General features: G+C 40.2%; 1 protein-coding gene across 1 annotated transcript; it reads right to left on the bottom strand.

Moving 5' to 3' along the window:
* Positions 1–50,487: 50,487 nt before the first annotated feature.
* LOC138899809 (uncharacterized) lies at positions 50,488–51,015 on the bottom strand. The gene has a single exon (XM_070186503.1). It carries the CDS (start codon positions 51,013–51,015, stop codon positions 50,488–50,490), a length of 528 nt encoding a protein of 175 aa, XP_070042604.1.
* Positions 51,016–72,089: the final 21,074 nt, after the last annotated feature.

Here is a 72,089-nt window from a genome sequence, read left to right as displayed (position 1 = left end):
AATTGATAACTGAGTGAGGCCGAGGGCCTGTTGTAAGTGATATTTATGGGATCAGGCTGCACGCCGCATCAAGCTTTATTGATTCATGCCAGGATTTGGCTTACTATAGCGCTTGGGCTAGATCGGCCCCTCCGGAGTCTGCACATTCACAGTGGGCACAGTTGCTATGAATTTTGGGCTGGACCTGCCCTGCATTCATTTGCATTGGGCTGGATCTGTTCTGGATTTATTTATGATTGGGCTGGATCTGCCTTGGATTTATTTATGTTTGGGCTGGATATGCCCTGGGTAGGATATGCCCTATACAGTACTGAGTGACTGAGTGTGCTGAGTATTGAGCATGGTGAGTGAGAATACGAGACCATGAGATTGAGTATCCTGAGAGTGTGAGTACCTGAGTTTATCACTGAGATGCATTGCATTTGTCATGCGTACTTGAGATTTGGGCATAGAGATGCATTTCCTCACGCTACCTGATTTTGGTGACATTCATGATTTCACCTGTATATTGACATGTAGGCATAGAGATGTACTTTCCTCATGCTATCTAAAAATGAAATATCTTATTTATTGTTAAAAGGTTTTTGGGAAAAATCACAGTTTTCAAACTTACTCATATGTTCTTGGTGTTTTCGGTGAAAGATTTGGCATTTATTGTTTTACTTGAAAAGCATGCCCATTTTCCGTAACTGTGAACGAGTTTAGCATCTTATTTATGAGATATTTCTTGTATCATTTTTATTATGTTTTTATGAACTATTGCTGGTTATGGGAGTTGCACTCTGACCCTAATTCCAGCTTGTCACTACTTTCAACCTAAGGTTAGGTTTGTTACTTATTGAGTACATGAGGTCGGTTGTGTTCATACTACACTTCTGCATCTTGCGTGTAGATGTTGGATGCTGATGTTGCTGTGTACGGCGGAAGCTGGATTTGAAGATGTACCTGCATTCCAGTTATGGCTATCACTTGTCCTTGGTAGCGTTAGATTCGAATTCTATTCATTTACATTTCAAACAGATGTAATTATTTCAATTCAGTTTTGTAAAAATCTAAATCTTAGAAGCTCATGATTTGTACTACCAGCTCTTGAAAAATTCTTTGTATAAAAGCAGTTGTATTATCATTTCTTCTCTTAATAAGTCTCATTAAATTGGATAATTGTTAATTGGCTTACCTAGCGGGTTGCATTATGTGCCTTCATTATGGGAGTTGCACTCTGACCCTAATTCCAGCTTGTCACTACTTTCAACCTAAGGTTAGGTTTGTTACTTATTGAGTACATGAGGTCGGTTGTGTTCATACTACACTTCTGCCTCTTGCGTGTAGATGTTGGATGCTGATGTTGCTGTGTACGGCGGAAGCTGGATTTGAAGATGTACCTACATTCCAGTTATGGCTATCACTTGTCCTTGGTAGCGTTAGATTCGAATTCTATTCATTTACATTTCAAACAGATGTAATTATTTCAATTCAGTTTTGTAAAAATCTAAATCTTAGAAGCTCATGATTTGTACTACCAGCTCTTGAAAAATTCTTTGTATAAAAGCAGTTGTATTATCATTTCTTCTCTTAATAAGTCTCATTAAATTGGATAATTGTTAATTGGCTTACCTAGCGGGTTGCATTATGTGCCTTCACGAGTAGTTGGATTTTGGGTCGTGACAAGTTGGTATCAAAGCTCTAGGTTCATAGGTTCTACAAGTCACGAGCAAGTGTCTAGTAGAGTCTTGCGGATCAGTATGATGACGTCTATACCTATCTTCGAGAGGCTACAGGGCATTTAGGATATACCTCCCATCTTTCTTTCCTTACCGTGCGACATTGATTCATCTTGAAGTGTAACTCTTTGAATTCTTTCCACGCATTCATATGAGCATGTGAGCACTCGGTATCAGTTGTGCATTGACGGCTTGTGATTCCATGGATGATGTGCGAGATGTGATTTCTGTGTGCTGATGATGGGCCAGTCTGAAGGACTTGAGGCCGGGTTCTAGCTATAGCATAAGCACGGGGATTTTGTTGTGTGAACACATGCTTTTGGACTTATAAGTCTAGTAGTGTCCCTATTAGTGGAATTTGTGGCTCGATGAGTGGTTGGATGGCTATATAATGAGTAAGATATGGCTTCGGGATGTGTTTAGATGTATTGAGTGTGACGACAAGGGTTTGCTTGAGATGTAAAAAGGACTATTGGGTGCTTGAATTCTATCTTGATGTGATGTATAGTCTCGAGTTATGAGTCTATTGAAGGATCTTTTCATGTTGTTTAATTGTGGCACAAATTAGATTCTCAGGGCTTGTTGATGAGTACGGAATCAGGAAGATTAAGTGATTGCATAGTAGTTATGGATGTGAAAGGGTATAGAGAGATGATAGTTTGAGGCTAAGCAGGTGGGTTATGACATGCAGGGTAATCTACGGATGTGTGATCCTTATGATTTTATGTGGGGGCTTTCTTTTCTATCAGTTGAATCTCACTGCGGTATTATGGCAGTAATAGAGTATGTGCATTATGAGTTATCGAGTTTTTTGATCTATGGCTTTGATCCAAGTGGGGGAGTCGGTTATCAACGATTGGATTGCATGGTTATGTGTTGTACTACTTTCGGTTTGAGGCATACTTGTGAATCAGTTATGACTTGCAGAGGTTGAGATCGAGGATGACTCGAGTAAGGGAATTTCTAGATACAGGGTATATTACACTTTTTGGGTATATGAAAATTGTGGAATGATTTGAGCTTGTTATTCGTGATGGATGTAGTGTGCATAGAGTAGGGGTTCACTCGGTTGTTTAGAGGTGTGGGTTACTTCTTTGGGTGTTGTCGTGCTAATGGGGCACAGGTCATTCAGCCCGTTTGGGCGGTGTAATTTTAATTTGAGCAGAGGAAATGACTCTCGAAAAGGTGTTAATGGATTCAAGATTTATATGTAGCAATTGAGAATTTTCGGATTTGTATATGGCTATAATATGAGATTTATATTGGATAGTGTCGAGACTTGCGATATATTCTATATGACTATGAATTCTCTATTTCAGTATCAGGAAGGTGAAGTTTACAGCTTTAGATTCACGGAAGGTCTCTTCAGAGTAAGTGTCTAGATATTGGTACTTTTGGGATGCTTAATAGGGAATACGACAGCTTATGGGCCGCAGGGCATTGTGGGTGTATGCTAGGATCTCTCGTGGTGAGCTTTGGGTAGGGTCGTAGTCTACTGGCAAGGAGAAATATCAACTTGAGGGTAATTTGGAAGGAACTCGGAGAAATAGGACACCTTGGTAGTAGGTTGGATCAGATCGGCAATGGATACAATCGGTCCTTTGGGTACTTATGATGTGGTGAGTTTCTACAAGTGTTTTGTGGCAATACTCTTGGATTTGGCAACCTGCATGGCTTGGTTGAGTTAGAGAGATTCAGTTCTGATGGTTTGGTTATGTGCAGATGGGTTTCAGAGAGTTCTTGATGGTTTCTACCACAGTTTGAGATGGATATTTCCTACTTGCTAGAGGAGCATGTTACGTATTATGATTTTCTCTTGGGTGATATCAAATGGAAGGTTTCTGATTAATTGAGTATGTATTCTGCTTGTGACTCAGATTTGATTATGATATTCTCGTACTTTTCATATGATGGCATGATAGATGTGATGTGTTATGTGGGATTGAGATTGGCATGTGCAAGGTCACAGTTCTGTTTTGAAGGGGAGGTCATGAATTCTTAGATAACATGGACGATTTCAAATGTCTAGATGAATGCTATTACTACTTGGTATTGCCAGAGAAGGGTGCGTATTTCAGAAGGTGCACTGTATTTTGACTTACGAATGCGTCATTGGTAGTGCGGTACTCGCGTGGTTGATCGACTGCTGATATTCAGATTTTGCTATGTGGCATGGAAGAATTATAGAAATATTTCTCGTGGGGATGATCATGTATGAGAGATGTGTTAGACATTCGGGCGGGAGAGTTGGGATCAGATATGGTGAGTCGTGTGTTCTATGGATTTGGAGACTGGGAGTTCTTAGAAGCAGATTGTTTTGCGGTTGTGGAGTGTGAAGATGTGGTCAAAGTTAGCTGGATATAGTACGTGCCATGGTTAGGTCATTGTGGACTTTTGGAGGGCCATTTATCCATTTGGGGATGATCGGAGTTGGTTTGGGGGCCCATTAGTAGGCCCAATGAAGATGTGTATTCTACACCAGGTCGTATTTGTTGACTCAGATTTGTTAGTGTTGAGGGGTGTGTCGTTCGGTTAGAGTTGAGCTTATTCGTGTTCTGATATGATCTATGTGTTAATCTTCCATGCTACGAGGGGTTGTGATTTATTGGCTATATTCACATACGAGATGGTTCTGTTTGGGCCTTATAGCGGACTTCGTGTGATTAGTGATTGGGGTGTGGAATGGTTGACTGCGACTTAGTTATGGTCCTTACAGGTTTGTGGTATTGTGTTATTTTCTTCTCTGTGGTTATGGTCATGCACCTTGTGTACTTGATGTCAAATTGCATGTGGTTGTGGATTTGGAGCATTGTGGCTTGAGGTATTTCATATGGACTAGTGTTTGGATGGGATCACACATTGCAACTAAGTTATGTCGGGATATGATCCTTTGTGTTAGATTCATGTGTCTTGGTTCCACTAGGTATGATGGGTTCGTATCATTGCGGTTGTAGTGGTGCTTGTTGAGCTTGCAGGACGGTTCTCTCATTTGAGTCATTTTCCATTTTTGGTACATTTGAATTGTTGCTTATTGGTGCACGGATTGCACAGTTTGTGATTCTAGGTAGTATTGGGTGGCATGCCAATAGAATATTTGTGCTTGATGAGGTAAGGTCATTGGAGCTACAATGGATACTATCAAACTGGATTACAGTATGTATGGAGGAATAATATTGGAAGTCGGCTTAGGACTTGGCTTTGGTTCCTGACAAACGAGAGAGAGCTCCATGACTTGTTGATCTGATGATTGGTTCAGAGTTTCTGCGTGTCTCTTTCATCATTGGTAGTGTGCAAAGTTTCAGAACAAGATTTTAGTTGATATGAGTTTTGTTACCGGTGTCGAGTTGGTTATCGAGCAGCTATTGCAGTCGAAAGTTATTGCTATGAGTATTTGAGTTATGTGGTATATTATGTGATTGTGTCTTGGGTTATGGTTACGGTTTGGTGCAACTTGTTCAGACTTATACGGTGTGTAGATGCTAGATGCGGGCCATATAGGAAATTTCGGATGTTGGAAATTGGATTCTAAAGCTTACAGGCTAAGGTTGAATTAAGGATCTTCAGTTGTATTGTGTCGTCAGGCTGATATGGATTAGGGTGATGTGGGATCACCCCCGGGTATGTGCATGGTAAGGTTACACGGTGGTTTGATGGTTTTGGAATGACTCTCGACACGTTCGAGGATGAACGTATGTTTAAGTGAGGGAGGATGTAACGACCCGATCAGTCGTTTTGACATTTTGCCCTTTTCTCGGTAGTTTGAGTGCATGAGTAGCTCCTTATGATGTATTATAACTTGTGTGAATCGTCGGTATTGGTTTCAGTTATTCGAAATTGATTTGGAACGATGAATTTTATGATTGAAGCTTTAAGTTAGAAGAGTTGACCAAGTTTGACTTTTTAGTATTCGACCTTGGATTAGAGTTTTGATGGTCCCGTTAGGTCTGAATGGTGATTCTTGACTCGAGCGTATTCCAGGATTTGCATTTGGGTATTTCTCGAAGGTTTCGACGCTAACTGGCGAAACTTGGAAAATTTAAAGGTTTGAAAAGTTCATAAGTTTGACCGAGAGTTAACTTTGATGATATCAGATTCGGATTGTGATTTCGGGAATCGGAATAGCTTCGTTATGTTATTTGGGACTTGTGTGCAAAATTTGAGTTCATTCCAGGTTGATTTGGTATATTTTGGCGCGAGTTTTGTAAGTTAAAGATTCAAAGTTCATTAAGTATGATTTGAGGTGTGATTTGTCGTTTCAATGTTGTTATGTGTGATTTGAGGCTTTGAGTAAGTTCGTATTGTATTTTAGGACTTGTTGGTATGTTTGTATGGGACCCCGGTGACCCCGGGAGTGTTTCGAGTGTGTTTTGAACAGGTTCGGACATTTTGGCACATTGATGATGTTCTGGAGCGAGTGAAATGCGGAGGGCACATTTAGAAGTGCTGAGGCGAGGCCTCATGCGCGGCTGCAAACTCCCAGAGTGCGGGAGCAGAGGAAAATGTGCGGACCGCAGAAGGAGGAAATCTGCAGGTTGATGGTCTGACTTCGGAAGCTTATATCTTTTAATCTATATAGAATTTGGAGCTGATCCAAAAATGAAAGTTGTAGCCCTTTGCGTCTAATTTCCTGAAAGGTAAACCATTCATCATCTGGACATTTGTACCGAAAGGTATGGCCAATTTCTTAAAGCCTGGTAGTGCAATCACTACTGAAGTGCGACCGCACAATTTGGATCGCGGTCGCAGAACTTGAATTGTGCGGACCACACAAAGAAATGTGTGATCAGCACTTTGGGAGATCAGATGTGGTACTATATAAACGATGTTTTCATCTCGTTTTTTATTGCTACACTTAGAGAGCTCGGTTTGTGGCGATATTCCGTGGGATTTTTTGAAGGAATTGATTAGGGTAAGTGATTCTAACTCAGATTTGGTTAAATTACATGAATATATCCTTGATTTCGTAATTTAATTAGTGATTTGGGTTAACAATTTGGGAAAAATGGAGAAAACATCTTAGGCCGAATTTTGGGGATTTGAGCGAGATTTTGGTATCTGATTTGGATAATTTTGGTATGGTTGGACTCGTGGTTGAGTGAGTGTTCGAATTTTGTAACTTTCATCGGATTCCGAGACATGGGCATGGGGGTTGACTTTTTGACTTTTGTTTAAGAACATAGCATATTTTATACGGTATTGATTCCTATAGCTTGAGTTGATCGTATCTAACTGTTTGTGGCTAGATTCGAGGCATTCAGAGGCCGTTTCGTGAGACAAGGGCTTGTTGGAGTAGAGTTGGGCATGGTTTGAGGTAAGTAACATTTCTAAACTTGGTACTGAGGGTATAAAACCCCGAATCATGTATTATGTGATTGATGTTGAGGTGACACGCATGCTAGATGACGGACGTGTGGGCGTGCACCGGTGAATTGTGATTTAGGCTATATGCTGGTACTATTGGGACCCACAGTGGTCGTTCTTTGCTGTTTATTTATTTGCGTAATTACAGATATGTGCTCAGTCGCATTCATCATTACAAATCATATCTCAGTCTCTGTTATCGTATATTGTCACATCTCGTATCATTGATTAGGGCTGATTAGCATGAGTATTGTGAGCCCGAGAGACTGGAGAGATAGATGACTGAATGAGGCCGAGGACCTATTGTGAGTGATATTTATGGGATCGGGCTGCACGCCACAACATGCTGTATTGTTTAATGCCAGAATTTGGCTTACTATAGTGCTTGGGCTGGATCGGCCTCTCCAGAGTCTGCACATCCACAGTGGGCGCAGCTGCTATGGATTTTGGGTTGGATCTGCCCTGGATTCATTTGCATTGCGATGGATTTGCCCTGGATTTATGTATGATTGGGCTGGATCTGCCCAAGATTTATTTATGTTTGGGCTGGATCTGCCCTTTACAGTACTAAGTGACTAAGTGTGCTGAGTATTGAGCATGGTGAGTGAGAATACGAGACAGTGAGATTGAGTAATCTAAGAGTGTGAGTACCCGAGTTCATCACTGAGATGCATTGTGTTTGTCATGCGTACTTGAGATTTGGGCATAGAGATGCATTTCCTCACGCTACCCGGTTTTGGTGACATTCATGATTTCACCTGCATAGTGACATGTAGGCATAGAGATGAATTTTCCTTATGCTATCTGACAATGAAACATCTTATTTATTGTTGAAAGGTTTTTGGAAAAAATCACAATTTTCAAACTTACTCATTTGTTCTTGGTGTTTTCGGTGAAAGATTTGGGATATACTGTTATACTTCAAAACCATGCCCATTTTCCGTAAATGTGAATGAGTTGAGCATCTTATCTCTGAGATATTTCTTATACCATTTTTATTATATTGTTATGAACTGTTGCTGGTTATGGGAGTTGGACTCTGACCCGTGTCCCAACTTATCACTACTTTCAACCTAAGATTAGTTTGTTACTTATTGAGTACATGAAGTCGGTTTTACTCATACTACACTTTTTGCACCTTGCGTGTATATGTTGGATGTTGATGTTGCTGTATACGGCGGGAGCTGAATTTGAAGATGTACCTACATTCCAGTTATGGCTATCACTTGTCCTTGGTAGCGTTAGATTCGAATTCTATTCATTTACATTTCAAACAGATGTAATTATTTCAATTCAGTTTTGTAAAAATCTAAATCTTAGTATAAAAGCAGTTATATTATCATTTCTTCTCTTAATAAGTCTCATTAAACTGGATAATTGTTAATTGGCTTACCTAGCGGGTTGGGTTAGGTGCCATCACGACTAGTTAGATTTTGGGTCGTGACATATACAACTTTGAATTATGACAGAATATTGGAAAACTAATGCAAAGTTGCAGTAGGAAACCTTAATCGTTTATGATTTGATATTTGCTAGTTTATTTAATTCATGTCTAAATAGAATTTGTAGTCAAAATTATTTTAGGAATAAGGGTATTGATATCTTATTTTATGTGTGAAAAAAGTGTGGAGAATTATGAGAACTGTAGAGAGCTTTTAGAGATTTAATAAAATATTTTACTTCAAAATTTTTGGTTCTTCTTTTTAGAAGTAAAAACATAAGGTATTAGAAAATATGTTAAAGTATTGGTTAATAATACAATTAACCGCATGGTCTAATAACTTATAAGTTGTACTATTGATACTAAAACAAATATCTCAATAACAATTAAAATTTAGTTTGATTAAAGTTTAATACTTCTGAGTGCAGTGTGACTTGATGGGTATTTAAGACTATTTATATCATCAGTTGGTATAATTGTTAATGAGCCGTTAGAGTTTAGTTAGTTACTGATTTAAAATTATTTAGGGTGTTACTTGTATAAAGAATCACATGTATTACCTTTTTACTCAAAGAAACAATTACTTTCTCCCAAAATAGATCTTCCTCTTCTTCTCTCAAATATTTTATAATCTTTCTTGTGTTTTCTCCTTCTCCAAGTCACAAATTTATTATGGTATCAGAGCTTTGAGCTCGATAATCTAAATCGTGGATCGATACAGCTCTCCTCCTCTATTTTTATCTTCTCTTTGTTACTTTTTGCTCGGCATTTCTTCTTCTGGAGGTTATGCACACTATTTCAATGGCAGTTGAAGATTTGCTCCGAGATCTTACGGTTGGGTTTACTTCAAAAGAGTACTTTGGATGACGAATTTGATGAAGAAATCATAATTGCAATTACTCATCTTTTGTATGTTTTTTCTGGTGATACTAGTGACATTCTTTAATTTTTTTCCAATTGGTTGGTTCTGGCACCACTCGATGCATATTGCACTGCTGGGCCAGAACAAGCTTGGTATGCTGGATGAAACCTGGAGGAAGAAGAGATTTCGTAAAAAAAATGGTATCAACGCGAACTATGGTATCATGGTTAATGAATTATATAGCTCCAAATTTGATTAGCAGCATTGCTTATGCTTCTAATGCATATGCGGTTTGGAATGGCCTTATAGAGAGGTTTTATAAAATTAACTATTCTCGATCCTTCAATATGCATAGGCAAATTGCAGCCCTAACTCAAGGTACCTCTTTTATTTCAATCTATTTCTCTAAATTGAAAGATCTGTGGGATCAATTTGAGGCCTTGGTTCCTCATCCTGGTTGTGATTGTGTTAAACCCAAGGATTATATGGTTTACTTGCATAGATAGAAATTGTATCGATTTCTTATGGGCCTAAACAATTCTATTAAAGTTAGAAGTCAAATTCCGTTAATGTTTCCCGTGCCAACTATAAACCAAGCTTATGTTATGCTTATGACTAATGAAAGTGTAAGAGTTGTGGTTGCCTTCACAGGAATCTTACAAGCAACACCTGTTATGTTTACAGGTCACTTTGAGTCTACTTCTCTTTACAGTTAAAAATTTAGTGGTACTTAGGAGTTTAAGAAGAATTACAACATACAATGCAAATTCTACAAACTAAAAGGTTATAGTAAGGAAAATTGCTATAAAATTGTTGGTTATCCACATGATTTCAAGTGTAAAAAGAAAGGAGGAGCACATGGCTCTACTCCTTATAATACTTTATTAGATTCTCAAAATATGCATATGCCTCAAGCTCCACAAAGATCTATTTAATCTGTGCCCCCAATGGCTAACACAACAAGGCAGCCTAACATGCTAGGTCATTAGGGCATTCCACTGACTTTTACTAATGATCAGTATGATCAAATCCTTCAGCTACTTACTGTTCTTCTTCTGTAACTAAATTTACAGGTACAAGTACTGTTTTACTAGCATCTAATACTCTACAAGATTGGATTATCGATATTGGTACAACTAATCTTATGGTTTTTGATCTTAGTATGTTGACTAAGTCTAGTATTGTTGATCCACCTCATTAAAAATGGTGTTATTGCCTAATGGAGATGTTTCTTATGTTAAATATGTTGGCACTAGTACTATTTTAGAGTAGAGTACAACTGACAATGTGCTCCATATAACACATTTCAAGTTTAAATTGTTATTTGTGTCTAAGATAACTAAGGAGCTTGAATTTTACATATTTTATGATCCCGTCAATAGAAAAGTGAGGGCGATTGGTAGAGAAGATAGAGACATGTACATCTTGCCTTCACTGAACTCATCAAAGTTTGGAAAGAAGTTAGTAGGTATTTCATGGCTGCTGCAGATAATAAGCATTCACCAGCTGAAAATAAAGTGATTTCTGTAGATATGAAGCTATGGCATAAAAGACTTGGTCATGTGTCTTCCTTAGTTCTGAATAAGCTATTTTCAGCACAACACAAGGCTTGTATTTCTATCGTGACCCCGAGGAGATGGATTCAAATCCATGCGCCCGGGAATTATATCTCCACAAATCATCAATATCTCAAAAATCAGTCGTCATGCCGCATGCAATGAACTATCCTGTCATAATCACAATAAATATACGACATGAATTATCATGCCATAATCATAGTAACCGCATGGATAACTTACGTGCCATAACCTCGGTCCATATAAGAGAACCATATGTAGGGATGCATGCATATGAACAAGAGATAAGTATGTATAATGCATAAGGACAGAGAGATAAACATGCAGTGATGTATACATGTGTACAAGTATATGACATTTATAATCCAACATACAAAATAACTCATCACGTCCGAATAAGAAATCAAAAGCCTGGACATATTCTCTAGCATGAATAAAGTTGCTCAAGTAGTCATACAAATAATTAAAACATATAACAAGAAGAACATATCTCATACAAGGCTAAAAAAGCCTAAAATCTACCCATATATATATGGTATAACCTTAGTGTCTTCATATACTCTCATCACCTTGCATATATGTCATCCCCAAAGAGGTAGTATTCAGCATATAAGTCTATTTTAGGAAAACAAGCCCTCAAATCGAGGTCAAGCAAGATACTTACTTTATCCTAAGCTAATTCTATTCTTCAAAATCTACTATTTCTAGCTCCAAATCCATCAAACAAGCCCGGACTACTCCAAAAATACTCAAGTAAGTCAAATAGTTCTATAAAAATCAATTTCAAGTGATAAAGCTTCGATTTTTAATAAAATCTCAAAAGTCAGTAAAATATCAACCTAGGCCCTATAACAAATTGATTAGTCGTTTTGAGTATTAGAGCCCCGTTTCCCTATTTTATATTTTTCGTATATTGTTTTGATGATGTATGACTTTTGTGGAATGTTGGTTTGGTTTCGGGAAGGTTTGAGAGTGAATTGGAATACTTCGGGTTCTATTTTGGAAAGCTTAAGTTGTAAGAGTGGACCAAGGTTTGACTTTTGAGTAAACAACTTCGGGTTGGCAATTTGATGGTCCCAATTATTTCGTATGGTGATTGTAAACTTGTGCGTATGTTCGAATTTGGATTTGGAGGTTTCTAGGAGGTTTTGGATCTACTTGTCAAAGGTTGGCAATTTGAAGAATTTGAGAGTTCTTAAGTTTGACGAGTAGTTGACTTTTGGGATTAATGAACTTTGATTGTGGTTTTGAGACCATGGATAGGTCTTAATAGTTGATATGAACTTGTATGCAAACTGTGATTGTGTAATAACCAGACCGGTCGTTTTGAGAGTTAGTGTCCCGTTCGGTGGCTTAAGGTCTCGAGTGGCTTCGTATTATACATTTTGACTTGCGTGTATGGTCGGTTTCGGTTTTTATGCGTTTTGAAGTTTTTATGGAAGAATGATTCTCATTTCAGAAGCTTAAGTAGTAAAGAGTTGACCGTAGTTTGAGTTTCATATGGTGATTTTGGACTTAGGCATATGTTCGGATTTCGATTTGGAGGTCCGTAGGTTGATTAGATATTTTTTTGGCGAAAGTTAGAAAGTTGAAGGTTTGAAAGGTTGGGAGGTTTGATAGGGAGTTGACTTTATTGATATCACATTCGTATTGTGATTCTGGGGATTGATATAGATCCGTTGTATTATTTGGGACTTGCATGCAAAATTTAAGGTCATTCCGGATTAATTTGATATGATTCGGAGCGAATTGTAGAATTTGAAAATTCATTAGTTCGTTAGGCTTGAATTGAGGTGCGATTCGTAGTGTTGATGTTGTTTGATGTGATTTGAGGCCACGAGCAAATCCATGTAATGTTATGGCATTGGTTGGTATGATTGGACGGGGTCCTGAGGGCCTCAAGTGTGTTTTGGATGGGCTACGGGCCATTTTCTCTTGTTTTGAACTGCAGGTTCTGATATCTAGTTTTCTTCATCGTGATCGCGAATAAGGGACCCCGTCTGCGTAGTGTAATGTGGTGGAAGACATTTTGTACATCGCGTTCGCGATGATGGTCATGCGTTTGCGAATCTTGGAAGACTTTTGCCATCGCGTTTGCATGCTATGTTATGCGATCGTATATAAGGATAGTTAGAAGGGGCATCCGGAGATTTGTTATCCGCTTTCGCGTGAGAGACACCGCGTTTGCGTAGGTTGCTGGAGATTGTGAGTCGCGTTCGCGACTGGAGTTACACGTTCGTGATGAACATTTTGGGCAGCTGGGTGAGTTTTGTCTTCGCGATCGCGAAGGTATTTCCGCGATCGCGATGAGTAATACCTGGGCAGACTTAAATTTACTCTATTTTGAGGGCTTTTGTTATTTTATCACTTTTTGAGCTAGAGAGCTCGGATTTGGGCGATTTTCGAGGGAATTTTCATGTTTTGGATTGGGGTAAGTATTCTTGACTCGAATTTGGTTATATTTTATGATCCCATTCTTGTTTTTATCATTCAATTAGTGATTTAAATTGGAGAAATTGGGAATATTTGTAAAATCTTTCTAAAACATAAAATGATGATTTGAAGGTCGATTTGAGGTCAGAATTGAATAATTTTGGTATGGCTGGACTCATATCGGAATGGGTATTTGAATTTGGTTGGTTTTTTTGGGTTCCAAGGTGCAGCCCCGGGGTTGAATGTTTTGGTAGACTTTTTGGTTTTCATTAAAGATCAAAACTTTATTATTCAGAATTGTTTCCTATGGCTTTTATTTATGATATTATCTTATTTTGGCTAGATTTGAGCCGTCCTGGGGTTGTTTCACACGGGAAGGTCTTTTTAGAGTATTCATTTAGCTTTTTGAGGTAAGTATCTTGCCTAACTTTGTGTGTGGGGGAAATTATCCCGTATGATTTGATTTAATTGCACTATTTGAATTATGTGGAAGACGTGTACATGAAGTAACGAGTGTGTACATGGCCTTATATGTGAAAATTAACCGGATTAGATTCTTAGACTTTTTATATGCATTTAACTGAATTTATCATTACATGTTCTACATTCCTTTGTTAAATGTATCCTTATATGCTTTAATTGAATTTGTCATTTCATGATCTGTATTCCACTATCAAGTTTATCCTTACATGCTTTATTTGAAGTTGATAGCACATGTTCTATCTTTTATTTGTCAAGTTTACTTTTATATTCTTTATTTGAAGTTTTTACCTTTTATTGTCACGTTACCTCCTTCATTGTTGAATTATTCTTATTTGAAGTTGCTATTACATGATATCCCTTCGTTATCAAGTTATTCTCATACATTTAGACGTAGTTGCTAGTTCGTGCTATCTTTTTTATAGTTAGCTTATGTCATACACTAGAATTCGAAGTTTCCATCTCATGAAAATATCTTCATTATTGAGTTTATTCTTAAGCAATTAATTGAAGTTGAAGTTATTGAAAGCCATTAACCTGTCTTAGTTGAAGCTGTTGTTTAATGGAGTATTGTTTATTGTTGAGTTATTTTTCCCATTTTATTTTGTTGGTATTGGGATTCTTGTACACATCGTGTTTGAGCCGTGGGCTAGTATTGTTGTTTTGGAAAGGTTGTGGCCTATGGGGACTTGTGGTACGAGTTGATATGTCATGTTGTTATGATGATAGCACATATGGATTTGGTGTGTGTATTGATTGTTGTTAAGCGGAGCATAAGGGTGGCATCTTACCTTTGTTGATTGTGCGGAGTGATACGGGTGGCTATTGTGTTATTGTCTGCGGAGTGATACTAGTGGCTATTGTTTTATTGTCTGGGCAGAATGATACGGGTGGCTATTGTGTTATTGCGTGGGTGGAGTGATACGGGTTGCTATTGTGTTAATTGTCTAGGCGGAGCGATATAGGTGGCTATTATGATATTGTCAATACAGAGAGATAAGAGTGGCTATGTTTGGGATGATCAGTGTCAGCCTTGGGGCATAATATTGATAATATTCGTGTGATGGTGTGATTTTCCTTGTGTGTGTCGTGCACCTTACGTGACTTGTTGTGTTGTTTCCAATGAGCTACTTGATGTCTTTGATATTACTTGTTGATTTGTATTGTAAGAGTACACTTGCACATGCATACATCGTAGCATGCCACCTATACCTATTCAGGAGTATGAAACTTGATATTCATTGATATTGCATGTGTATTCTTGTATATCTGCTTTCATTATGATGTTGAGCATGTCTCCATGTCAGGCGGATTGTAATGTTGAGCTTGTGACCATATCGGGCGGATTGTGATGTTGAGACCGTGAACACGCCGGACGGATTGAGGTATTGGCACGTGAGTCTTCCGTGTGGTTGTGATTTATAATGTGGGCACGAGGTGCCACGAGCATATGATTGGTGATTTGGGACTCGTTACTTGTGATTATGGGATGAGGTATCTCGAAGTAATTCTGTTGTAAGTCTTGTCTTAGAATGGCTTGATTATTTAGTTGTCATTTGTTTTCCTTATTTGATTTCACTGGTACTTTAACGGTGTTCTGGTTACTTTACTATTTTTATTACATGTGTATTCCTTGTTACCAATTAATGATTCTTCCTTCCATTATTAGCTTTATTCTTATATACTGCACAGGTTATTATGACTAGTAGGTGTCTTGACTTGTACCTCGTCTCTACTCCACCGAGGTTAGTCTTGATACTTACTAGGTACCGACCGTGGTGTACTCATACTAGACTCCTGCACATTTTGTGCCTAGGTATTGGAGATAACGGTCTCAGGCAGAGTTAGCTTCTTGATCGCGAGAATTCAAGGTAGAGTTGTTTGGTCATTACAGTCCCTTGGAGTCCTTTTCCTTTTGATTGTATTGCCAATTTGTTATTCGAACAGTATTGTATTTTGATTTTGAGATATTTCTATGTATTCATCTAGAGTTCGTGACTGTGTATTTCTTAGTCTTGGGAGGTTGTTGTGATTATTGCTGCAAAGTCTTGTTTCACCTTTATTTCGGTATTTATATTAAACTCTGCTTTAAAATATCATTGCTAAACTGGCTTAACAGTTGTAAGTAATCGACTTACCTAGCCTTAAAGACTAGGTGTCATCACGACGCCTATGGTGGGATTTTAGGTCGTGACAAGTTGGTATCTGAGCTCTAGGTTCATAAGTTTTACGAGTCATGATCAAGTTTAGTAGAGTCTTACGGATCGGTACAGAGACGTCTGTACTTATCTTTAAGATGCTACAGAACTATTTGGAAAATTCCACTTCTTTCATTCACGTCTTGCAAATTTATTGATTTAAGAGTTTGAGCCTTTGTATCTCTATTCTCTTACATATGGCAAGGACACGCACTACCGGATCAACGGAACAGACACCCGCGCCCCCTGCTAGAGCCGCGAGAGGTCGAGACCAAGGTAGATGCCGAAGAGGTGCACGTGCCGCAGCTAGAGCACCTGCCAGAGCAACAGCTGAGGAACCACCAGTAGCTCTGGTTGGGGGACAGGCACTGGAGGTGCCTGTTGCTACCCCTGAATTTCAGGAGACTTTAGTGCAGTTCCTGAGCATGTTTGGTACATTGGCTCAGGCAAGATTGATCCCAGTTACATCAGCTACTTCATAGATTGGGGTGGAGGTCAGACTCGTGCCATCCGTACTCCTGAGCAGCAGGCTCATGTTAGTCATGCTCCGGCTGTGGTGCCAGTACAACCCGTTATCGCGGCTCAGCCTGAGGTCAGGCCAGAGGTATCTGAGGAGGAGCAACTGAGTCTTGAGAGGTTCAAGAAGTATTACCCTCCTACTTACAGTGGAGCAATGACTGAGGACGTGCAAGGTTTTCTGGACAAGGGTCACCGTATTCTCTGTACCATGGGCATTGTGGAGGTGAGCGAAGTAGCCTTTACTATATTTCATCTATCATGAGCAGCATATAGGTGGTAGTAGGCTTACGAGGATGGTAGGCCATCCAATGCAGCCCCACTCACTTAGGCTCAGTTTTCAGATATGTTTTTGAGGGAGTTTGTTCCCCACACCCTCCGGGATGAATGGCACACAGAGTTCAAGTAGCTACTTCAGGGCACTATGAAGGTTTCAGAGTATGCCATCAGGTTCAGTGAGTTATCGCGTCATGCACCTATTCTAGTTTCTACAATTAGAGAGCGAGTCCGCAGATCTATCGAGGGTATCAGTTATGGTCTTAGATTCAACATGGCTCAGGAGTTGGAGACAGATACTCTATTTCAGCGAGTTATGGAGATTTCCAGGAGGTTAGAGCGTATTTGGGGTGAGGAGAGGGAGGATAAGGAGGATAAGAGGTCTCGAGGATCTGGAGGATTCAATGGATTCTACTCTTCAGCTCTAACCCATCATGGCGGAGGCTCAGTCAGTTGGCCAGTCCAGTTTGCACTTCAGACTACTTGTGGTGCTTTAGCTAGTCAGGGACCCCGGGGTACTCATATAAGGCAGTCGTCTTTTAGTGCACCACCTGCATGGGGTTCCTACAGTGGTTATCCCAGTCATCCAGCACATACTCAGTACTAGTAGCCGCGTTCGCAGAGGGGTTGTTATGAGTGTGGTGATACTAGGCACATAAAGAGGTGTAACGACCCGGTAGGTCATTTTGATAATTTAAGTCCCGTACGGCGGCATAAGGACCTGAGCAGCTTCGTATTATGTATATTGACTGCGTGCGTGGTTGAATTCAGTTACCGGATGATTCGGAGTGATTTGGGACACTTAGTCCCTAAAACAAAAGCTTAAGTCTTAGGATTTTGACCGAAGTCTGAACTATGTAAAGATGACTCCGGAACGGAGTTCTATCGGTTCCGTTAGCTCTGTTGGGTAATTTTGGACATAGGAACGTGTTTGGACTATGAATCTGAGGTCTGCAGCTGATTTAGGCTTGAAATGGCGAAAGTCGAATTTTTTGGAGATTTTGGACCGAAAGTGGACTTTTTGATATCGGGGTCGGAATGCGATTCAAAGAGTTGGAATAACTCTGTTATGTTATTTGGGACTTGCCTGCAAAATTTGACGTCATTCCGGGTTGATTTGATAGGTTTCGGCATTGGCTGTAGGAATTTGAAGTTTTAAGTTCTTTAAGTTTGAATTTGAGGGTGATTCGTGATTTTAGCGTTAGTTTATGTGAATTGTGGGCTCGACTAAGTTCTTATGGTGTTTTAGGATTGGTTGGTATGTTTGGTTGAGGTCCCGGGGGCCTCGGGTGAGTTTCGAGTGCTTAACGGATCAGAGTTGGATTTGAGTTACTGTTGAAGTCTTCAGGCATCTGTCATTTTTGCACCTGCGGTGGAGAGACCGCAGGTGCATGATCTCACATGCGGAGAGGCAAGCGTAGAAGTGGAAAAATGGAGGAGTGCCAGGTATCGCAGGTGCGAGGTGATTCCGCATATGCGATGCCCGCAGATGCGTTAGGGTCATCGCAGGTGCGCAAGGTCCACAGAAGCGGAAGGGATTTCCGCAGGCGCGCAGGTGTGGCCCTTTCATCACAGGTGCGAAGGCAGAGGGGGTAAGTGATTTGCGCAGATGCACACTTTTTGCCGCACAAGTGCACCCGCAGGTGCAAGCTCAGGCTCCGCAGGTGCGGAAATACCTGGGCAGTGGTTAAAACCGAAGGGCTTCGCGATTTTTGTCATTTTTGGACTTTGCAACTCGGTTTAGGGCGATTGTTGAGAGAATTTTCGAGAGATTTCTTGAGGTAAGTCCCTTGTGCTTATTTTTGATCAATAATAATGCTTCCCCATGTATTTTCTCACCTAGTTAGTGTGTATTTAAGGTGGAAATTAGAAGTTGGAGGCTAGGGATTTGGGAGTTGGATTATGGATTTGGAGGACCATTTGGTGTCAGATTTTAGTAAATTTGATATGGTTAGACTTGTGAGTGAATAGGCTTTCGGATTTTGTGACTTTTACCCGATTCCGAGATGGGGCCCGTGTCGACTTTTTAGGGTGAATTTCAAAATTTTTGTTAAAGTATTGATTTAATTAATTAGATGAGTTTATTATGATTGTAATTATGATATGTAATTGCTTTTGGCTAGATTTGGGTCATTCAGAGCCGGATATTCATGGAAAGGGCATTCTTATGGATTTATTGATCTTGACTCGAGGTAAGTATCTTGCCTAACCTTGTGGGGAGGGGGGGCCTTGTGTGGGGGATTTTCCCCTTAGGATTTGAGTCATCTATGTTGATTATAGTATGTGTACGCGAGGTGACAAGTGCGTGCTCGGACTTATTTGTGGAAAGTTGGACTTTTAGGGTTCTTATGTCCTTATAGTCACCATGTATGATGTTGTTCTTGATACGCTTGAATTCCTATTTTCTAGTTTCACGTCTACATGCTTTGATTAGAGATAATTGTTTTAGGATTTACTCTTACTGTCTATTTGACCCTTATTCGACTTAACCAAGGATTTTACCTCTTCTATCATTGTGCTATATTTTTCATAACTGCTTATCTTTAATTGAAATCATTATTTTCTCATCCTATAATTGTTTAGTCTTAATTGGAGTTATGATTATCTTCCGCTGCTTATCCTTACTTGAATTGTTGAATATTCCTCATAATTGCTCAACCTCAAAAGGAGTTTAGATAACCTATATCTTAGTTGACTTGCCATTATTTGAACTATTTGACTCGTGTTGGCTTCTTATTGTTGACTTGAATATTGTGGAATCGTTGCTATATTTTTGTTTTATTTTCCCTTGTTAAGATGTTCTCCTTGTGCCTAGCATTCTTTACTGTGGTTATTCCTTGTGAATGAGTTCTACCGTTCTTGTGATTTAAATTCTTGAGTTGATTTGCTCGCCGTACTTTGCATTTCTGTCATTGTTGCTTTTGTACTCGTTATGGTGATGTACGAGGTTTCTGTCATGTTATAGTTGTTATCTCTGTTGTTTGCACTGCATATTTAAATTGGGACTACAGACGTATTCCGGGAGATCCCCCAGCACTGCATATTTATTTTGGGACTACAGACGTATTCCGAGAGATCCCCCAGCACTGCATATTTAAATTGGGACTACAGACATATTTTGGGAGATCCCCCTGTCTTGCATACTTACTTTGGGACTACGGACGTATTCTAGGAGATCCCCCAGCACTGCATATTTATTTTGGGACTACGGACGTATTCCGGGAGATTCCCCCGTACTGCATAATTAATTCAGACTATGGGATGGTATTTCGATAGATTTCCCCTGTTGTTGTATCTGTGTTCGAAGCTGCTAATATTCCATGCTTAGGTGTCACAGGGTGACTTATACTAGAAGGATATTACTTGAAAAGTTTATATATGAAAAGTATTTATCTTGAAGGAACTATATTTGAAGGATATTTATTTGAAGGGGTTATACTTGAAAAGTATTTATCTTGAAGGAACTATGTTTGAAGGATATTTATTTGAAAGGGTTATACTTGAAAAGTATTTATCTTGAAAGAACTATGTTTGAAGGCTAATTATTTGAAAAGTTTATATTTGAAAGGTTTTTATCTTTAAAGAACTATGGTTGAAAGATATTTATTTGAAGAAAGAATATTTCAAAAATAATTTCTTATTGGAAAGGATTTTATTCTAAAGACCTCAATTTAAAAACTTACGGGTGAAAGTTTACACTTGAAGGATTTGACTAATTTATTAGGGTTGTTGGCTGAGACCTGATGTGAAACTATTGCAGTTGCTGAGTTACTACTTGCCTTTACTGTATTGTGATTTTCAGATTTGGGTTGTGTTTCCGTTCATTCTTCTGCGTCTTATTCTGGTGTTCCATTGTTACTTGCTGTGTTTACTTCCTTATTGCAGTTGCTATGTCGTTAGCCATATCGCGGGGTCCTTAGATAGATGTCATGTTCTGTCATCCCTATACTTATGCTTGTTCAGTTTATTAGACCAGTGGGTGTCTTGACTAGTCCTCGTCACTACTTCACCGAGGTTAGTCTTGATACTTACTAAGCACCATTGTGGTGTGCTCATGCTACTCTTCTGCACATTTTTGTTTTGTGCAGATCCAGGTATTTGTTCGTTAGCTAGTTGTTTGGACTGTTGCTGCAGAGACTCAAGGTAAACCTGCCGCTGCGTTCGCAGGCTTCGGAGTCACCTTCAAGTTTTTGTTTTGCACTGTTTATTCTTATTTCTGGACAGTTGTATTTGGAAGTTTTCTAGCAAACACTCTGTAGAGCTTATGACTTGTACTACCGGTTTTGGGAATTGTAAGAGATTTCTATTTATTTTGTTAGATATTAATTAAATAATATTGTTTCAATTAATGTTAGGCTTACCTAGTCCCTAAGACTAGGTGCCATCACGATACCAAACGGAGGGAAAAATTGGGTCGTGACAAGAAGGTATGTCCCAGACTCGGGAGAGGTAGATTTTATCAGGGCACTCAGGATATGGACCCTATCCCAGTTGCTACTCCACCTGCACAGCCAGCTAGAGGAGGAGGACAAGTGGGTAGAGGGTATCCTAGAGAGGGAGGCCTGACCCGTTAATATGCTTTCCCTGGTGGGGCAGAGGCCACTGCACCAGATGGTGTCACTACAGGTATGGTTTCAGTTTTTTATAAAGGAGCATCGGTCTTATTTTGATCTTGTCCTATTTATCAGAGTGAGTCCTTCTATCTGGTTTCATATATGGATGTCTTTCATGATTCTTGTACTCTACTTATGTGTTTACCGCTGTTAAGAGATTCTATAGTGGTAGCCCATGTCTATCATTTTGGTTTGTTCCTTATTGAGAGTTATTAGACTAGGATGAACTTTCTGTTAGTTAATACGGTAAGTTTTGATGTGATTTCTGGATGGTTTGGCTACGACTTGTGATTGGGTGCTCTACCGGTATGGGAAGTCCGTTATGTGTTGTGATTTTGTTCTGTGGAATTGAGTTAGTGAAGGGTTATCGGTTGGTGTGATGTCTATCCTACTTGTAATTTAGAGCTGAGGATTGGATCCTTATGTTTTCATATGGGTCGATATATTTGGATCGGGCTGCGTACCGCGGTGGAGTTATATTAGGATGAGATCCTTATGATTAGTTCATATGTTTTGTTTCTCCCTTGTGGAATGGATCCGTAGTATGATACCGATGGGAAGTTGTACCAATTGGACTTGTTCGATAGTTCTCTCATATGTTTCTCTTTCCTTATTCAGTTATATTCGAGTCGTGCTTGTTAGGTTTAGATTGCGAGGTATGTGCCCAGGTGGCATTGGGTGTGACTTGTTGATTGGGTGAGTAGTTATGAGATTTACATGTTTCTTATATCATTATAAGTGTTGGGAAGGTTTGGAATAAGGTTCTAGCTGATATGAGGTTATTTACCGATGTTGGATTTGATTATGGGCAGCTATTATGGTCAGAGTTGTTGCTACGGGCATATGGACGATGTGTTATGTCGTGTAGTTATACCTTATGCATGTATGCATGAGTTTTTGTAGGTGGTTGAGGTTGATACAGTATGTTTATGTGAGAATCGGGTCTTTGGGGAATGAACGGATATTGAAATTTGGTTCTAAGGCCTATCCGTATGGGTGACAGGAACAATCATCCGTTGAGATGGTGTTGTCAGGTTTATGTGGATTGGGATGACGTGGGATCACCCATGAGTATATGTAGGGTGAGTCCATTCCGTGATTTGATGACTTTGGAATGGTTCTTGGCACGTTCAAGGATGAACTTTTGATTAAGAGGGGGAGAATATAACAACCCGACCGGTCGTTTTGAGAGTTAGCATCCTGTTCGGTGGCTTAAGGTCTTGAGGGCTTCGTAATATGCATTATGACTTACATGTATGGTCGGTTTCGATTTTCGTGCATTTTCGAGTTGATATGGAAGGATGATTCTCATTTTAGAAGATTAGGTAATATAAAATTGACCAGAGTTTGACTTTTGTGTAGACGATTCCAGAATAGTGTTTTGATGATTCCAAAAGCTTCGTATGATGATTTTGAACTTAGCCGTATGCTCGGATTGGGATATGGAGGTCCGTAGGTTGATTTGATTTTTTTGGGGAAAGTTGGAAAGTTAAATGTTTGGAAAGTTGGGAGATTTGACCGGAAGTTGACTATGTTGATATCGGGTACGGATTGTGATTCCGCGAGTTGGTATAGCTCAGTTGTGTCATTTGGGACTTGCATGCAAAATTTGAGGTCATTCCGGGTTGATTTGATATGATTCGACGCGAGTTGTAGAAGTTAAAAGTTTATTAGTTCGTTAGGCTTGAATTGAGGTGCGATTCATAGTTTTGATATTGTTTGATGTGATTTGAGGCCTCGAGCAGGTCCGCAATATGTTATGGGATTGGTTGGTATGATTCGATAGGGTCCCGGGGGCTTTGGGAATGGTTCGAATGGGCTACGAGCCATTTTTTGACGTTTTGAACTGCTGGTTCTAATATCTGGTTTTCTTCATCACGATCGCGAATATGGGACCGTGTTCACGTAGTGTAATATGGCGGAAGCATTTTGTACATCGCGTTCGCGATGATCATCATGCATTTGCGATGATGATCACGCATTCGCGACACTTGGAAGACTTTAGCTATCGCATTCGTAGGCTATATTACGCGATCACGTATAAGGATAGCTGGAAGGGGCTTCAGGAGATTTGTTATCGCGTTCGTGTGAGAGAAAACGCGCTCGCGTAGGTTGCTGGAGATTGTGAGTCGCGTTCGCGACTGGAGTTATGCATTCGCGAAGAACATTTTGGGCAGTTAGGTGAGTTTTGTCTTCGTGATCGTGAAGGTATTTTCGCGATCACGATGAGTAATACCTGGGTAGACTTATATTTACTCTATTTCGAGGGCATTTGTTATTTTATCACTTTTTGAGCTAGAGAGCTCGGATTTGTGCGATTTTGGAGGAGCTTTTCACATTTTGGATTGGGGTAAGTATTCTTGACTCGGATTTGGTTATATTTCATGATTCCTTCCTTGTTTTCACCATTTAATTAGTGATTTGATTTGGAGAAATTGGAGATTTTTGTAAAAACTTTCGAAAAACATAAGATTATGATTTGAAGGCTGATTTGATGTCGGGATTGGATGATTTTGATATGGTTGGACTCGTATCAGGATGAAGTGTTCGGATTTTGTTGATTTATTCGGGTTCCGAGATGCATGCATGGGGTTGTCTTTTTGGTTTTTATTAAATATCAAAGCTTTAGTATCCAGAATTATTTTCTTTGGCTTTTATTTATGATGTTAAGTTTTTTGGCTAGATTCGAGCCGTCCGGAGATTGTTTCACACGGGAAGGTCTTTTTAGAGTATTGATTTAGCTTCATTGAGGTAAGTATCTTGCCTAACTTTGTGTGGGAAAAATTACCTTGTAGGATTTGGTTTAATTTCACTATTTGGATTATGTGGAAGACGTGTACATGAGGTGACGAGTGTGTACACTACCTTATATGTGAAAATTAACTGGATTAGACTCTTAGGATTCTTATATGAATTTAATTGAATTTGTCATTACATGTTCTACATTCCTTTGATAAATTTATCTTTATATACTTTAATTGAATTTGTCATTTCATGTTCTATATTCCACTGTCGAGTTTATTCTTACATGGTTTATTTGAAGTTGATAGCACATGTTCTATCTTTTATTTGTCAAGTTTACTCTTATATGCTTTATTTAAAGTTGTTTCCTTTTATTGTAATGTTACCTCTTTCGTTGTTGAAGTATTCTTATTTGAAGTTGCTATTACATGATATCCGTTCGTTGTCAAGTTATTCTCATGCATTTAGACGTAGTTGCTAGTTTGTGCCATCTCTTTCATTGTTAGCTTATGTCATACACTAGAATTCGAAGTTGCCATCTCATGGAAATACCTTCATTATTGAGTTTATTCTTAAGCAATTAATTGAGCTTGAAGTTATTGAAAGCCATTAACCTGTCTTAGTTGAAGTTGTTGTTTAATGAAGTATTGTTCATTGTTGATTTATTTTCCCCGTTTCATTTTGTTGCTATTAGGATTCTTGTACACATCGTGTTTGAGTCGTGGGCTATGTGTTGTGGTGATTGGTATTGTTGTTTTGGAAAGGTTATCAACCTGGGCCTTGTGGTACGAGTTGATATGCTGTGTTGTTGTGATATTAGCATATGTGGATTGATTGTTGTTATGTGGAGCATAAAGGTGGTAGCTCATCATTGTTGATTGTGCATAATGATACGGTGGCTATTGTGTTATTGTTTGGGCAAAGTGATACGGGTGGCTATTGTGTTAATTGTCTGGACGGAGCGATACGGGTGGCTATTATGATATTGTCAATAAGGAGAGATAAGGGTGGTTATGTTAGGGATGATATGTGTCGGCCTGGGGCATAATGTTGATGATATTTGTGTGATAATGTGATTTTCCTTGTGTGTGTCGCACACGTTATGTGAATTGTTGTGTTGTTTCCAATGAGCTTCTCGATGTCTTTGATATTACTTGTTGCCTTGGATTGTAATAGTGCACTTGCACATGCACACACCATTGCATGCCACCTATACCAGTTCAAGAGTATGAAACTTGGCATTCGTTGATATCGCACATGTATTCTTGTATATCTGCTTTCATTATGATGTTGAGCCTTTGACCACGCCTGGTGGATTGTGATGTTGAGCATGTGACCATGCCAGGCAGATTGTGATATTGAAACTGTGAGCACACCGGGCGGATTGACGTATTGGCATGTGAGTCGTCCGTGCGGTTGTGATTTATAATATGGGCACGAGGTGCCACGAGCATATGATTGGTGATATAGGACTCATGACTTGTGATTATGAGATGAGGTATCTTGGAGTAATTTTTTTGAGAGATTTTTGTTAGAACGACTTGATTATTTGGTGGTAATTGTTTTTCCTTATTTGGTTTCACTGTTACTTTAACGGTGTTCTGATTACTTTACTATTTTTATCATATGTTATTCCTTGTTGCCAATTACTGATTCTTGCTTTCGTTATTAGCTTTATACTTATACACTGCACAAGTTATTATGACTATTAGGTGTCTTCACTTGTACCTTATCACTACTCCACCGAGGTTAATCTTGATACTTACTGGGTACCGATCGTAGTGTACTCATACTACACTTTTGGATATTTTTATGCAGATCTAGGTATCGGGGATAATGAACTCAGGTAAAGTTAGCTTCTTGATAGCGAGGATTTAAGGTAGAGCTGCTTGGTCGTCGCAGTCCCTTGGAGTCCTTTTCCTTTTGATTGTACTGTCAATTCGTTATCCGAACAATATTATATTTTAATTTTGAGATATTTCTAAGTATTTATCTAGAGTTCGAGACTCTGTATTGCCTAGTCTTTTGGGAGGTTATTGTGATTATTGCCGCGTAGACTAGTTATTTTTGTATTTATATTAAACTCTACTTTAAAATATCATTGTTAAACTGGCTTAACTGTTGTAACTAATCGGCTTACCTAGAGACTGGTGCCATCACGAAGACTATTGTGGGACTTTGGGTCGTGACAGATTGTAATCTGGAAGATCTAAGTGTGATTTGGATGCATTCGACGAAGTCGGAAAGTCTAAAAGATAAGAGATGGATTTGATCTTCGTTTCTTATTTTGTTTGTTTTTTATTTTTGATGTTTCAAGCCTTGGAAACTTTTGAAGGAAGTATATACACTTTTTGGAATGAATGGACCGGGTCCCAGGGGCTTGGATGAGTTTTGGAGTAGTTTCAGACCATTTTGGTTGAGTTTTGCACTGTTGGTTTTCTGGTGTCTTTGATGTGCTTCGCAATCGTAGGAGTTGTGTTGCATTTGTGAAGAATGTTTTGGAGCCGGGAGCCTTGTGCTTCGCATTCTCAGGGGGTGTGTTCGCATTCGTAGAGTATAGGGGAACTGGTCAGCGCGTTCACTTGGAGTAGCTCGCGTTCATGGAGGGGGGAGGCAGGCTAGAGGCTTCGCCTACGCGTACGCGAAAGGGAAGCTCGCATTCGTGTAGGAGGATGGTATGTTGGTCATTGTATTCATGAGGGCCATGTCACGTTTGCGATGAAGGATTTGCAGGCGATGGACTTTTGCATTTAGCAATTGCGAAGCAGTGTCTCGCGATTGTGCAAGATAGTGCTGGGTAGAATATATATGTTCTGATTTTCGAAAATTTTGCCCAATCTCTCATATTTTGAACTCTAGACTCAGAGAGAAACAATTTTCTAAGAAGATGTTCGTATAAGGCAAAAGGGTATGTGATTTCTACTCATTTGTGATTACCCATAAATCAAGGATTTAAAATGTAGAAATTGGTGTTTTTTGTATGAACTTAAGAGAGTGAATTTTGAGATTTTTAACATGAAATTAGAACTCGGAGTGGAATCTACTTATATATATGGACCCTAAGGTTATGAATAGTCGAGATTTATCCCTAGATTTGGGTTTTGACAATGTGGGTCTGAATTGACTTTCATTGACTTTTTGGAAAATGATTAAATATTAAAGCTTTATCATTTGGAGTTAATTTCTATGGCATTATTTGACTCATTTGAGTAATATTTGAATAGATTCGAGTCGTTTGGAGGTGGATCTAAGAAAAAAAGCAATTTTGGAAGGTTGAAGGTGTTATTGGGTAGAGGTAAGTCTCTTGTCTATCCTTGTAAGAGGAAATTCTACCTACAGGTAATATATTTACTACTTGTTGCTTGATTTAGGAGCCATGTATATGTGAGGTGACAAGCGTATATGCGTAGCTAGGTTATGACCAGGTCCTATAGAGTTTGGCTTATGATTATGACTTATTTTGACTATGTGATTTTATAACTACATGATGACTCATAATTATGGCTTAGAAGCATGCTTAATGTTATGACTTGTTAAATTAAGCATAAAGAATTATTTTGCCATGCTAAACTTTCTTCTTAAGCCCTAATCATACACTTATCTTATTTGTCCCATGATTTGGTGGTTAAATGTCTTAATTTACTCATGTTAAATATTATGATTATATTCATGAATGTTGAAATTGCTCATTGAAGTTTTATGATAAATTGAAATATATGATTAGCCATAGTCATCTTTTAGCCATGTGAGCTTTTACCTGCATTTCTCTTGTTATGTTCTGGTGCCTCTTAATTATATGTTTTCATAAACATAGCGTGAATTAGAAGTTTAATATTGAGAAAAGTTGAGTTTTGCACTAAGGATACTATGAGAGGATATTAATTATTGGTAATTATTCATTGATTATTAAATGATCAATGCTTGGATATGGATATGTCCCTCCGGAGTTAGGTGATTACCCATGTTACTTTGGTCCATATGAGCATAGGCACTCGAATTTGGTGCTTAGTTTGGACATATGGCCTGTGTAAGGCACATGTATTGGTGCCGTGATATATTGAGAAGTGTTCCTGAGCAGGCATATTTATGTATTTTAGACTCATGCAGTGGATTTTATATAAATGTTGGTTGATATACATCATGTTTTTATGCGAGGATTGAGTTATTTGATATCTGATTCAATCTCTTTTATCTGCAATGCATGCCTCAATTTTATATGTACTGTGTCTCTAGTCTTTGTATCCATTTGATGATACCATACTTTACTTCATATCTTATTTATGCTTTTACCTGATTAGTAGACTGTTAGTAAGTGTCAATGTCGATCCCTCGTCACTACTTCTTCGAGGCTAGACTTGATACTTACTGAGTACCATGACTTTATACTCATACTATATTTCTGCACATTTTGTGTAGTTTCTAAAGAAGGTACTAGTGGCAGCCATCCAGCTAAGTAGGAGTATTTGTTGGACACTTCTTGGTGAGCTACTTTACTTGATCCAATCCGCAGCATATAGAGTCCCCCTTCCCTATTTACCTATCTTTGTCTATTTATTTTCTTTTTAGATAAATGTTATTTTTTAGTTGAGACTCTTTACTTTATTTATATGCTTGTGATATTGTAAAATCGGGTTTTAAACATTTGATTGAAAATTATGGTCGTGTTTAAACCATGTCTTGGACTTATGTATATTATGATACTATTTTGAGACTTGTTTCGCTTTCATATCTAATTATATCTTGGTTAATGACTTAACAATTAGATTATATTATTGTTGTTGACTTGCCTAGTAATCCAGTTAGGCGCAATCACAACCTTGGGTTAGAATTTTGGATTGTGATAAGTTGGCATCAGAGGTCTATGTTCTTAGGATCTCACAAGTCACGAGCATACCTAGTAGAGTCTTATGGGTCAGTACAGAGACGTCAGTACCTATCTAGAAAGGCAATATGGCTTTAAGAACTTTCCTGTTCTTAATTTCTTTCCATGCGTTGATTATTATCTAAGTCTAAATATTTCTATTCTACCCTCTCACAAATGGTGATAACATGCGCTTCAGTAGTAGCAGGTGAGCGGGAGGTTATACCACTGGTTGTAGCCATGAAGGGCATGGCACAGGATAGGGCCAAGGCTCACGCCAGGGATCGTACAGTCGCAACTAGAGGTCGAGCATCCACCGGGGCTCGCGAGCGCACTAGGGTAGTATCAGTGGACCCACCTTCGGATCAGGTGGATAATCAGGTTATCGGTGATTAGGTTGAGGCTCCAGTACCAACTCAGTGTCCAAATGGGCTTGGTTGTGGCATCGGTATTTCAGGAGGCCATGGCCAAGATGGTTAGTTTCATTGATGCTCTAACTCTTTATTTTCTCTGAATTATTATATAGATCCCCATGTATATCTTGCCCTTAGCCCAATAGAGAAAATTTCTTAATGAAATTCTGTATGACTGGTTGTCAATTTTGAGCGATGCAAAATAGGTTCTTTTCTGTCTATTTTGTCTTCAAAATTCATTTTTCATTTTAGATTTTTGAAATTAGTTTTATTGATACTTTGGCTCAGGTTGGAGTGGTTCTAGTGTCCCCAGCCATATTGCAGGCTAGAAGGGGAGCTCGGACCCCTGGCACTCGTACTCCAAAGTAGGCAGTGGCGATGTTTCAAATACTGGAAGTGTTTCCAATTGGGGGCGAGATGCCCATTATAGCAGCTTGACTCGAGGTCATGCTGCCATGTCTGATGAATAGCAAAAGAGGATGGAGATATTTCAAAGGCTACATCTTCCTCACTTCGAGGGTGATTCTTCAAAGGATGCACAAGATTTTATAGACAGGTGCCATCAGATGCTTCCCTATTTGGCTGTGATAGAATCTAATGGGATGGACTCCACTATATTTCAGCTGAGAGGGGCTGCCAGGAGATGGTGTTAGAGTTATGAGCTGGGCAGGCTAGCAAGTTCATCTCCTCTTATTTGAACTCACTTTTGCATTTGTTTCTTGAGAGGTACATCCCATCCACCCGGAGGGATAAGTTCAAAGGATAGTTCGAGCATCTTCAGTAGGATCGTATGTCAGTGACCGAGTATGAGGCGAGCTTCATAGAGTTGTCTAATCATGCAACCTTTTTGATCCCCATCGAGGTTGAGAAGGTGAGATGATTTATTGTGGGTTTGACTTATAGCATCAGGGTTGCTACGGCTCGAGAGTCAGAGAATGGGACTACTTTCCATTTGGCCGTGGAGATAGCTCAGAGAATCAAGTGTATTCATAGCCAGGGGAGAGAGTCTATGATAAGGGATAAGAGGCCTTATCGTTCTTGTAGTTTCACTGGTATCTCCTCTAGAGGGAGGATTCAGTTTGGTAGAGGCAATCATGGTAGGACAGCTTATTCTACACACCATGTAGCTCGTGGTGTAGTGGCTCGGCCATATTTTAGCACTACAGTTCCTTCTTCACTTAATGCTCTTCTAGTGAGTTAGTACCAGGCTCTGTCTGTTCAAGGTTCTTCCAATGAGTACTCGGGTCATCAGGGAAACTTTCAGGTTCAACAACCTCATTCATCCGGGGGTTGTTTTGAGTGTAGAGAGTTTGTCCATGTGAGTAAGTATTTCCCCAGGCGTGGTAGAGGCACAACTCCGCTGATTTCTCAGTCAGTGGTTGTCATAACGATTGCATCACTCCCTACCCAGTCAGCTAGAGGGGAAGGACATGCAGTTATTGGTCGTCCTAAAGCAGGGGTTCAAGTTGGCGGAGGTCCTACCAGTGGTGATCGGGTCCGTTGCTATGCTTTTCCTGGTGGACCCGAGGCAGTGGCCTTAGATACCTTGATCACATGTATGGTTTCAGTTTATCATAGAGACGCTTCTGTGTTATCTTATCCAAGGTCTACTTATTCATATGTGTACCGTATTTTGCTCTTTATTTGGATATGTCTCATGGTTATCTTGATATTCATGTTTATGTGTATATACCTGTTAGTGATTCTATTATGGTGGATCGTCTATATTGTTCTTGTATGGTTATCATTGGGGGTTATGAGACGAAGGTTGATCTTCTCTTACTAAATAAGGTAGATTTTGATGTGATTTTGTTATTCTTGATTGTCTCCGCATTATGTTACTCTTGATTGTCCCGCTAAGACATTAATGTTGGACATGTCGGGATTACCAAGGTTAGAATGGAGGGGTTCTCTAGGTCATACCACTAGTAGGGTGATTTTATTTCTGAAGGCTTAACGGATGGTTGAGAAAAGGGTGTTTGGGGTATATGGCTTTTGTTAGGGATATTAGTGCTAACACTCCGACTGTTGATTCAGTATCAGTAGTGAGGGATATTACAGATGTATTTCCTGCAGACCTACTGGGCATGCCACCTTATAGGGATATTGATTTTGGTATTGATTTGGTGTCGAACACTCATCCTATATCTATTTTACTGTTTTGCATGGCTCCATCTAAGTTAAATTAATTAAAGGAGCAACTATAGGATTTGTTGGATAAACGGTTTATTAGACCGAGTGTTTCTCCTTGGGGTGCACCGGTGTTATTTGTGAACAAGAAGGATGGTTCTATGAGCATGTGCATTGATTATATGCAGTTGACCAAGGTCACTATCAAGAGAAAATATACATTGCCTCGTATTGATGATTTGTTTGATCAACTTCAGGATGCTATGGTGTTCTTCAATATTGATTTGACGGCGGGTTATTATCAGTTGAAGACTAGGGCTTTAGACATCCCTAAGACGACTTTCAGGAATCGTTATGGACATTATGAGTTCTTGGTGATGTCCTTTGGTTCGACTAATGCTCCAACAACTTTCATACACTTGATGAATAGTGTGTTCTAGCCATACTTAGAATCTTTTGTCATTGTATTCATTGATGATATCCTAGTATATCCCCATAGTAGGGAAGAGCATAAGCCACACTTAAGGATCGTGCTATTCCGAAGGAGAAGAAGTTGTATGCTAAGTACTCCATTGTGATTCCGATTCTGAGAGAGAAGAAATTGTATGCTAAATTCTCCAAGGGCGAGTTTTGGTTGGATTCACTGGCGTTCTTGGGCCATGTGATAGTATCAAGGCGGATCCGAAGAAGATTAAGGCGGTTCAGGGTTGGCCTAGACCTTCTACAGCTTCAGAGATTAGGAGTTTCTTGGGTTTGGCTGGGCACTATCATTGCTTTTTGGAGGGATTTTCATCTATTGCAGCTCGATTGACCAAGTTGACTCAGAAAGGTATTCCTTTTAGATGGTCTGATGAGTGTGAAGAGAGCTAGATTGATTTGACTATAGCTCTAGTGTTGGTGTTGCCCACAGGTTCAGGGTCATACACAATATATTGTGATGCTTCATGCGTTGGTCTTGCCGCAGTGTTAATATAGAAAGGTAGGGTGATTGCTTATGTGTCACGGTAGTTGAAGCTCCATGAGAAGAATTATCTAGTTCATGACTTGGAGTTAGTTGTCACAACTCCAATTTCCCTCTGTAGGATGTGGTGACGGCACCTAATCTCTAAGACTAGGTAAGTCTAACAAACATGCGGAAGTGAATAAAATAATAATTAAAAATCTCCAAACTCAACAACATCTATAAAAAGGAAATCTCTACAGCTCAAAATGTATACAATAGCCCAAAACCCGGCGTAATACAACTGACAAGCTCTATGATAATACCAAAACCATTCTTATACAAATGTGTCTAGTAAAGAAGAAAAATATAAAAAGGGATAGAAGGGGACTCCGAGGCCTGCGGACGCGGGCATGTGTACCTTGAAGTCTCCAAATGCAAACTCAGCTCACTAGTGTCGGGACTGATAAGATGTACCTGGATCTACACAAAAGATATGCTAAATCATAGTATGAGTACACCACAACAGTACCCAGTAAGTGCCAAGCCTAACCTCAGTAGAGTAGTGACGAGGTCAGGTCAAGGCCCTACTAGAAATGATAGGAAATAGGACACAAGATATAACAATACAATGGTAATAATAATGGAAATGAAACAAATAAAGAATTTACCAAAAGTTAACTACACAGAATCAAGGCAGATAATACAACACGGAAGAAAACAAGGATTGACATGTTAAGGAAACAAACAACCAAGACAAGTACAGCAAGTAGAGAATGATCAACAAGGGCCACTACCGAGGTACCGCCTCGTAGTCCCAAATCAAAAAAGTAACTCACAATCTTTTCTTATATCACCGCGGGAGCCTTTACATTTAGTTTTGAAAATCATTTTTCCCTAATTAGCATCCCACATTTTAGTCCACCTTATCACACCGCATGGCTTCTAGTAGTTCCCCTACTAGCCACGCGTATCAAGCCTACCTTATCTCACCGCATGCATTTCAACACTCAGACCTTATACCACCGCATGTGTATCAATAACACAATGTACCACAATTCGCACCTCAAGTGCCCAATATCACAACTTGACAGAGAAACCAAATAATAACGAAATTTCACAATAAGGAGCCCACGGCTCAACCACAATGTACACAAAGTCTCAATAATAACAACCTGAAGAATAACTCAATGGAATAATATTTCACAACTTAACACTTGCCTCAATAGGAATCACGACGTTTGCAACTCAATACTAATTTCAAAACAAAAAATTCCAACAGTTAAATAATGAATACAAAATAAAGGAAACAAGAATTTCAACTAAACATGTAAGCAATTAGCAAGTAAGAGATAAGACAAGTAGACATGTGAAATTAGACTAACATGATGACTATAACATGTTAAGGCAACTCAATTAAGGTATGGAAGGGATCTACATAACTAAAACCGTAAAATTCCACATTTAGCCCATGCACACACTCGTCACCTTGCGTACACGACTTTTTTATGTCACAATTTTCGCAAACAACACAAAATCCTAAGGGGTAATTCCCCCATACAAGGTTAGAAAAGTTACTTACCTCAAACCACGCTAAATCAATCAACTAGAAGGCCTTTCCCTCGATTATCTAACTCCGAACGGCTCGAATCTAGCCAAAATAATTTCATTCTATAAATATAATTATAGGAAACTAATTCAAACAATGAAAATTACGATCTTTGCGAAGAATTAAAAAGTCAACCCAAAAGTCAAACTCGGGCCTGCATCTCGGAACCTGGCCAAAATTATAAAATCCGAACACCCACCCGATATCGAGTCCAACTATACAAGAATTATTCAAATCCGACCTCATTTCGCCTTTCAAAACTCAAAAACTTAGTATAAGACGTTTCTACCATTTTCCCCCAAATTTTCCAACTCAAATCCCTAATTAGATGATTAAATTATCAATGGATTTATGTAAATTAACCAAAATTGAGTTAGGAATTCTTACCCCAATGTTCTCTCTGAAAATCCCCTGAACTTTCACCTTAAATCGAGCTCTCAAAGTTCAAAATGTTAAATACGAAATAAACCCTTGATTTCAAACTTAAGTTCTGCTGCCCAGCGATTTACACATCACGATCGCGATCGCGAAATATCCTTTGCGATCGCGAAGAAAAAAACAAAGCTGCCCCCAAAATGGCCTTCACGGATGCGGTTGACTCCACGCGAACACAGATCACTGATACACAGACCTACGTGATCGCGGACATGCCCACGCGATCGCGAAGAACAACTTTGCGTGACCCTGTTGCCTCACTTCTTTGTACGCGAACATGATCCACTCTACGCGTTCGTGAAGCAAGAACTTCACCACTTCTGCAATCGCATCCCTCTCTCTGCGAATGCAAAGAGTAAAAACCAACAGTCCATAAAAATCCCTTCACGATCGCGGACCTAGCCTCGCGATCGCATAGAAGGAAACCAGACATGAGAAAAAATAGAACTTCAGCAATTCCTAAATGATCCAAAATGCGCCGAACATGGTCTGAATTACACCCGAGGCCCTCAGGACCTCAACCAAGCATACAAACACAATTTCTATGAATCGCAACCCAAATTCATGCCTGTGAACTATGAACTTCGAAATTCTGAAACCAATGCTGATTAATATCAAAACAACTCTAATTGACTCCAAATTTTGAACACAAGTCATAAATGACATTACGGACCTATTCCAACTTCCATAATTGTGATCTGACCCCGATATCAATAAAGTTAACTCCCGGTTAAACTTTCCAAAATCTTCCATTTTCCATGTTTCGCCAATTCACACTGAAACGACCTACAGATCTCCAAATCAATATCCGGACACCCTCCTAAGACCAAAATCACCATACAGAGCTATTGGAACCGTCAAAGCTCCATTCTAGAGTCATCTTCGCACAAGTCAAACTACGGTCAACTTTTAAAAACCTAAACCTCCAACTTAAGGACTATGTGTCCCATTTCACTCCGAAACTCACCGGAAATCAAAACCAAACACCCCGGCAAGTCAGAAAATCACAATATAACATAGAGGAAGCATAGATTAGGGGATCGGGGCTAAAATACTCAAAATGACCGACCGGGTCGCTACATCCTCCCCCTCTTAAAAAAAACGTTCATCCTCGAACGAGTATAGAGACATACCTGAAGTGGTGAAAAGATGAGTATAACGGCTACGTATATCATGATCGGTCTCCCAAGTCGCCTCCTCGACCGGTTGACCTCTCCATTGAACCTTCACTGAAGCAATATTCTTCAACCTTAACTTTCAAACCTGCCTATCCAAAATGGTCACCGGCTCCTTAACATAATACAGATCCTTGTCCAACTGGACTGAGCTGAAATCCAACACATGAGACAGATCGTCGTGATACTTCCGAAGCATAGAAACATGGAATACTGGATCAACTGCAGATAGACTGGGTGGTAGTTCAAGCATGTAGGCCACTTCTCCAATCCTCTCAAGTATCTCAAATGGTCTGATATACCTAGGGCCCAGCTTGCCCTTCTTCCCGAACCTCATAACACCCTTCATGGGTGAAACTCGGAGCAAGACCCGCTCCCTAACCATGAATGAAATGTTGCGAACCATCCGATCTGCATAACCCTTCTGCTTAGATTGGGCTGTGCTAAGCTGATCTTGAATCAATTTAACCTTTTCCAAAGCATCCTAAACCAAGTCTGTACCCAATAGCTTAGCCTCGCCCGGCTTAAACCAACCCACCGGAGACCGACACCGCCTCTCATACAAAGTCTCATACGGGGTAATAACTAATCTCAAGAACCTCAAACACCATCACACACGCACGAAGTATATCCTCCAATATCTGCATAGTGCGCTCGAATTGTCCGTCCATCATAGGGTGAAATGATGTACTCAACTCCACCCGTGTGCCTAACTCATGCTGTATGGCTCTCCAGAACTACGATGTAAACTATGTACCCCAATCAGAGATGATGGATACCAGCACGCCATAAAGCCTGACAATCTCGCGAATATAGACCTGAGCCAGCTGCTCTGAAGAATAAGTAGTCACTACTGGAATGAAATGAGCTGACTTGGTCAATCTATCCACAATTACTCATACTGCATCAAACTTCCTCCGAGTCTGTGGGAGCCCAACAAAAAAATTCATAGTAATCTGCTCCCATTTCCACTCTGGAATCTCTAGCCTCTGAAGCAACCCACCTGGTCATTAATGCTCATACTTCACTTGCTGACAATTTAGGCACCGAGCTACATACTCCACTATGTCTTTCTTCATTCTCCTCCACCAATAGTGTTGCCTCAAGTCCTGATACATCTTCGTGGCACCCATATGATTGGAGTACCGCAAACTGTGAGCCTCTTGGAGAATCAACTCACGCGAGCCATCTACATTGGGCACACATAGCATGTCATGCATCCGTAACATACCGTCATCCCTAATAGTGACCTCCTTGGCATCGTCGTGCCGAACCGTGTCCTTGAGGACATGCATATTGGGGTCGTCTTACTGACGCTCTCTGATACGATCATAAAGAGAAGACCGAGAAACCACACAAGCCAAAACTCGGCTTGGCTCCAAAACATTCAATCTAACAAAGTGGTTGGACAAGGCCTGAACATCCAAGGCTAATGGCCTCTCAGCTACCGGCAGATATGCTAAACTGCCCAAACTCTCCGCCTTGAGACTCAAGGTATCCGCCACCACATTGGCCTTCCCTGGATGATATAGAATGGTGATATCATAGTTCTTAAGCAACTCTAACCACCTCCGCTGCCGCAAGTTAAGATCCTTCTGTTTGAACAGATATTGTAGACTTCGGTGGTCGGTATAGACCTCACAAGGGACGCCGTACAAATAGTGCCGCCAGATCTTCAAGGCATAGACAATAGCTACTAACTCGAGGTCGGAGATAGGATAATTCTTCTCATGCACCTTAAGTTGTCTAGAAGCGTAGGCAGTCACCCTATCGTCCTGTATCAACACCGCATCAAGACCAATATGCGATGCATCACAATACACAGTATAAGACCCCAAACTCGAAGGCAACACCAATAAAAGAGTTGTAGTCAAAGCGGTCTTGGGCTTTTGAAAGCTGTCCTCACACTCCTCAGTCCACCTTAACGGAGCACCCTTCTGGGTTAATCTGGTCATAGGTGCAGCAATAGATGAGAAACCCTCTACGAATCGATGGTAATACCCTACCAAACTAAGAAAACTCCGGATCTCAGTAGTTGAAGACGGTCTGGTCCAACTCTGTACTGCTTCAATCTTCTTCGAATCTACCTTAATCCCCTTATTCAACATTACATGACCCAAAATTGCCATCGAATAAAGCCAGAATTCAAACTTTGAAAATTTTGCATACAACTTCTTTTCTCTCAAGGTCTAAATCATGGTCCCCAGGTACTGCTCATGATCCTCCCTGCTCCGGGAGTACACCAGAATGTCATAAATAAACATAATGACGAATGAGTCAAGATAGGGTAGGAATACACTGTTCATCAAGTGCATTAATGCTGCTGGGGCATTGGTCAGCCCAAAAGACATTACAAGGAACTCGTAATGACCATACTGAGTTCTGCAGGCAGTCTTCGGGATATCTTGCTCCCGAATCTTCAACTGATGATAGCCTGAACACAAGTCAATCTTGGAGAACACTCTGGCACCCTGTAGCTATTCAAATAGGTCATCAATAGGCGGCAATGGATACATGTTCTTCAGTGTAACCTTGTTCAATTGGCGATAATCAATACACATACGCATAGAACCATCCTTCTTATTTACAAACAAGACCGGAGCACCCTAATGTGATACACCGGGCCGAATGAAATCCTTATCAAGCAACTCCTAAAAGAGCTCCTTTAACTCCTTCAACTCTTGTGGGGCCATACGATATGGTGTAATAGAAATGAGCTGAGTGTCCGGTAACAAATCAATATCAAAATCGATATCCCTATCGGGCGGCATGCCCAGAAGATCCGCCGGGAATACATCTAGATAATCCCTTACTACCGGAACTGACTCAACGGTAGGAGTATCAACACTAACATCTCTCACATATGCTAGGTACGCATCATATCCCTTCTTAACCATTCGCTGGCCTTTTAGAAATGAGATAACCCCCCTAGGAACATAATCTAAAGTACCTCTCCACTCTAACCGTGGTAAACCTGGCATAACCAGTGTCACAGTCTTGGCGTGATAGTCAAGGATAGCATGATAGGGCGAAAACCAGTCCATACCCAAAATAACATCAAAATCTACCATACTGAGAAACAAGAGATTGGCTCTGGTCTCAAAACCACTAAGAACAACTAAACACAACCGATACATGCGGTCAACAACAAAGGAATCTCCCACAGACGCGGACACATAGACAAGAGAAGACAAAGAATCATGGGATACACCCAAATATGAAGAAAGGTAAGATGATACATAGGAATAAGTGGAGCCTTGGTCAAATAAGACTGAAGCATCTCTATGTCAAACTGGGACAATACCTGTGATAACTGAGTCAGATGCAAATGCCTCCGTCCTAGCAGGAAGAGCATAATATCTGGCCTGACCTCCCCCTCTAAGGCGACCTCTACCTGACCGACCTCCACCTCTAGCTGGCTATGTAGGTGCAGTGGTAACTGGTGCGGTAACCATGGCCTGAGGACCCGGTGGAATACGCGGAGCCTGATTAGTCGGTGAAGGTGCACCCCTCCTGAGTCTGGGGCAATCCCTCACAATATGACGAGTGTCACCACACTCAAAACAAGCTCTCGGAGGACATGGCTGTTGTGACTGGCTCGGGTCTGATTGGCTTGACTGACCGTTGAAAGCACCCCGTGCAGGAGGTGCACTCGATGCATAATTGGGAACTTAGGGCCTATGAGTGGGTGGAATACCGCTGGACGCTAGAAGTGCTTACTGAATAGGGCGGCTCACATAGCCCCTACCATGATGGGCTGCATTTGTGGCACGGGCACCACTGTATGTGCTAGAATCTCGAGGCCTCTTGGCCTCCCTCTCCTCTCTCTCCCCGGCCCACATACCCTCCAATCTCCTAGCGATCTCCACTACCTACTGGTATGTGATGTCCATCTCTAACTCTTGGGCCATGCTAAATCTGATACCAGAGTTGAGCCCCTCAGTAAATCAACGAACTTGCTCTCTAACAGTAGCAACCAAGACTGGTGAATGTCTGGACAAATCACTGAACCGGACTGCATTGTTTGATACGGTCATAGAACCCTGGCGCAACTGCTCAAACTCAGTGTGCCATGTATCCCTAAGACTCTGGGAACAAACTCCCTCAAGAACATATCTAAGAACTGAACCTAAGTGAGTGAAGCTGCCTCGGCCGGACTACCCAACTCATATGCTCGCCACCACTGATAAGCTGCTCCCTTATGCTGGAACGTAGTGAAAGCAACCCCACTACACTCCAAAATACCCATAATACGGAGGATACGGTGACACTCCTCAAGAAAACCCTGGGCATCCTCTGACGCAAAATTGCTAAAAGTAGGAGGGTGGTACTTCTTGTACCTTTCGATCCTGAGCTACTCCCCCTCAGAAGCTACTGCCCTAACCTCAGGCTGAACTGGGGTGACCGACTGTACTGATACGACCTCTTGGACCTGGTCAACCTGGACCAGCTGCTCTGGGGTATGGGCGGCGGGAGTCTTTTCTCCTCCCCCAGCTTGAGATGTGGCAGGAGCAAGTGGGATAAACCCTATTTGAGCTAGAGTGCCAAACATGCTTAGAAACTGGGCGAGGGTTTCTTGAAGTGTTGGGGTAGTAATAGGCATCTCAGGTGCCTCCTCTCCAACTGGAGCTACGGGTGGCTCCTCCGTAGCAGCTTGTGCAGGTGCTCTGGCTGCACCATGTGGACGTCCTCGGCCTCTACCCCGGCCCCAGCCTCTTGTGGCTCTAGCAGGGGGTGTGGGTGTCTGGTCATTTGATCTAGTTGTACGTGTCCTCACCATCTGTGAGAGAACAGAAAGGAAAAAATTTAGAATCTCGAAGTCAACAAATTTGCACGATAAGGAATCAAAGAAGTAAAACTTTTCCTAACAGTTCCATAGCCTTCCGAAGATAAGTACAGATGTCTCCGTACCAATCCGTGAGACTCTACTAAACTTGCTTGTGACTCATAACTCCTATGAACCTAGAGCTGTGATACCAACTTGTCACGATCCCAATTTTCCTCTGTAGGATGTGGTGACGGCACCTAATCTCTAAGACTAGGTAAGCCTAACAAACATGCGGAAGTGAATAAAATAATAATTGAAAATCTCCAAACTCAACAACATATATAAAAAGGAAATCTCTACAGCTCAAAGTGTATACAATAGCCCAAAACCCGGCGTAATACAACTGACAAGCTCTATGATAATACCAAAACCATTCCTATACAAATGTGTCTAGTAAAGAAGAAAAATATAAAAAGGGATAGAAGGGGACTCCGAGGCCTGCAGACGCGGGCATGTGTACCTTGAAGTCTCCAAATGCAAACTCAGCTCACTAGTGCCGGGACTGATAAGATGTACCTGGATCTGCACAAAAGATGTGCTAAAGCATAGTATGAGTACACCACAACAGTACCCAGTAAGTGCCAAGCCTAACCTCAGTAGAGTAGTGACGAGGTCAGGTCAAGGCCCTACTAGAAATGATAGAAAACAGGACAAAAGATATAACAATACAATGGTAATGATAATGGAAATGAAACAAATAAGGAATTTACCAAAAGTTAACTACACAAAATCAAGGCAGATAATATAACACGGAAGAAAACAATGATTGACATGTTAAGGAAACAAACAACCAAGACAAGTACAACAAATAGATAAAGATCAACAAGGGCCACTACCGAGGTACTGCCTCGTAGTCCCAAATCACAAAAGTAACTCACAATCTTTCCTTATATCACCACGGGATCCTTTACATTTAGGTTTGAAAATCATTTTTCCCGAAATAGCATCCCGCGTTTTAGCCCACCTTATCACACTGCATGGCTTCTAGTAGTTCCCCTACTAGCCACACGTATCAAGCCCACCTTATCTCACCACATGAGTTTCAACACCCAGACCTTATACTGTCAATGCGTATCAAACACAACGTATCACAATTCGCACCTCAAGTGCTCAATATCACAACTTGCCAGAGAAACCAAACAATAACAGAATTTCATAAAAAGGAGCCCATGGCTCAACCACAATGTACACAAAGTCTCAATAATAACAACCGGAAGAATAACTCAATTGAATGATATTTCACAACTTAGCACTTGCCTCAATAGGAATCACGACCTTTGCAACAATACTAATTTCAACAACATGATATTCCAAGAATAGCAATTTTACGTAAACAATTCAACAGTTAAATAATGAATACAGAATAAAGGAAACAAGAATTTCAACTAAACATGTAAGCAATTAGCAAGTAAGAGATAAGACATATAGACATGTGAAATTAGACTAACATGATGACTATAACATGTTAAGGCAATTCAAATAAGGCATGGAAGGGATCTACATAACTAAAACCGAAAAATTCCATATTTAGCCCGTGTACACATTCGTCACCTTGCGTACACGGCTTTCTCATGTCACAATTATCGCAAACAACACCAAATCCTAAGGGGTAATTCCCCACACAAGGTTAGGAAAGTCACTTACCTCAAACCACGCTAAATCAATCAACTAGAAGGCCTTTTCCTCGATTATCCAACTCTGAATAGCTCGAATCTAGCCAAAACAATTTCATTCTATAAATATAACTATAGAAAACTAATTAAAACAATGAAAATTATGATCTTTGCGAAGAATTAAAATGTCAACCCAAAAGTTAAACCCGGGCCTGGGTCTCGGAACCTGACCAAAATTATAAAATCTGAACACCCACTTGATATCGAGTCCAACTGTACAAGAATTATTCAAATCCGATCTCATTTCGCCTTTCAAAACTTAAAAACTTAGTCTGAGAAGTTTCTACCATTTCCCCCCAAATTTTCCAACTAAAATCCCTAATTAGATGATGAAATTATCAACGAATTCATTTAAATTAACCAAAATCGAGTTAGAAATTCTTATCCCAGTGTTCTCTCTGAAAATCTCCTGAAAGTTTTCCTCAAACCGAGCTCTCTAAGTCCAAAATGTGAAATATGAAATATACCCTCGATTTCAAACTTAAGTTCTACTGCCCAACGATTTACACATTGCGATCGCGGAATATCCTTCACGATCACGAAGAACAAAAAAGCTGCCCCAAAATGGCCTTCGCCAACGTGGTTGACTCCACACGAACGCGGATCACTGATACACAGACATACATGATCGCGGACATGCCCACGCGATTGCGAAGAACAACTTCGCGTGACCCTGCTGCCTCACTTCCTTGTATGCGAACACGATCCATTCTATGCGTTCGCGAAGCACAAGCTTAACCACTTCCGTGATCGCGTCCCTCTCTCTGCGAACGTGATGATTAAAAACCAACAATCCACAATAATCCCTTTGTGATCGCGGACCTAACCTCGCAATCGCATAGAAGGAACCAGACCTGTGAAAAACCAGTACTTCAGCAATTCCTAAATAATCCGAAATGCGCCGAACATGGTCTGAATTACACCAGAGGGCCCCGGGACCTCAACCAAGCATACCAAAAAGTCCTAAAACATCATACGAACACGCTCGAAACATCAAATCACACCAAACAACATAATTTCTATGAATCGCAACCCAAATTTAAGCCTATGAACTATGAACTTTCACATTCTGAAACCAATGCCAATTCATACCAAAACAACTCCGATTGACTCCAAATTTTGCACACAAGTGACAAATGATATTACGAACCTATTTCAACTTCTAAAATCGGGATCCGGCCCCGATATCAATAAAGTCAACTACCGGTCAAACTTTTCAAAATCTTTCATTTTCCAACTTTCGCCAATTGACGCCGAAACGACTTACGGACCTCCAAATCAACATCCGGACAAACTCCAAAGACAAAAATCAACATACAGAGCTATTAGAACCATTAAAACTTCATTCTGGAGTAACCTTCACACAAGTCAAACTACGGTCGACTTTTACAACCTAAACCTCTAACTTAGGGACTATGTGTACTATTTAACTCCGAAACTCACCCGAAATCAAAACCAATACCTTGGCAAGTCACAAAATCACAATATATCATAGAGGAAGAATATATTAGGGGATCAGGGCTAAAATACTCAAAATGACCGGCTGGGTCGTTACATTAGTGGATATTGTGCATGCACTTAATTTTTGGAGGGATTTCTTTTATGGTTTATCATGTGAGGTTTGCAGTGATCATCAAAGTTTTTAGAATTTGTGCAAGTAGAAGGATTTGAATTTGAGGCAGCAGAAGTGACTGGAGTTATTAAAGGATTATGATATTACTATCTTGTATCATCCGGGTAAGGCAAATGTGGTAGCGGATGCTTTGAGCAGGAAGGTAGTGAGTATAGGGAGTTTGGCATATATTCTAGTTGTGGAGAGGCCTTGGATATAGATTTATTGGCCTTGGCTAATAGATTTGTGAGATTGGATATTTTCGAGCTTGATAGAGTTCTTGCTTGTATTTTTGCGCAGTCGTCCTTGTTTGAGAGTATTAAGGCTCGTTAGTATGATGATCCCATTTGCATGTCCTTAAGGACACAGTATTTCAAGGTAGTGCTAACGAGTTAGTCATTAGTGATGATGGTGTATTGCGACTTCAGGTTTGGATTTTTGTTCCTAATATTGATGGCTTGATGGAGTTGATTCTTGAGGAGGCTCTTATAGTTCGAGGTATTCTATTCATCCAGGTGCTTTGAATATGTATAATGATTTGAAGAAGCATTGTTGGTGGCGAAGGATTAAGAAGGACATTGTTGGACATGTGCCGCGGTGTTTGAATTGTCAACAGGTCAAGTATGAGCATTAGGGACTAGGCGGTTCGCTTCAAAAGTTAGACATACCGAAGTGGAAGTGAGAGCGTATCATTGTGGACTTTGTGATAGGGTTGCCACGGACCTTGAGGAAGTTTAATGCTATTTGAGTAATTGTGGATATATTGACCAAGTCTACGTATTTCATTCCGATCATAATTTCTTACACTTCGGAGAAGTTGGCTCAGATCTACATCAGAGAGATTATTCATTTGTATGGCATGCTTATTTCTATCATCTCTGACCGGGGTACTCAGTTCACGTTGCATTTTTTGAGTTCTGTTCAATGAGAGTTGGGTATGCATGTGGAGCTTAGCACTGCATTTCACCCAGAGACAGATAATTCTTGAGGATTTGTTGAGAGCATGTATTATTGATACTTGAGGTCAGTGGGACCAGTTACTACTATTAGCGGAGTTTTCTTACAACATCAACTACTAGTACAGTATTCAGAATGCTCTACATGAGGCTTTATTTGGTAGACAATGTCATTCTTTGGTTGGTTGGCTTGAGCCTTGTGAGGCTAGGTTGTTGGGCGCAGATTTGGTTTGTGATGCTTTGGAGAAGGTGAAGTTAATTCAAGAGAGGCTTTGTGCAATGCAGTCCAGGTAGAAGAGTTATGTTGATAGGAAGATTCGTGATGTTGCATTTATGGAGGTGAGAAAGTACTGCGGGTTTTTCCTTGATGAGATTTGGGAAGAAGGGAAAGTTAAGCCCTATGTATATTGGCACATTTGAAGTTTTAGAGAGAGTTGGTGAGGTGGCTTACAGGCTTGCTTTGCCACCCAGCTTGTCAGGATTTCATCTGGTATTTTATGTTTCCATGCTTCAGAAGTATTATGAAGGCAAGTCTCATGTGCTATATTTCAGTTTAGTGCAGTTGGATGAGAATTTGGCTTATGAAGAGGAGCCGCTGGCCATTTAGGATAGAAAGGTTAGAAATTTGAGGTCGAAAGAGATTACATTAGTGAAGGTTCAGTAGAGAGGTCAACCGGTAGAAGAAGAAACTTGGGAAATCGAGCATGATATGCGGAGTAGATATCCTCTTCTTTTTGGCATTCCAGGTATAATTCTAAACCCATTCGAGGACAAATCTTTATTCAAGAGTGGGAGAATGTAATGACCTAATCGCTCATTTTGAGTATTAGAGTCTCGTTCCTCAAGTTGATGTTTTTTCTATGTTTGTTAGATAAATTTATAACTTGTGGTGATGGTTGATTTGATTTCGGGAATGTTCGAGAGTGAATTGGAAAACTTAGTTTCATTTTGGAAATCTTAAGTTATAAGAGTTGGCCAAAGTTTGACTTTTTAGTAAACAACCTAGGATTTGCAATTTGATCGTTCCAATAGATTCATATTGCGATTTTGGACTTGGATTATATTCGAATTTTAATTTGGAGGTTCCTAGGAGATGTTGACTCTATTTATCGAAAGTTGGCAATTTGAATAATATAAGAGATCTTAAGTTTGAGCGGTAGTTGAATTTTGAGTTAATGAGTTTTGATTATAGTTTTTAGACCATGTATAGGTCCTAATAGTTGATATGAACTTGTGTTCAAATTTTTATTGTAATCCGGAAGGTGTAAGTGTGATTCGGACACACGAATTCGGTGAAGTTGGAAAGTTTAAAGATAGGAAAAGGATTTGATCTTCAATTCTTGGTTTTGCTATTTTTTTAATCTTTATAACCTTAGGACAAGTTTTTAGGAAGTATATAGACTTTATTGAATGAATGGACGAGGTACCGGGGGACTTCGGTGAGTTTCAAAGTGGTTTTGGACTATTTCGATTGAGTTTTGTTCTACTGATTTTCTGGTATCTCTAATGTGCTTCGCAATCACGAGAGGTGTGTCGCGATCGTGAAGAGTACTTTGGATTTGAGGCCCTTGTGCTTTGTATTTGCAGGAGGTGTGTTCGCATTCGCGGACTGTCGGGGAACTTGTTAGTGTGTTCACGTGGAGTAGCTCACATTCGTGGAGGAGAGAAGGCAGGCTAGAGGCTTGGCCTATGCATTCGCGAAGGGCAACTTGTATTCTCGTAGGAGGATGGTCTGTTAGTCATCGCATTCGTGAGGGTCTTGTCGCGTTCGCGATGATGAATTTCCAAGCAGTGGACTTTGGTGCTTCGCGATAACGGAGCAGTGTCTCGCGATCTCACAATTAGGTAGTACTAAGCAGAATATATATGTTGTGATTTTCGAAATTTTTGCCCATTCTCTCATATTTTGAACCCTAGACTTAGATAGCGACAATTATTCAAGGATATTTCATACAAGGCAAGATGATATGTGATTTATACTCATTTATGACTATATTTCAAAAATCTACATGAATTTTTAACCCCTAAATCAAGGATTTAAAATGTAAAAATTGGGGTTTTTTGTATGAACTTAAGAGAGTGAAATCGGTGGTCTTGAACATGAAATTGGAATCCGATTTAGAATCTACTTATATATATGGACTCGTGGGGTTATAAATAGTCGGGATCTATCCCTAGACTAGAATTTTGACAATGTGGGCATGGATTGACTTTAGTTGACTCTTTGAAAAATGATTAATGATTAAAGATTAAAGCTTTATCATTTCGGTTTAATTTCTATAGCATTATTTGATTCATTTGAGTAATATTTAAATAGATTCGAGTCGTTTGTAGATGGATTTGAGAGAAAAAGCAATTTTGAAAGGTTGAAGGTATTATCGGGTGTAGGTAAGACTATTGTTTATTCTTGTAAGAGCGAATTCTCCCTACAGGTGATCTATTTGCTACTTTTGCTTGAATTAGGAGCCACGCATATGCGAGGTGGCAAGCATATATGCGTAGCTAGGTTATGATCATGCCCGGTAGAGTTTGTCTTATGATTATGCCTTATTTGGACTATGTGATTTTATTATCCTTATTTCATTGATTTTATAACTACGTGATAAGTCATAATTATGGCTTAGAAGCATTCTTAAAATTATGACTTGTTAAATTGAGCATAAAGAATTATTTTGCCATGTTGAGCTTTCTTCTTAAGCCGTAGTCATGCACTTGTCTTATTATCCATGATTTAGTGGTTAAATGACTTAATTTACTCATGTTAAATATTATGATTAGACTCGTGAATATTGAAATGCTTTTTGAATTGTTATGATAAATTGAATTACATGATTAGTCGTAGCCATATTTTAGCCATGTGAGATTTTATCTGTATTTTTATTGTTATGTTCTGGTGCCTCTTAATTATATGTTATCATACACATATACATGAGTTGGAGAGTTGAATATTGAGAAAAATTGAGTTTGGCACTAAGGACACTATGAGCGGATATTGATTATTAGAAATTGATCATTGATTATGAAATAATCAACACTTGGATATGGATATGTCCCTCAGGAGTTAAGTGGTTACCCATGTATCTTAGGGCCCTGTGAGCGTAGGCACTCGAATTTGGTGCTTGATTTGGACATGTGGCATGTGCCAGGAATATGAATTGGTGTTGTGAGGTATTGAGAAGTGATCCTGAGCGTGTATTATGTATTTTAGACTCGTGCAGTGGTTTTTATATAAATGATGGTTGATATACATCATGTTTTTATGCAGGATTGAGGCATTTGATATCAGATTCAATCTACTCTATCTACAAAGCATGCCTAAATTCTATATGTAATGTGTCTCTAGCCTTTGTATCCATTTGATGATATCATGCTTTACTTCGTATGTTATTTATGCTATTGCCTGATTATTGGACAGTTAGTAAGTGTCGATGTCGACTCCTCGCCACTACTTCTTTAAGGCTATACTTGATACTTACTGAGTACCGTGATTTTCTACTCATACTATATTTCTGCATATTTTGTATATTTTATAAGGCATGTACTAGTGGTACCTATCCATAGGAGTAGGAATATTTGTTGGAGACTTTGTAGTGATCTACTTTACTTGATCCAATGCGTAGCACATGAAGTTTCCTTCCCTATTTACCTATCTTTGTCTATTTATTTCCTTTTCAGACAGATGTTATTTTTTTAGTTGAGACTATTTACTTTTTTTAGATGTTTGTGACATTGTAACATCGGGTTTTGAACGTTTGATTGACTATTGTGGTCGTGTTTAGACCCTATCTTGGACTTATGTATATTATGATACTATTTTGAGAGTTGTTTCGCTTTCATATATAAATTATATCTCTTTTAATGATTTAATAATTAGATTTTATTATTGTTGATGAGTGTTGGCTTGCCTAGTAACCAAGGTAGGCGATGTCACGACCCGAGACCCGGTTGAATCAAACCAACAAGTCCATAAACACTACCCGAACCTATCCAAAGCTTCCAAATACATACGAGATCATCATGTTTATGAATTGAAGATCAAACCACAAATTAGACTTCTCTTAAGTTTAAAAACTTCCAAACATCCAACAAAGTGTCCGATTCAAGCCTAACCAATTCGGATTACATCTAAACTTTGCACCAAGTTCCAAATAATAAAACGAACCTATTCCAAGTTCTGAAACAATAATTTGTATCTGATATCATCAAATTCAACTCCCAATCAAACTTATGAACTCTCCAAACCTTTAAATTGTCAAATTTCGGTAAATATAGCCAAAACCATCTAAAAATATCCAAATCCAAATTGAAACATACGCCCAAGTACAAAAACATCATACCAACCTATTGGAATCATCAAATCACCAATCCGAGGTTGTCTACTCAAAAGTCAAACCTTGGTCAACTCTTACAATTTAAGCTTTCAACAATACAACTAAGTGTTCCAATTCACTGTCAAACCTTCCCGAAACCAAACTAACAATTCCCATAAGTCACAAAATAGCAAACAAGTATATGGAAAGCATCAAATAAGGGAACGAGGCTCAAATACACAAAATGACTGGCCTGGTCGTTACATTCTCTCCCTCTTAAACAAACGTTCATCCTCAAACGGGTTTAGAATCATACATGGGATGCCAAAAAGATGAGTATATCTGCTATGCATACCATGCTCGGTCTCCCAAGTCGCTTCCTTGATTGGTTGAACACTCCACTGAACCTTCATTGATGCAATATCTTTACACCTTAACTTTCGAACCTGCCTATCTAAAATGGCCACTGGCTCTTCTTCATAAGCTAGATTCTCATCCAACTACACTGAACTAAAATCCAACACATAATACTAATCCTCATAATACTTTCGAAACAAAGAAACATGAAACACTAGATGAACTCTCGACAAGCTGGGTGGCAAAGTAAGTTTGTAGGCTACCTCCCCAATCCTCTCTAAGACCTTAAATAGACCAATGTACTGAGGGCTCAACTTACCTTCCTCCAAAATCTCATCATTCCCTTCATAGGCAAAACTTGGAGAAGAACCTTCTCACCCTCCATGATAGCCACATCTCGAACATTTCTATCAGCATAACTCTACTGCCTGGACTGTACTGTACAAAGCTGCTCCTGAATCAATTTCACCTTCTCCAAAGAATCACTAACAAAATCTATGCTCAACAACCAAGCCTCACAAAGATCAAACCAACCAACCGGAGAATGACGTCATCTCCCAAATAAGGCCTCATACGGAGTCGTCTGGATACTAAACAGATAGTTGTTGTTGTATGCAAACTCTGCTAATGGTAGAAACTGATCCCATTGGCCTCCAAAATCAATAACACAGGCCCTTAACATATCCTCCAAAATATGAATGGTCACTCGAACTGCCCATCTGTTTGAGGGTGAAATGCAATGCTCAGATCAACCTCCGTGCCCAGCTCACGCTGAACAGCTCTCCAAAAGTGCGATGTAAACTGAGTGCCTCAATTCGAGATGATAGAAACAGGCACACCATGCAAGCGAACAATCTCTCTGATCTAGGTCTGAGCCAACTTCTATGAAGAGTAAGAATTCATGACCGGAATGAAATGTGCATAATTGGCCAGTATGTCCACTATGACCCAAACAGCATCACATCTCCTCAAGTCCATGGTCGTCCTACCACAAAATCTATGCCAATGCGCTCCCATTTCCACTTTGATATCTCTAACCTTTGAAGCAAACCACCCGATCTCTGATGCTCATACCTGACCTGCTGACAATTCAAACATCGTGACACATGTCCAATAATGTCCCTTTTCATCCTCCGCCACCAATAATGTTGCTTCAAATCATAGTACATCTTCGTAGCACCTGAATGAATACAATACCACGAACTATGAGCGTCCTCAAGAGTCAACTCTTTCAAACCATCCACATTAGGAACACAAATCTGATCGTGAAGTCGCAATACACCATCATCAACAATAGTCACCTCCTTAGCACCACCTAGAAACACTGTGTCCTTAAGGACAATCAAATAAGGTTCATCATACTGGCGAGCCTTGATGCACTCAAACAAGGGCGACTGTGCAACAACACAAGTAAGAACCCAGCTAGCCTCGGAAATAAGGTATCTCACAAACCTATTAACCAAAGTCTGAACATCCATAGCCAAAGGTCTCTCCATAGCTAGAATAAATATAACTTCTCATACTCTTCGCCTTCCTACTCAAAGCATCTGCTATCACATTAGCCTTTCCCGGATGATACAGGATAGTGATATCATAAACCTTCAATAACTCCAACTACCTGCGCGGCCTCAAATCAAATCCTTTTGCTTAAATAGATGCCTAAGACTCTGATGATCAGTGTAAACCTCACAAGATACGCCATACAAGTAGTGCCTCAAAATTTAGAGCACGTGAACAATAGCTGCCAACTCCAAATCATGTACCGGATAGTTTTTCACATGGGTTTTCAACTGGCGTGCTGCATAGGAAATCACCCTATCGTCCTGCATCAGTACACACCCAAGACCAACACATAAAGCATCACAATAGATAATATACATCCCCAATTCTAAGGGCAACACTAAAACTCGAGCTGTAGTCAAAGTAGTCTTGAGCTTTTGAAATCTCTCCTCACACTCATCAGACCATTTGAATGGAGCGCCCTTCTGAGTTAACTCGGTAAATAGATCTGTAAAATATGATAATAACCTGCCAAACCAAGGAAACTCCATATCTCTATAGCGGTAGAAGGTCTAGGCCAACTCTAAACCGCCTCAATCTTCTTCGGATCCACCTTGATCCTATCATTAGACACCATATGGCTGAAGAATGATATCGAGTCCAACCAATACTTACACTTGGAGAACTTAGAATATAACTTCTTCTCCCTCAAAATTTGAAGCACAATCCTCAAGTACTACTCGTGCTCCTCAGCACTACGGAAATATATCATCAACGAACACAATGTCAAAGAATCCAAATAAGGCTGGAACACACTGTTCATAAAATGCATAAAAGCTATTGAGGCATTAGTCAAACCAAAAGACATCACCAAAAACTCATAATGCTTATAACGAGTCCAAAAATTCATCCTAGGGATGTCAGAAGCCCTGATCTTCAACTGGTGATAACCCGATCTCAAGTCAATCTTTGAGAATACTCTAGTACCCTGAGGATAATCAAACAATTCATCGATGTGAGGCAATGGATACTTGTTCTTTATAGTCACCTTGTTCAACTACCTATAGTCAACACACATCCTCATAGAACCATCTTTCTTCTTCCCAAACAACACCGGCACACCCCAAGGTGAAATAATTCGGCCTGATGAACCCCTTATCTAGCAACTCCTATAACTGCTATTTTAATTCCTTCAACTCAGTTGGAGTCATACAATACGATGCAATATATATGGGCTAAGTGCCTGGTACCACATTCAATATCCCTATGGGGTGGCATGCCTTGTGGGCTGCAGGAAACATATCTGGAAACTCCTTCACTACTGGAACTAACTCAACAGTAGAATTATTGGCAGTAACATCTCTAACAAAAGTTATATATGCCAAACATTCCTTCTCAACTGTCCATTGAGCCTTAAAAAATGAGTTCACTTTACTAGAAGTGTGACCAAGAGAACCTCTCCATTCCAAGCTTGGCAACCCCGGCATAGCCATCTTAGCGTGACAATCAAGAATAGCATGGTATGGAGATAACTAATCTATACCCAATATCATATTAAAGTCCATCATATTAAGCAACAGAAGATCAACCCTAGTCTCATAACCCCCAATGGTAACCACACAAGTTTGATACACACGTTCCACCATAATAGAATCACCAACAGGGGTAGATACATGAACAGGAATACCAAGAGAACCACGAGGCATATCCAAATAAGGAGAAATATATGTTGACATATAAGAATAAGTAAACCCAGATCAAACAACACAAAACCATCTCTGTGACAGATCGAAATCATACCTGTAATCACTGCAACTAAGGCCATTGCCTCAGGTCTACTTGGAAAAGCATAGCATCGAGCCTGACCACCACTAGTTGAAGCTCCTCCAATCTAGCCCTCTCCTATAGGGTGACCTCTAGCTGCACATCCTCCCCCTCTAACTGTCTGGGTAGGGGCTAGGGAAACTGGTGCCGAAACTACTACTGAGAAGATTGTGGAATTGCGCCCCTAACAAACCTGGGACAATGTCTCCTCATGTGTCTAAGCTTTCCACACTCATAACAACCTCTAGCTGACTGAGGCTGCTGGACTAGAATCTGCCCCTAATGGCTTGAACATCCACTAGAAGAACCTTGAATAGACGGAGCATGGTATGAACTAGCTGGGAGGGCACTAAAAGATGATTGAGCTAGAGTACAAAAAGAAGGTCGAGACACTACACCACTTGCCATATGCATTGCAGAATGAGCAGGCCTACCATGATGGCCTCTACTAAACTAACATATACCTCCTGATAAGGTACCACTAAAGCTACCAGAATGATGAGGCCATCTTTCTCTCTCCACAGCCTCTTGCCTCTGACTACGAATATGCTTGATCCTTCGAGCTATTTCCATAGCCTGGTGGAAAGTAGTCCTAATCTCCTACTCTCGAGCCATAAAATTATAATGGCCATAGTTCAAACCCTCAATTAATTGCCTCACCCTATCAACCTTGTTGGGGATCAAAATAGAAGCACCACAAGATAAATCTGCGAATCTCACCTCATAGTTGCTCACGGTCATGCGATCCTGCTGAAGCCGCTCAATCTAGCCCCTCAACGCATCCCTCCTGGTTTGTGGGATGTACCTCTCAAGAAATAAATGCAAGAACTATACCCAAATAAGTGGAGATGAAAATGCTGGTCCAGCTCATAAGTCTGTCACCATCTCCGTGTAGCTCTTATAAACTGAAAAGTAGTGAAGTCCACCCTATTGGACTTTACCAAGACCAAATTTTGAAGCATCTGGTGACATCTATCTAGAAAATCTTGGCATCCTATGAAACATTACCCTCAATGTATGGAGGAAACAACCTTTAAAACCTCTCTAATCTCTTATGCTGATCGGTAGACGTGGCAGGCAAAATCTCAGGCCGACCTGCTGTAGGAGGCTGCTCCAGAGTACGAGTGGTAGGGATCTGAATCCCCCTTCCAGCCTGAGACGTGGTTGGGGCCACTAGAACTACTCCAACCTGAGTCAAAGCATCGATAAAACTGACCATCTTGGCCATGGCTTCTTGGAATACCAGTGCCGCAAGAAAGCCCTCTAGGTGTTGTGTGGGAGTTGGGGCCTCAATCTGATTACCAACAAACTGGTCATCTACCTTATCAACCGACGGATCTACTGATACTTCCCAAACACGCTCCTGGGGTCTAGAGGGTGTTCTACCCCTAGTCACCACTGTGAAACCCCCTATGGGTACCCTACCCCTGTGGCTGCAACTGGAGGTACTGCCTCTCCATTACCAGGTGCTACTGAAGCACGCGTTGTCACTATCTGTGAGAGAGTAGAAGAGATAATTTTGGCTCAGATAATAATTAATGCATGAGAGAGAATCAAGAAAATAGAAGTTTTCCTAAATACCTATAGCCCCCCGCAGATAGATATTGACGTCTTTGTACCGATCCAACAGACTTTACTAGGCGTGCTCGTGACTTGTTAGACCCTTAGAACCTAGATCTTTGATACCAACCTAGGCATACTCATGACTTGTTAGACCCTTAGCACCTAGAGCTTTAATACCAACTTGTCATGACCCGAAATCCCACCAAAGGCTGTGATGGAGCCTATCCGCTTGCTAGGCAAGCAAACACTCAACAACAACAACAATGTGCACTTATTAATCCAATAACTAATTTAAGATAATAAAATAAGTGGAATAAATCACAACTCAAACATCAAAATGCATAAATCTCATACAGGGTCTACATGACCACAATTGTCTCACAAACGCTTCCCAAATTCCAGGTGTTACAACTAGTCACAAGCATCTGACGGGAGTACAAGATCTCAACTGAATACAAAGTCTCTCCGAAAATGACTAATACAAAGACAGATGTAATGAGTAGGGAAGGGAGGACTCCATGTGCTGCGGATCGAAGCAAGTAAGCAACTCACTACAAAGTCTCCTAGTAGCACTCCTACTCAGCTGGGTGTGTGTCACAAAAGCTAGCCTCAGAACCTGCACAAAAATATATAGAAGGGTAGTATGAATACAAAATACGGTACTTAGCAAGCATCAAGTCTAGCCTCGAAGAAGTAGTGGTGAGAGGTTAATAGTCGGACCTTATATCAACTCAATAATCATAAGAGTCATGAACAATAGATGAAATAAAGCAAGATATCCTCAATCAAGTCTACCAAGAAGAGCACAATAACATCGATATGTAAACATGCTTTTCAAATATGAGATATCATACAATATTAGGTATCTCAAATCTTTAACAATTAGGAAATGAGGCAATCAACAGTCAAAAATCATAAGAGACACTACATGAGTCTAAGCTACCAATGCAAGCTCACAACCCAATACCAATTCCCTATACAAATCCATATAACCGACATAGATCGAGTGTCCAAATCAATACCAATCTAAATATCTTACGCTCACAGGGCCCAAGGTAACATGGGTAATCACCTGACTCCAGAGGGACGGTACCAATATTCAAGCGTTGTTGCGACATGCAACCCGATTCACTAATAAATAATATAATATTGCGGTGTGAAACCCGATCCATAAATATTCTTGTGGAGGCGTGACACTCGATCCACACATGTACACATGGCGGCGTGCCACCCAATCCATACATAATACCATTGCAGCATGCAACCCGATCCACAACAATCTCATCAAAAATCAATATCCGCTCATAAAGTCTATGGTGCCAAAACTCTCATCTTTTCACAAAATTTAACTCTCCAACTCATAGATATATGCATATGAGGCAATATAATCAAAGGTACCGAATCATAATAATAGAAATGCAGATAAAAGCACAAATAGCTAAACGATGCTATGGATAATCATATAATTCAATTCATCTCAACAATCTAATAAGCAATTTTATCGTTCAAGAATTCAGTCATAATATTTAACACGAATGAAGTAGGCCATTTAACCATCAAAGCATGAAGCGATAAGACAAGTATGTGGCTATGTCTCAACAAGAAATCTCAATATGGCAAGTAATCATTTATGCCTAATTTCAATCAAGCCATAACTCTACACATGCTTCTAAGCCACAAATATAAGCCATCACGTAGTCATAGAATCAATAAAACATGAACAATAAGCTCACATAGTCAAACAAGGCATAAACATAAGCCAAACGTATAGTGGATATTGTCATAATCTAGCTACGCATATACGTGGCTCCTAAACTGGGCAACAAAATAGCAAATAGGTCACGGGGAGAATTCCATCTTACAAGGATAGACAAGAGACTTACCTCTACTTGGTAGTCTTCAACTTTCCAAAATAGCTTTTCCTCTCAAATTAACCTCCAAACGAGTCGAATCTAGTCAAATACAACTCAATAACTTCATAAAAAGCCATAGGGGTAAAATATAAACAATAAAGTTTTAATCTTTAATCAAATCTCCTAATGTCAACAAAAGTCAACCCAGGCCCACATAATCAAAACCCGAGTCAAGGGGTAGATACCAACTATTCATAACCCCACAAGTCCAAATATGTGGTTAGATTCCAAAACTGGGTCCAAATCGACTCCCAAATCGCTAATTTACACTCTCCACAATTATAGATAAAACCCCCAAATTTCTCTTTCAAATCCTATAATGTATGTATAATAATCTATGGGAAATAAGATATATAATCAAAATCAAGTAGAAATCACTTACCCCCTTGCCTTGTGTGAAAATCTCCTTCAGAAATCACCCATCTCCTAGTCTAGAGTTCAAAATATGGGAGAATGGACTAAAATCCTGAAATTAAAACTTAAAATAGTCAGCCCAGCACTAACCTTCGTGATCGCGATAGGACCATCGAGACCGAAAAGGTCAAACTTAGACATTGCCTCAAAAGGCTCTTCGCGAATGCGACATTAACCTCACGAACGCGATGCACAGGCGCCCTAAACCTACGCGAATGCGAGCCCCTTACTGCGTTCATGAAGGCCAGCCTCTAGCCAATTTCTAGTCTGCCCCAATGCTACGCGAACACGACACACAAAGTGCAAACGCAAGACCAACTACCAAAACCTATCCTGAACGCGAAGAACAAGACCAGCCTGCTCCAAAATCCTTCTCCTCGATCGCGAGACTTGCTCCACGATCGCGAAGCACAGCAGACACTAGCAAAATCTGCAATATCAAACATGCTCTGAGTGGTCTGAAACTCATTCGAACTACCTGGGACCCCATTCAATCATACCAACAAGTCTATAAAACCTATTCAAAGCTTACAAACACATACGAGAACATCTATTAATCGAAAATCAAGCTTCTCTTAAGTTCAAGAACTTCCAAGCTTTTAATCAAGCAACCGATCCAATCCTAACCAATCTGGATTACATTCAAACATTGCACCAAGTTCCAAATAATAAAACAAACCTATTTCAAGTTTTGAAACAACAATTCGAATCTGATATCATCAAAGTCAACTCATGGTCAAACTTATGAACTCTCCAAACCTTCAAATTACTAACTTTCAGCAAATATAGCCAAAGCCTTCTAGGGACCTCCAAATTCAAATCTGAACATGCGCCCAAGTCCAAAATTAGTATACGAACCTATTGAAATTATTAAATCCCCAATCAGAGATCGTCTACTCAAAAGTCAAATCTTTGTCAACTCTTACAACATAAGCTTCCTATAATAGAACAAAGTATTCCAATTCACTCCCAGACCTTCCTGAAACTAAACCAACACATAATAACAACAAGCATATGGGAAGCATTAAATAATGGAATGGGGCTCAAATACATAAAATGATCGGCTGGGTCGTTATAGGGTTGTAACAGTTGCAACAAGAAAATATGTTTTACCCTTATATGCATCTATGCAAGCAGAGTATTATCTTATAATTTTTGCTAAGGATTGTGATTGTCTCTATTTTTCTTTCTTTGTATGCATAATTCTATTTTTTGAAGCAATATTGTCATAAACTCTAACAAATGGAGTACTGGCAGGTCTCTTGCATCTTTATTTGTAGTATTAATAGACTTCGCTATATTCGAAGTCATCATTATATTTATGTTGACTTTAATATACTCTAGACCACATGTCATAATAAAATCTCCATTAAGTAATCCCCCACTCTAGAGTCAATTCTATTCACCTCTGCCATTTTGTTGTCAAATTCTTTAGTTGTGTAAGCTCTGGCCAAATATGTGATTAGATTCCAAACCAAGTCTAAATCGACCTTCAAATCCACAAAAATCCATATTTTAAATATTGTATACAATATCCCAAATATCACTTTAAAATCCATATTTTATATGTTGAATTCCACGGGAAATCAAGATATAAAGTCAAATCCAAGTGACAATTTCTTACCTCCAATGGTGTAGTAAAATTGCTCTTCAAAATCTCCACCTCTTGAAGTCTATGGTTTAAAATATGAAAGAATGAGTAAAAGTCCCAAAATTACATCTCTAATAGTCTTCCCATTGATATGAATCGTGATTGCAATACACCTTTCACGATCGCGAAGGCAAAAAATCTTGTCAATTGCAACTCCACTTTGCGAACGCGAAGTACCCATGTGAACGCGAAGTATCCCATGCGAACGAGATTTCCAAGCTTGCCCAGCCTATGCAAACACGATCCATTCCCCGCAAACACGAAGGTAATCCATCCAACTGACACTAAACCTTCGCGAATGCGGCCCCTGGTATGCTAACGCAACCCCCAACATGCGAACGCGAAGCACCTGCCCTTAGCTCTCCGCTAATGTGGCACCACTCACGTGAACGTGTAGAGTAAAACTGCGCCTACCAACTCCCCTTCTCCGTGATTTCGAGACTCAGCTACGCCGTCGCGAAGCACTGCATCACACCAGCAAACCAGCAGCTGCAAATCAATGGAAAATGGTCTAAAACCACCCCAAAACACACCAAACCCTTGGGGACCCCATCCAATCATACCGACAAGTTCCTATACCTAATTCAAACTAATACAAAGGCTAGGAACATCACGAATAACATCAAACCCAAGAATCACCCAAAATACATCTCTTGACTTCCTAACATTCTAACTTCATCGAATGCATCTGAATCACACTTATACATTTCGATTTTTGACCAGACATCGCACATAAGTTCCAATAAACTAAATTAACCTAACCAAAGTCTCAGAACACTAACTTGACCTGGATAACATCAAAGTCAACTCTCGGTCAAACCTATTAACTCTCCAAATCTTGAAACTGTCAACTTCCGACAAATAGAGCCAAAACCTTCTAGGAACCTCCAAATCTGAATATACGCCTAAGCCGAAAATTACAATATGAACCTATTAGAACCATCAAATCACTAATCCACGGTCGTCTAGTCAAAAGTCAAATCCTAATCAACTTTTACAACTTAAGCTTCCAAAATGAGACTAAGTGTCTCAATACACTCTCAAACCTTTCCGAAGTTAGACCAATCATCCCCGTAAGTCATAAAATAATAAACAATATACGTGGAGCATCAAATAGGAGAAACGAGACTCAAATACATAAAATGACCGGCCGGGTCATTACATTTGTAATTTGTTTTTTATTGTTCCACAAATGGTATATGCATACTCAATGTGGCACTGATAGATAAACAACTAAAGTGACCTTTAAGATGATCTCATATCTATTGGACACTATGCACATTCCTTTTTAACCCTATAGGTATTCTTAAATTGTTGGAAGAACCACTCCCAAGATTCTACATTCTCTGAATTCACTATTGCATATTTAAGAGGAAATATTTTACCTATAAATAGGAAAGTGAGATATATATTTCTGTATATTGTCACAACCCAAAATTTCGACCAATTGGAGTCGTGATGGTGCCTAACGCCGCTTGCTAGGCAAGACAACACACAACAAAAAATACGAAGAACTACAATTAACAACTAACAACAAGATAATAATATAGTGTAAAAGCAACTCAGAAGTATACATGATAAGTCTAAGATCAACACTAACGTTCAACCATCCCAAGAGATGGAGACACAAGTACATGAACTTCTAGAGTTTACTAAATACATTATCTTGAAGGAAAATACAATACTATCTGGAAAGTAAAAACAGTACAACTAAAATGGAAAGATGACTTTAAGGCCTGCAAATGGAATGCAGCTCTACCTCGAGTGGTCTATGTGGTATCTACTAAGCACCTCTCGGGATTTCGCTGGTACCAATGTATGAATATGCATAAGAACTATAGAAGTATAATATGAGTACAATCGAATAATGTACTATGTAAGAGTCGAGCCTAACCCCGAAAAGGTAGTAACAAGGCTAAGACAAGACACCTACAATAAACCTGTGCAGTTATATATATTAAAAAATAACGAGATGACAAGTAAAGTACCAAGTACAATAACAAGTTATTAACATATACGAGAGATAATAAGTACATAAGTGAAATAACATAAAACGGGAAAGTAAAGGAAGGTGTTACTCACTAAACCATAAGTCATATTTTTACAACAACTCCGAACAACTTTCAAAAGTAGATTATAAAACCACAAAGCCAAGCCTTCTATCCGAATAGCAAATAAAGAACAATGAAATCAACCAATGGCACAACATCACCCTTCGTGCTTTTACTCTCATCCCCATAACATAATATAATAGTTAGCACGAAAATACCTTTCGTGCATATCCTCACTTTCTCTCAAACACGAAAACACCCTTTGTGGGAAGATATATATTAATAAAGAATGGAAACACCCTTCGTGCACAATCACTTTACCTCACAGGCACGTCAACACCCTTTGTGCACTACACTCTTCCTCACCAAGCATCACGTATAATGCAGTGCCAAGAAAGGGGGAAGCATATTCAACATTAATAGTAGTATTTGAACATAACTCGTCATATAAGAATTTACCAACAATTATGCACCAACAACCAAATCAACAATTCAATGATCTCAATGCCTAATATATCAATAAGCTCAACATAGAAAATAAAATTAATACAGGAAATCAAAGAGTTTCACAATCTATCTAAAGCATGGAAGATAAAATACATAAAGTAACATGGTACAAATAAGGCTAGTTCTACCTGCATGCTCATTGCATGGACAACGTATATACACTGTTCACCTTGTATATACAATGCCCCCAACACACAGATCATGTAGTAAATAGATGCAATTATACCCTAATTCCCTTGATCAAGGTTAACCAAGACACGTAACTCTTTCATGAACAAGAACAACAATCCAACACGGCTTTCCTTTTAGAATAAACCTTCAAACCACCGAATCTAGTCAAATATCATTTAATCAAGTAAAAACAAGCTTTAGAAACTACCCTCGAATGAAAAATGTTCAATCTTTAACATAATTGGAAAAGTCAACAAAAAGTTAACACGGGCCCACATGATCCAAATTCGAAATTAAGACCAAATTTCGATTACTCATTCACCCCCGAGTCCAAATATGTGATTTGTTTCGAGATCCGACCTCAATTTGAGGTCTAAATATCAATTTTACAAAATCCATAATTTTTACCAAAAATAACAATTTCTACTCTATGAAATCTTAGATTTGATAGTGAAAATTGAATGAAAAGTAGTGAAAATTGAATGAAAGCAAGTTAAAGTTACTAACCTATGAAGTTAGGAAGAAATTTCTCTACAAAAAATACCTTTTTGGAGTCTTGTTAATGTTATTTGGAGGCCTTGTCGGCTCAGATTCCATGTCAGAGGTTCGGGTGCTGGGTGCCGGCCACACCCCCCAAGGTAGGGGTGTGACAAACTTGGTATCATAGCAAGTTTGTCCTAGGGAGTCTGCAAGCCATATCTGGTAGAGTTTTGTTTATGGGTGTGGTGTGCACTACACTTATAGATAGGAGGCTACAGGATATTTAGGATGGTAACTTTTCTTTCTGATCTAGATTATGCGATAAAGCTGAGTCGTAAGTATTCACTCATAATCTTTATCTTGTTTACATTCTCAGCGATGCCTACTACTACTAGACGACAAGTGGCTGTTCGAAGACTAGATGAGGAGGCGAGGGAGGGCACTAGTCAGGTGCCACCTGCCTATGTAGATCAGCATCAGCATCATGATGAGGCTGATTCTCAAGCTTTTAGTGTAACATCACTACCCACAAAGTTGCATAAAGAAGTTGTTGTACCTCCGGTTGCTCTTGATCATGATTTAGACATGAGGAGTGTTGTGCAGTTGTTGACTCGATTTATGGCCTCCCAGGCCTAGCGTCAGACCCCTGGCACCTCAAATAAAGTGGTTAGTGCAAGAGTTCAGGAGAAGATCCAAATTCATATCCTCAGAGCTTTTTGTATCAAATGTAGCAGACTTTACGAGTTATGCATGCCACAGATACTGAGTCTATAGAGATAGCTTCTTATAGATTGCGGGATATTGTCGTGACTTGGTATGAGAGCTGTAAGTAGTCTAGGGGACCTCGTGCCCCATCAACGGGATAGAGGGAGTTTTTTGAGGCATTCTTGCAGTAATATTTGCCTGCTAAACTCTACCGAGCAAGGAAAGATAGGTTCTTAAGTTTGGAGCAGGGCAATATGAGTGTTCTGGAGAATAGTATGCAATTTAACTCTTTGGCTAGGCATGCTCCTACGGTTGTGGCTGAGATGAGTGACCAAGTATGTCGATTTGTGGGTGGTCTGGGACCACATTTGGTTAACGAATGTACCACGGCTCCTTTAAATCTAAATATGGACATCGTCTACATTTAGGCCTATGCACAGAACTTGGAGGATCATAAGAGGTAGCAGCTGTCCAATCGAGAGCATAATAAGGGCCAGCATAAGAGGGCTCGGTCCGTAGGTGATACGGGACAGTTTCAATGTGGGTTTAGGACTCAATTTCCTAGATTCCCATCTTATCTAGCGGCTAGTGCACCACTGTAGTTTCAGGGCCAACGTCATGGTCGGACCACTTATTGTGGTCAGGGTCAGAGTTCATGGGCACCAAGCCCGTAGTATAAGGGGATTCCAGCCAGGTGAGACCCCTGATGCCGTATTGTGGTCAATGTGGTAGGACTCATTTTAGGCAATGCTGCCATGGTTCAGATGTATGTTATTTGTATGGTCTGTCCAGCCACAATATGCAGCTTTTTCTCGATGAGAGATTGGGGCGGTACGGCGTAGCCTATAGGGTCTGTAGTAGCATTGTTTTCATCAGTACGCCCTCCTAGGCAAGGAACGCAGACGTCGGCTGGTAGAGATAGAGGCATGGGTGGAGAATCTAGTTTAGGCATTCATCATAACTACATTTATGCATTGTCAGGTCAATAGGACCTAGAGTAGTCTCCGGATGTGATTACAGGTCTATTATCCGTATTTTCCCTTGATGTGTATGCCTTGATAGATCCAGGTTCTACTTTGTCGTATATTACTCCCTTTATTGTCGGTAAATGTGGTAAAGAACCTAAATTGTTGCATCAGTCATTTGAAGTATCTACGCCAGTGGGTGAGTCCGTGATTGTTAGACACGTATATGGGGGTTGCGATGTGATGATTTATGATCGTCACACCTTAGCTGACATGAATAAATTAGAAATGGTGGAATTTGATATTGTTATGGTTATGGACTGGCTGGCTTCTTGCTACACTAATGTGGATTATTGGACGAAAGTTGTTCACTTTAATTTTCCAGGCGAGCCTGTCATTGAATAGAAGAGTAATGTGGCAGCACCTAAGGGGAGGTTTACTTTCTACCTAAAGGATCGGAAGATGATCTCGAAATGATATATCTATCATCTAGTGCGAGTGCAGGATGCAGAGGCAAAGCCTCCAACCCTTCAGTCAGTCCCTGTTGTAAATGAATTTCCCAATGTATTTCCTGATGAACTTACTAGCATTCTTTCGGTAAGGGAAATTGATTTCGCTATCGACGTGTTTCCAGACACCCAACCTATATCTATTCCTCCGTACAAAATGACCCCTATTGAATTGAAGGAATTGAAAGCTCAGTTGAATGATCTTCTAGATAAGGGCTTTATCAGGCCCAGTACTTTCCCGCGGGGTGCTCTGGTGTTATTTGTTCGTAAGAAAGACGGTTCGTTGAGAATGTGTATTGATTACCGTCAGTTGAACAAGGTAACTATTAATAACAAATATCCTATTCCAAGGATCTATGACTTGTTTGGTCAATTGTGAGGCACTAAGTAATTCTCAAAGATCGATCTCAGATCTTGGTACTATCAACTAAGAGTCAAGGAGAAAGATATCCCAAAGACATCCTTTCGGACCAGATATGGCTATTATGAATGTCTCGTTATGTTCTTTGGCCTAACCAATGCACCAGCGGCTTTTATGGATCTGATGAATCAGGTGTTCAATCTGTTTCTAGACAACTTTGTGATTGTGTTTATTGATGATATTCTGGTGTATTCTCGATCAAAAGCGGAGCATGTAGATCATTTGTGAACGATATTAAAGACACTCCAGGATCGTAAGTTGTACGCTATGTTCTCCAAATGCAAGTTCTGGTTGAACTCAATGGCTTTTCTTGGGCATATAGTATCGGATGAGGGCATAAAAGTTGATAATCAAAAAATCAAGGCAGTTAAGAATTGGCCGAGGCCCACAACTCCTACGGAGGTGCTTAATTTCTTAGGCTTAGTTGGTTACTATCGGAGGTTTGTAGAAAACTTCTCTTCTATTGCTGCTCCATTAACAAATTTGATGCATAAGGCAGCTTAGTTCTAGTGGACCGATACTTCTGAAAAGAGCTTCCAGGAGTTAAAGAGAAGATTAACATCAGCAACTATTCTAGCCTTTCCCGAAGGATCAGAAGATTATGTTGTATATTGTGACGCTACTAGAATGGGGGTGGGTTGGGTTCTTGTAATACCCCGAAAAAAATTTAGAAGTACTTAAGCGCTATTAAGAAAGTCGATGTGCGCTAATTATATTATTTTGTGTGAATACGAGGACTATTAATAGGATAGATATCAATTGAATATGATAATAAGTGTACGAGGCATATTATAAGTGATGTGGGGTCTAGGGAGAGCCGTAAGTCCAATTCAAGTTGGAAATTTCATGACACACTAAAGTTTCAAATGAGTACGCACAAGACCAAACTTTGGACGGGAATATCTACATATATATAAAGAGTTATGGATGATATATCAAATTAAAGGTATTTGAAACTAGTTTCTAATGCTTCAAACCGTTTGTCATTTGGATATTCCTACAAGAAGTTATAACCAAATTACCAAAGGCTGGCGGAGTAGCCTGCGGATGCGAAGCATCCGAGGCCGCGTCCGAAAGAGAGGTTGGCAGTGAAGTGTTGCCATAGCATCCAGGTCCGCATCCGAGCTTCAAAGAGGAGTGAAGTGGGGATACGAAGCATCCAGGGCCGCATCCGAAACCCAAAAATTTGGGCCTATAAATACAAGGTTGGGGAAGGGGGCATTTTGAGTATTTGGGGGTTAGGGTTCTTGTGGTGAAGGGACGATTTTGAGCTCAAATCAAGTCCAATATACTAAGGTAAGTTGTTAATGATGTTTTGAGTTGATTATTACTCAATATACATGAGTTCTAACATCATTCTTACATCTAAATACTAGATTTCATTATCAAATCCTTAAGAACAGAAAAATAACCAAAGTGGTGATTTTTCAAGATTGATCTACTAGAGTTAATTTCAATGCTTCAAACTCGTTTATTATGAGTAGTTAGAAGTATTTGAAGTATTTGTTACAAGTTTTAATGGTTGAAAGATTGGATTATAAAACTCTAGTTCATGGCATGAATAGTACATTTGAGAAAATAAGAGAGAAGATGAATGGTAATCTTGGCGATGAAATTTATGAATACAATGAACCTATGAGATTTGTTACTAATATTAGTCCCATTAGATGTTGTTATTGTAGATTGAAGTTGCTTAGTGTAGTGCATCATTGTTGTATCATTAAGGGATGAATTTGAGGTATGTTGGCTAAACCTTTCTTTAAGAATTGAACCCCACATCACCCTTGTAAGTTCCAAGATGTTTATCATAAATCGATTATTCTGAATAAGCTTGTGACAAAGATATATGTTCGATTTGTTTTTCAAGTGCTTTGATTATGTTGTACTATTAATTGAGGCGTGTACCAACCTTTGGATTTTGTATCTATATGTTGTGACTCCAATGACATATTTCATATAAAAGTTATTATGCCAACTTGTGTAGAGATTGTGCTTGGGATTACACCTCCACCCGCATTTATTGGGGTGAGGCGGCATGCCTGCTTTGTGTAGGATGTTGCTATTATTGTTACACCACCACCCGCATATACATTGGGGTGAGGCGATATGGCCGCTTTGTGTAGGATATTTGGTATTGTTGTTACACCTCCACCCGCGTATATATTGGGGGTGAGGCGGTATGGCCGCTTTGTGAAGGTTTTGGTCATGTGGTTACACCTCCACCCATATATATTGGGGTGAGGCGGAAGGGTTGCTTGAGTAGAGTTGTGGTACTGTGCTTGCACCTCTATCCGCACACATTGGAGTGAGGCGGCGGGGCCGCTTTGTGTAAAGATGGTTACAGAGAATTTCGTCTTACAATTTACACATGATATTGAGAGCTCTTGATAAATTTGCTTTGGTTTAAACTTCTATCTATGCTATTCCATTGTCACCCTGATTCATCATGTTCATGTTGGATTTCCAAGTTCTTGATTTGGTGTTTTGTTTTCATACTAGTACTATTCAACATGTACTAACGTCCATTTTGTTGGGGGTGCTGCATCTTTAATTGATGTAGGTGGTTCTACTACGGAGGATGTTGACTAGTAATAGCGGTACTCATTCTTCCCAGCTGACGTGGTGAGCCCCATCTCATTCCGAGATTGTGTATCTTTGTTTTGTGTGTATAACTATGTTTTGAGGTATAGCCGGAGCCTTGTTACCGGCACTATCATTGTACTATTTGGTATCTTTAGAGGCTCTGTAGACATAGTGTGGGTTGTATATGGGTGTTGGGAATGTTAAATAAGTTGTGTTGTGATTGGATCACTTGTTTCACTTTGAACCATGGATGGGTGTGTGTGTGTGTGTGTTTTGAGATTTATTAAATGAAGTAATTAATGGTAATGAATTCGGCATTGTCTACATGACCTCCTTGTTGGTTAATTAACAAAGTTATGTATACTCTTTAAACCATGGGTGAGTTGGGTAGAAAGTATTCAACAGGCTTGCTTGACCGGGTTCACTCGGTTGAGCGTTGGTCGCGCTCCCCGAGTTTGGGGTATGACAAACTTGGTATCAAAGCCTAAGGTTTTAAAGTGTCCTAGGATGTCTCGGAGCCGTGTCTAGTAGTGTCCTTCTTATCAGTGTGTTGTCGACCACATCTATAAGTTGGAGGCTATTTGGAAATTTAGGAATAATACCCTTCTTTGATGATCTTGATCGTGCGATAAATCTAATTGTAAGATTGTTCCTCCTTTAATTCGTGCATTGCTCTTATTTTCAGCACATGGCACCTAAGAAGAAGGCAAGAACTGGCCAAAGAGCCAATGTTACCCCAGGAGTGGCGGTTGAGTCTATAATTGATGATGTGGGTGAACACCCGAGGGGTGAGTATATTCCCCCAATTGCTACATCGCCTGATTCTACTATTCCTGCTCGGGCTGCACCAGTTCCTACATCTGATGAGGGTGTAACGAATCCCCCAACTGATATTCAAGTTCCACCTCCAACCCCAACTTACGGTCCTGGTGTTTCCGATGGGGATCTTAGGGGAGCTATACAGATGTTGGCACAGATAGTGGCTTCTCAGGCCCAGAGATCGAGTGTTGGGCCTACTTCTTCTGGCCAGCCAGGGGAATCTGCTAGTTCCAGGGTGAACAAGTTCGTTCAGTTAGATCCTTCAGTGTTCACGGGTACTAATCCCGAGGAGGACCCCTAGGACTTCATTGACGAGATGCACAAGACTCTCCGGGTTATGCATGCTACTGAGATGGAGGGAGTGGAGTTGGCCTCCTACCGCCTGAAAGAGGTGGCCTATTCATGGTATGAGTTATGAGAGGAGTCCTGTGAGGAGGGTAGCCCACCGGCGAGGTGGGGTGAATTCACAAATGCCTTTATAGATCACTTCTTGCCTACCGAGACCAAGGTGGCCCACGCCATTGAGTTTGAGAGCCTGAAGTAGGGTAGCATAAGTGTGTGGGATTACCACATGGAGTTCGTGTGCCTGTCCTATGGAGGCCAGGGTGCGCCGGTTTGTGCAGGGCCTTAGCCCCTTGGTTATCAATGAGGCAGCTACAGCTGCCTTAAATTCTGATATGAACTACGGTAAGATGGTGGCATTTTCTCAAGCTACAGAGAATCGTAAACTGAAAAATAGAATTGAGCGTGAGGGTAGCAGCAAGGCCCGATTTGCGAGCAATTTTGGTGGTTCTTCTGGTGGTGGTAATAATAGATCGACATATAGAGGAGGATCATCAGGGCCATCTCAGTCCTTCGCCCAGTCTTCGATGAGTGCACAGCCATCAGGGCCCAGTCAGCAATAGTGGAGCCGTTTCAGGCCCAGTCAGAGCAACACGGGACCCCACCAACAGGGTCGATCCGGAGGGAGGTTCCAGCAGCAGCGGAGGCCCTCATGCCCCATGTGTGGGAGTATGCACTATGGGGTTTGCTTCATGGACCTACCAATATGCTACGGGTGCGGTGTGAGGGGTCACATCCAGAGGGATTGTCGCTCATCCCGTCAGATCATGAGCAGAGGTGCAGCGCATCCGGATAGTTCTACAACTACCACATCCACAACACATCCAGCTCGAGGTACCCTAGCACCCGCAGGGCGTGGTGTGTCTAGGGGAGGTGCACAGAATTCGGGAGGACCCAGCAGATTCTATGCTATGAGGAGGAGTCGGGATTCAGAGGCTTCTCCAGATGTTGTCACAGGTATATTGACTGTCCAATCCCATGATGTATAAGCTCTTATTGATCACGGTTTCACTTTGTCATATATCACTCCTTATGTTACTATGGAATTTGGGATAGAACTGGAATAACTTCATGAGTCGTTCTCTATATCTACTCCGGTTGGTGAGTCTATTTTTGTTGCACGAGTTTATAGGGATTGTGTTGTTACGTTGTGTGATCAGGACATCGTGGCCGATCTCATTGAATTGGGGATGGTTGATTTTGATGTAATAATGGGGATAGACTGGATTTATTCTTGTTTTTCCAAGCTTGATTGCCGAACCAGGACTGTTAGGTTCGAATTTCCAAATGAGCTAGTTATTGAGTAGAAGGGTGATGATGTAGTGATGAAGGGTAGGTTTATTTCTTACCTTAAGGCCACGAAAATGATCAACAATGGGTGTATTTACCATTTGGTCCAGGTTACGGACACCGGTGCTGAGGCACCTACACTTTAGTCTGTGCCTGTTGTTGATGAATTTTTGGGAGTCTCTCCGGAAGAGCTCACTGGGATCCCACTAGATAGGAAGATTGATTTTGGGATTGATGCGATGTCAGACACACATCCTATATCTATTCCACCCTACAGAATGGCACCAGCAAAATTGAAGGAACTAAAGGAGCAGTTGAAGGACTTGTTAGAAAAGGGTTTCATCCGGCCGAGTGTGTCGCCTTGGGGCGCACCGGTCCTTTTTGTAAGGAAGAAAGATGGGTTACTGAGAATGTGTATTGACTATCGGAAACTTAACAAGGTCACAATCAAGAATAAGTACCCACTGCCAAGGATAGATGACTTGTTTGACCAATTGCAAGGTGTTAAGTACTTCTCCAAAAATGATTTACAATCCGGGTATCACCAATTGAAGATCAAGGAGCAGGATGTTCCGAAAATAGCTTTTAGAACTCGATATGGGCATTTTGAATTTTTCGTAATGTCTTTTGGGCTAACAAATGCCCCGGCAACTTTCATGGATCTTATGAACTGAGTTTTCAAGCCGTTCCTAGACTCCTTTGTGATAGTGTTCATTGACGATATTATTGTATATTCACGAAGTCGAGAGGACCATGCTGATCATCTCAGGGTAGTTCTGCAAACCCTGCATCAGCACAAGTTATATGCAGAGTTTTCAAAGTGTAAATTTTGGCTTGAATCTGTCACATTCTTGGGTCATGTAGTCTCTAGTGAAGGAATTAAGGTTGATCCTCAGAAAATTGCAGTTGTGAAGAATTGGCTGAGGCCTACAACCCCAACAGAGATTCGCAGTTTCTTAGGCTTAGCGGGGTGTTATAGAAAGTTTGTGGAAGGATTCTCAACCCTTGCCTCTCCGTTGACTAAATTGACACAGAAGGCAATTAAGTTTCAATGGTCAGATGCTACTAAAAGGAGTTTCTAGGAATTGAAAGCAAGATTGACTATGGCACCGGTGTTGACCTTGCCAGAGGGTGCAGAGGCATTTGTGGTATATTATTATGCTTCAAGAATTTGTCTTGGGTGTGTATTAATGCAACATGGCAAGGTGATAGGTTATTCTTCTAGGCAAATCAAGAATCATGAAAATAACTATCCAACACATGACTTAGAACTTGCGGCAGTGGTATTTGCATTGAAACTTTGGCGTCATTATTTATATGGCGTCCATGTGGATATATTCACGGACCATAAGAGCCTTCAGTATATTTTCAAGCAGAAGGAATTGAATCTGAGGCAGAGAAGATGGCTTGAGTTACTCTAGGACTACGACATTAATATTCTATATCATCCGGAGAAGGCTAATGTTGTGGAAGATGCTCTTAGCCGGAAATATATGGGTAGTTTAGCACACTTGGAGGCATATCAAAGACCATTGGCCAAGGAAGTTCACTGATTGGCTAGTTTAGGAGTTCATCTTGCGGACTCTAGTGAAGGAGGCGTAATTATGCAAAATAGGGTTGAATCATCACTTGTTGTGGAAGTCAAAGAGAAGCAATATAACGATCCATTGTTAGCACAATTGAAAGAGGGGATTCATAAACATAAGACTATGACTTTTTCTCTCGGTTTGGATGGTGGTACACTAAAGTACCAAGGGCGGTTATGTGTTCCAAATGTGGATGGTCTCCGAGAAAGAATCATGATCGAGGCTCACACTTCTAGGTATTATGTGCACCCGGGTTCTACAAAAATGTATCATGATCATAAGGAAGTCTATTGGTAGATCGATATGAAGAGAAATGTAGAGAAACTTGTGGCAAGATGTCCAAGTGTCAGCGGGTGAAGGCCGAACACCAAAGGCCCAGTGGGTTGGCACATAACATAGAAATTCCAATGTGAAAGTGGGAAATGATTAATATGGACTTTGTGGTAGGACTACCTCGCACTCCTCATAAGTTTGACTCGATTTGGGTGATTGTGGATCGACTCACAAAATCAGCACACTTCTTGCCGGTTAAGGATACCGACACAGCGGAACAGTATGCTCAGTTGTATATAAAAGAAATAGTCAGGTTGCATGGCACTCCTGTTTCTATCATTTTTGATCGGGGAGCACAATTCACTGCAAACTTTTGGAAGAAATTTCAGCAAGGTTTGGGTACTCAGGTGAATCTTAGTACAGCCTTTCACCTGCAGACTGACGGGCAGGCAGAGCAGACTATTCAGATGCTCGAGGATATGTTGTGCGCTTGTGTTCTAGACTTCAAAGGTATTTGGGATGATCATTTTCCACTCATAGAATTTGCCTACAATAATAGTTATCATGCTAGCATTCAGATGGCACCGTTCGAGGCTTTATATAGAAGGAGATATAGATCTCCCATTGGGTGGTTTAAAATTGGGGAAGCAGAGTTGATAGGGCCAGACCTCGTGTATCAGGCTATGGAAAAAGTTAAGATCATTAAGGAGTGTTTGAAGACTTCTCAGAGTCGTCAGAAGTCTTATTCGGATATTCGTTGTAGGGATTTGGCATTCAAAGAAGATGATTGGGTATTCTTGAAGGTTACCCCCATGAAGGGTGTAATGCGATTTGGTAAGAAAGAGAAACTAAGTTCGAAGTATGTCGGACCGTACAGAATCATTCAGAGGATCGGTGAGGTGGCGTACAAGCTTGAGCTACCACCTAAGATGTCATTAGTACACCCGGTATTTCATGTGTCTATGTTGAAGATAGTAGTTGGATACCCGACACTCATTGTTTC

Source organism: Nicotiana tomentosiformis, chromosome 10, assembly GCF_000390325.3.
Source record: "Nicotiana tomentosiformis chromosome 10, ASM39032v3, whole genome shotgun sequence".
Taxonomy (NCBI): Eukaryota; Viridiplantae; Streptophyta; class Magnoliopsida; order Solanales; family Solanaceae; genus Nicotiana; species Nicotiana tomentosiformis.
The sequence above is the reverse complement of the archived record's forward strand: the minus strand, read 5'-3'. Positions and strand labels throughout refer to the sequence as shown.

What these genes read in the sequence shown, in the direction of transcription:
- LOC138899809 (XM_070186503.1), bottom strand. Translation starts at nt 51,015, where the DNA reads ATGGAGAGACCTTTGGCTATGGATGTTCAGACTTTGGTTAATAGGTTT.